The sequence below is a fragment of the Xiphophorus maculatus genome, chromosome 23, assembly GCF_002775205.1.
Source record: "Xiphophorus maculatus strain JP 163 A chromosome 23, X_maculatus-5.0-male, whole genome shotgun sequence".
Classification (NCBI taxonomy): Eukaryota; Metazoa; Chordata; class Actinopteri; order Cyprinodontiformes; family Poeciliidae; genus Xiphophorus; species Xiphophorus maculatus.
The window spans coordinates 20,586,097-20,647,044 of NC_036465.1; the positions used below are offsets into that span (position 1 = coordinate 20,586,097).

The 60,948-nt window shown below is 39.2% G+C and overlaps 5 protein-coding genes across 9 annotated transcripts; all 5 read left to right on the plus strand.

The window, feature by feature from the left end:
• The first annotated feature begins 15,060 nt into the window (after positions 1-15,060).
• eda (ectodysplasin A) lies at positions 15,061-32,384 on the plus strand. Of its 2 annotated transcripts, none has more exons than XM_005795511.2 (8): positions 15,061-15,518; positions 22,566-22,665; positions 25,874-25,912; positions 27,190-27,354; positions 27,688-27,716; positions 27,826-27,877; positions 30,337-30,467; positions 30,702-32,384. In XM_005795511.2, exons 1-8 carry the CDS (start codon positions 15,192-15,194, stop codon positions 30,963-30,965), a joined length of 1,107 nt encoding a protein of 368 aa, XP_005795568.1. In that variant the 5' UTR covers positions 15,061-15,191; the 3' UTR covers positions 30,966-32,384. The 2 variants fall into 2 exon arrangements, with proteins under 2 accessions (XP_005795568.1, XP_023183880.1); XM_023328112.1 differs by having other exon boundaries at positions 30,337-30,461.
• Positions 32,385-32,679: 295 nt separating this feature from the next.
• On the plus strand, positions 32,680-38,336 carry LOC102230769 (tumor necrosis factor ligand superfamily member 13B-like). The gene is made up of 6 exons (XM_005795377.2): positions 32,680-32,929; positions 33,055-33,142; positions 34,325-34,381; positions 34,467-34,579; positions 34,670-34,814; positions 37,147-38,336. The coding sequence occupies exons 1-6, from the start codon at positions 32,687-32,689 to the stop codon at positions 37,260-37,262; spliced, it is 762 nt and encodes a 253-aa protein (XP_005795434.2). The 5' UTR covers positions 32,680-32,686; the 3' UTR covers positions 37,263-38,336.
• Positions 38,337-38,540: 204 nt separating this feature from the next.
• LOC102222578 (leucine-rich repeat-containing protein 32-like) lies at positions 38,541-42,824 on the plus strand. Its single transcript, XM_005795512.2, has 2 exons — positions 38,541-38,742; positions 38,845-42,824. Exons 1-2 carry the CDS (start codon positions 38,653-38,655, stop codon positions 40,711-40,713), a joined length of 1,959 nt encoding a protein of 652 aa, XP_005795569.1. The 5' UTR covers positions 38,541-38,652; the 3' UTR covers positions 40,714-42,824.
• A 2,418-nt stretch (positions 42,825-45,242) lies between these two features.
• LOC102231031 (gap junction beta-1 protein-like) lies at positions 45,243-57,448 on the plus strand. 4 transcript variants are annotated; one of them, XM_023328201.1, is made up of 9 exons: positions 45,243-45,791; positions 47,649-47,781; positions 47,889-48,927; positions 49,058-49,188; positions 49,311-49,459; positions 49,689-49,843; positions 51,396-51,481; positions 51,572-51,687; positions 54,563-54,646. In XM_023328201.1, exons 1-8 carry the CDS (start codon positions 45,651-45,653, stop codon positions 51,652-51,654), a joined length of 1,917 nt encoding a protein of 638 aa, XP_023183969.1. In that variant the 5' UTR covers positions 45,243-45,650; the 3' UTR covers positions 51,655-51,687; positions 54,563-54,646. The 4 variants fall into 4 exon arrangements, with proteins under 4 accessions (XP_023183969.1, XP_023183971.1, XP_005795436.1 ...); XM_023328203.1 differs by lacking the exons at positions 45,243-45,791; positions 47,649-47,781; positions 47,889-48,927; ... (2 more) ...; positions 49,689-49,843; positions 51,396-51,481 and having other exon boundaries at positions 51,598-51,687; positions 54,563-57,448; XM_005795379.3 differs by lacking the exons at positions 45,243-45,791; positions 47,649-47,781; positions 47,889-48,927; ... (3 more) ...; positions 51,396-51,481; positions 51,572-51,687 and adding an exon at positions 53,426-53,805 and having other exon boundaries at positions 54,563-57,447.
• A 354-nt stretch (positions 57,449-57,802) lies between these two features.
• LOC102231477 (gap junction alpha-3 protein-like) lies at positions 57,803-60,701 on the plus strand. The gene is made up of 2 exons (XM_005795380.2): positions 57,803-58,128; positions 58,855-60,701. The coding sequence occupies exon 2, from the start codon at positions 58,870-58,872 to the stop codon at positions 59,953-59,955; it is 1,086 nt and encodes a 361-aa protein (XP_005795437.1). The 5' UTR covers positions 57,803-58,128; positions 58,855-58,869; the 3' UTR covers positions 59,956-60,701.
• Positions 60,702-60,948: the final 247 nt, after the last annotated feature.

A 60,948-nucleotide genomic window follows, 5' to 3' on the forward strand; every position in this document is an offset into this window, starting at 1 on the left:
CACAGTCAGCACCTCTGAGTGAGTACTATTTGCACATTTTACGGCTTCAAGTGCCTACCAGCTTTGCACAGCCACAGAGAACATCAATTTTCAAATCTTCTCTCTGATTCTTGATTGGATTTGGGTCTGTACTTTGATTAGATCATCTTAACACATGAATACGGTTTAATCTAAACTTTGTTGGGGTTTTTTCTTTCACATATAGCATTCAAGAATTTGCCTTTTTATCTCATGTCCCTTTATGCATGTGTTTGCTGCAACCTTCGCATGACTGCAGCTAGGACCTCTGATTTCTTTTACTAATCTATTTCTTTTTCCTTCTCTTAAACAATGTCAAGTTAGTGGAGAGTAAGACAGATTCTCCCACCGAAACTGTGGGAGCAGCTTCTCCAGAGTTACCATGCGCCTCTGAGCTGATTCTCTGATGAATCCCCTCCTTACCAGCCAGTCAGTGAAGGTATTTTGGTGGATTTGCAGTTGTTTCATACTCCTTCAGTTTCCAGATGTCCTGTTATCCACTGCTAAACTGGCAAAGTCTGGGATGTTGATTTAAAACCATCGTTAATCTTAAAGGTGCTGTTTGTTCACTAATGTTCTTCAGCAAACCACTGAGGCATACAAAGAACAGATTAAATTAAAGTGTGTAATTTAAAAAAAAATCCAAAACCATTTACAGTGGACCCCCTCTTATTCGTGGTTCAGTATTTGGGGATTTTTCTGTGGAATGTAACTCAAAATTATTAGCAGAAAATCCTTCAAAGATTTTGTCATACAGCACATTCAAAATATTCAAAAGAAAAGGCAGCTTAGGAAGCTGAAATGACTACTAACAAATCTGTTTGACACACTATTGTCTGGTGTTTGCAAAGCAACTAATCCAAGGATGCCATTTATTTCCTTGGTGCTGATTGGCTGTATCCTGAAGAGGCGGGATGAAGAAGACTGTCGATATTTTCTCCTAGTACCAAGGCAGTTCACCACCATGCATATTACTGCACATTAAGGTGTACTTGGTCTTTGAACTATTAAAGACATGTTAGAGTTTCAAATATTTGAAGATTTGAGCTATTCCTAGATGACTGTGCCTTCCACTTCACAATTTCCCCCCTTTTTTTTAAGTATGACACAAAATTCCATTAAAATAATTGCAGTGTTCGGTTATTAAGTTTAAAAAATAAAATAAACTAAAAACTTTTAAGGGGTCCGAATCATTTTGAAAAGCAGCCATTGAGACTAATGATTTCTCAAATCTCAGATTGTTCCCAAAGCAGATGAGTGTGGGCTTGTGCACCCTCCTCACAGACTCATTTACTCATTGATCCAAGGAAAATGGATCTGGTGACGACTAAAGAGGCATCTGCATCAGTCAAGCTCAGTGCACGTGTTGTTAGAATGTGAGAGTAAAAAAAAAAAAAAAGAAAAAAAGACAGTTTGAAGAAATCTGACACGCTAAGGATCCCCACCTTCCTCCAAAAATAAAAACCTTAATATTACAGCACACCACATCCGGCAGTCTGCTGGACCTGCTCTCTGGTTGGCAGCATCTTTTTCTGATATCTGTTCTAATAAGCGGCAAAGTTAATCGAGAGCACGGAGCAACACAGCGTCCCCCTGGGAGCAGCCAGCCAGTGCTGCTGACTGTGGTGCTGACAGCCAGAGAGCATTAAGCACAGGGCTGCTCAGTGAACCATGACGGTGTCATTTCTTTTAATAGGCTCCCTTTCTCTTTTCTTCCTCGCATAGTTTCCTGCTCTTTCTCCTCTTCTTCTCATATTTTCGGTCTTCTCCCTTGCATCTTCGGCCATTAACCCTTTCTTTTCCTTTACTTCTCACTTCCCAGTTCTCTTTAATCCCCCGCACCCATCTCTCCTGCTTAAAATGCAAGATGTGGGGATGCAGTTGTTGCTGAGAACCCCATCGGCGTGTGGAGAACTCTAATTGGTTTGCTTAACCTTCAGAACACAATGAGCTGGCTGTAATGAAGGCTCATGATTCATGGCCAGGTAATAAACCTGAAGAGGGCTGCTTACCCAACACAGCACACACACACACACACACAGGTGCAGGGAAATTGTGAGACTCTGTGACTAACACACAGCTGCATATGGGATTTAACACGACGACAGTTGTTGTCAGACAGGCGTATGGTCCCTAATAAAGCTCTAAGCTATTCTACTGAGAGACCAGCGGAAAGCATTCCTTCTTGGCATGTTTTTGATTCTCATCAAAAACGTGCAACTAACATGGCAGCCAGGTGCAGGCAATTTAAAATGCGGGATGCCAGGAGGAGCGGGAAATTATTAGGGTACGTGACAGTTGATAGCATAATGTCAAACATTTTAAAAACTGGCGTTCCTGGTTGCGACAGAGCAAAGTTGCACAGGCTGTTTGCAGGTTTGTTGACAACACAGCCAGTTCCCCTCACTGCACTTCGCTCCCACAAAGTATCCCCCCACACTCCCATCAGATTCAGATCTTGCACCACAGGACCCTCTATGGGAGCTAAGTGAAACTTATTAGCTTCCAGAAAGCTGAATTAGCCAGAAATGTGCGTGTGTGTGTGCGCGTGTGTTTGTGTTGTGCATGTTTGATGAGGTTTTTTAATGAACTGGCACACTCTTGGTGGGATATTGCTGTGTCAGGGTATAGTCGGCCTTTTTTAAGAGCTTCTAAATAAGTTATGATATTTGGAGAGATAATGAGATGGAGGTAGAAGGCAAGAAGGAGCTGAGGTCATGAGCATGAAAGTCGGAACACAAAGTGACAGTTGGTGCTTTGAAGCAGCTTTCAAGGTCAGATGGAAATACCGACAACAAAAGCTTTGAAAGTACTCCTGTAAATATTTTTTTATTTATTTATCAGATTTTAACATAATACCAGATCGCTGTGAATAAGTAATGTTCTGACAGAATCAGTTGAAGTATTGACGATTATGACGATTATGTACTCTCCAGACACATGGTAATATTTTATCCCACAATCAAGTAACTGTTATATTCAGTTGCTATAACAATGCTGTGCATATCTAACATGACTTAAAAGACATCTGACTTTGTAATTTGACACCTTGAAATTGGGCCTCTGTCTCTTGAAGTACCTCGTGCTATTTCCGAGGCCCCACCTTCAGCACGTCATCAAAACAATGCTCCTCTGTAACGCTGTTATGAACCGTTGGCAGGAATGTTGGAATACAATTGTAATAAAAAGGCTATATTCTACCTTCATTTTATCCAAACATCCATCCCTGTGTTTTTTGCTTTCTTTTTAATGTTTTTGGCACTAGTGGCCTTTATTTGACAGTAATCTAAAGGGGGCAGAGATAAGGGGGTAAAGCATGCAGCAAAGGAAACGAGGACAAAACTGGGACAACTGCATCGAGGCCTGAAGGTTGTTCATACGCTCCAACCATAGGGTTTTTTAAAACGAAATTTGCCGCTGAGCACACTAGTCTGACTCTCCTCGCTCAACTTTTCACTCGCATTTGGACTCTGCATCATGGCTCTAAATCTGAGACAGAGGTTGGCCTACTGGATTGCTGATTTAACTAATTATACATTCAGCGATGCCTTTGCCACATGTAAATAACCCCTGCCTTTGTTTGCTCATGCTGTGTGAGACAACCTACTTCAACTTGTCAGTCACAGAAAAAAGATAGCAGAACCTTAAGTTTATGCTAAGCTGAGCCCTCAGTTTTCCAGAAAACAATGGAAAACTCTCAGTCTGACAAATTGAATAAGAAAATAATAACAATAGGAATTGAACAGGGTATGTTGTAGTTTAAACTGTTCAGAGATCTTTTGCTGTGCTGTTTTTAATCTCCTGCTTAAACAACAAACAGCTCTGCGCAAGGTAAGTAAGAACCAGAACGAATGATTCATGATTAATGGTTCCTCCACAGGGCTGCACTTACCCAGACCATCGGTGCATTGAAGACTAATGCACCGATGTCATGAACGTAGGCTTTTAAACTATACACTAACAATCACTTTCTCCATTCTTTATACCAGAGGACAAAGCATCCACAAATGTTACCATGAATTCTAATTTATAAATTTTGTTAAACCGCAGTAATCATTTCCCGATCCTGCTTGTTCATGTTTGCTTTTTTCTTTCTTTGATAGGTTTTGTTTGCATAGGTACATGTAGAGAAGAGCTTTGTTCACTTATGATATCCGAAGTGTATATTTGCACTTAAGAATCATGTCTGGTTTTAGATGCCGCTGTTTTTTAGCTAACAGAAACTGACAAGCCCAGGTCAGTATGCCGGTCTTCACAAAATCAATGTAAGTAATATTTCCAGATAAAACATTTTTAGGAAGCTGCCACAGTATGTTTAATAAAAGCACAGGCATTGCACTAATGATATTTATTAAGGTAACATGTCATATCCTATGAATGTGGGTGTGAATTTATAAACAATGTGATTCAGGGCAGAGAATGATCAAGTTATTAATTGTTTTTATATGCTCACATGTTGCTCAAGATGAGAATGTTTGGGATTAAGGCAAAGCTGACCTTTAGATGTTCACTATAAAACTGTCAGAGTTCATCAGTGAACTCATGCTTATCATTTCCCATGAAAATAAACCTACGATGAATTGCTTTTGAAAACATTAAGGAGCCTATTTTCCTAATTACTCACATGTCTGAATGAGAGATCTTTGTAATTTTCTTGACTGAAATATTCTGCCTTTCTCTAAGCAAACGCCGGTCCATTAATCTTTTTTTCCCCCCTCCTTGTTTACCAAAACAGTCTATTGCTGAGTATTTGTAGCCTCATGTATTGCAGAATTGATAGCATGCACTCTCATCCTCCAGGGACAAATTACTATTGGACAATCATCCATCAAGAGAGTGTTTTTATATTTCTTTTTAAACACTGCAACACATAATTTTTCTTACTTGCAAACTTAGTGACATGGATGCAGTTGTGCAGGTTGGATGCTTTGAGTTATATTTTAGATTTTTAAAAATCAGTTCTTTTTCATGAAATCTGTTTTTTTTTACTGACATGAAGGGTAGCTACGATAGATTGTTTATCAGTCTGATATAATCAAGAATGAAATCTCTCAAGACAATAAATACTGCCGACTTTTGATTGCCTGACTTCTCATCCAGCTGATAAATTATCCTTGATTATAATCAGTCATTTGTTAGGTACGTAATTATGCACAGTCATGCTTTTTCCTCCACTGACAAATCTGCAAAGATATTTTATTATTGCAAACTGCTAGTTAAACTATGAACCAGCAAAAACAATTGCAGTCCATTTGCTCAGCTGAATAGTTTCTTGATTTATAAAATGTGATATAAACAAACAAGAAAGAGCTTTTGATCAAGGAAATTTAAAATGGGTGTAACATCCAATCCATCCTATGGAATCCAATATGATATACAGCAAAATGCAATATGATATAATCCACTGAGATACAATTAAAAACAAAACTAAAAGTGAGAAATATAATAAAATGGAATATAATATGATACAATGACATGCAACATGATATATGTTAATATGATGCAATTCAATATGATACCATTACAGATAAATGTAATGGTATCAAGCAAAATGTATTATACATGTGATAAAATATGATACAATAATACATACAATGCTGTTAAATATAATAAGACACAATGTGATGTGATATACTTCATGCACTGTTGGCAAAACATGACTCAGCTCGGTTCCATTAGCTGCCTTCACAAAGGATCCACATATAAATAGGCCCATAATCCTTAGAGGTGTCAAAATAAAGTCAGGTTTCTAAACCTGGGACAGTCCTTCACTGACACAACGTTAGGCGACATGTTGTCTGTATATCACCGTACTCATGCTTCACCAAGCTGTCTCTCGCTGCCTTTTAAATTCATCAGAGTGTGAAGATGCCTGGTAGAGCGACATTAATACTTTACTTTATGAACTCTGGCAGCTCCTTAGTGGGAGAAGGAGAACCTTCCTCAGTGACCTGCAGACTAATACGTGGGTATTTCTAAAGCAATAATCACATTTTTAAGGTTTTAGGTTGAGAGTTGACAGAAACAAACTTCTATTATGGTTATGGACAATACGAAAAGGGTGGGATATCTCTGCCTTTTAAATTTCACATATTTTACTTGCATCATATAGTTTGTTTGCCTGCTATTTTTTACCGTCACTTTGAAATGAGCTGGGTCGCTTAAGCCATCACCACCTCTTTATCATTGTGTGCTAGAATTAACTTCTTTGCAACTTGTTTTCCTTTTCTCTGCTAAGCACAACAACAATTACATTCAGCTGTTGGCTTTCCTCGCCTTCCATTTGTCTTTTTTTGAGCCTGTCCATTCAGCCGCTGGAAGGAAGAAATGGGCCTGTGTTGTTTAAGTGAAGTCACAGAGAGCACTGCAGTCATTCATCTTAAAGAGGGCAGGTGAAGTCACCCCGTGAGGCAAAAAAAAGTATGAACACTGACCTGAGCAAACGGGCATTTATCTTTCAAAGGCATGACTGATAGCGAGAGAAAGATTGAAGGAGACTGAAAAAATGTGCGACAAAGTACCTGGTGCCACACAAAATGGACTTAGGTCATGGTGTAGAAATGAAATCCCTTACATATGAGAGTCCTACATTACCAGGGTGTGATTTCATAGCGGGATTGTTGAAGTCAAATCAAGGGCATGGAAATTTGGTCCAAAACATCGTAGTCATTCCAAACCTACAGAAAATCTAAACAAGCAAGACGGGGAGAAATAAACAAAGAGGGGGCAGCAGAGAAATGGAACCTGCAGGGTAAATTACCTTTGGGTTCACCTCAGGTGTGCCTCTTAATCATGCTGTTGGTCTGGCTTAGAGGTTTTGATAAGGGTAGTGACTGTTTATTGAAGATGGCAGACTCACATGAGCCTTAGAACAAGCAGTGTGGAAAACATCCCGGGAACACAGAGGCTGTAAACCATCATCCTGGCACATATAAAGGCTCATATAAACAGGAATCTCGCTCATATTTCACATCTTTACTGGCACTGGCTTTACAGGTTGTGCGAGGTATTCAAGTGTGTACATGAGGATAGTCTCCATTATATCTCAATAACTGTACCTGCAGAGGCTTAGGGAGCAATTTAATGCTTAAAAAGCCAAAACGTAAACACTTCCTAACTGATGAAGATGGTGGCAGAGCATAGTGTACCTGACAGGGGAACAGTCGGCTAATTCATTTCTTCAAAATCCTTAATGTTCTTTAACTTGGTTTTCACTGTATTTTCATCCGCAGCTGGGACTTTGCCCCATTTAAAAATGAATGTCGTATTTGTTCTCATCTCAGAATTAATCAGGCAGCAATAATCGCAATTTCCACATTAAAACTGAATGAAATACAGTTCCTGTGTGAGATTTTCATGCACTCACAGGCATGATTGTCAAACTATTTTGGCTCTTTTAGGATTTATTTCAAAAGTTAATCTTGAATAATCACGTAAACTAATAATCGGGTGCATAACCTTGATATTATTGAGGATTTTCTCTACTTCACACCGATTCAAAATCACACACACATGCTCAGAAATTTATGCATCTCTAATTGGATAAATGTCCCTAACCCGTACCTATCTTAACCACATTACTTTTGTTGTTATCTTCAAGCTTTTTTGCACAAATCTTCCAGGAAAATGAGCAATGTTTTCTCATGATTGGTAAAATATATTTAAACTGGTGAGTCGTAAACGTTTTCCACACATGCTCACTAGTTTTGTGGCACGGATTTGGAAAACATTTTTACGAAACCTAATATTACCCTGCTGATGGATCACCCATTCGTATGTAGGTTTCCTCCATTTTGAAGACGATATGTCTTTATTTTAATAACTTTGTAGTCTTGCTTCAATTTATAAATATGATACAGATTTGTTTGTAGAAACCTTAAAGGGATCCATGATTAATTGTAACAATAGACTTTATGTGAGTAATATTTATTTGAGATGTAAAAACAGCAAAGCAAAAATACTTTAGGCTGTTTTTTTGTTGTTGTTTTTTTTTTTTTGTTTAATGGATATCACCATGTCATTTATGCTGCAATGCATTCTGGTTAAATGATGTATGTGTGGTCCGATCTGTCCAGCCAAAACAGCGATGAGTAACTTTAAGCGTTTTCAATTTGAACCGGAGCTTGTTGAAACTGATGGCAATCACAAGCGGTAACTGCTGTGCACACAGTTAAAAGCACACTTTTACAACATCTTGACTTGTAATCTTTATTTGTTTTGTTGTCCTCAAACTTATTATGATGTGTTTTCTACCTGTTAACATTTACAATGGTGGAGTCACGTTTTTACATTCATCTATTATTATTAACCAGGAAACTTTTCCACGTTGTATTTGAAGTGATTACAAGGTATCCAGTCGCTATGGTTACTTAGCCTCATTAAAGATACTTTATGTTTCCTGGGTTTATCTGCTAACTCTCTTTTTGTTTTCCTTCTTAGTTGATATTTAACCTTGAAGTCCAGCTTTTACATCAACTTTTTCCTACTTATAAACATTTAGATTATTTTGACAATCCTACTAAGGATATAATTTTTATAACACGGATCCATACATCCCGTTACAAATAAATACCTTTAAAAAGAGATACTAACAATTCCTTTGATCTCAAACTTTGGTTTCTGAGCCACATTAGCAAAACAAAGTTATCAAGTGGCTTTGCGTTGCTAGACACACATCAAATACAGAAGTCCTCCAGAAATTGTGCCAACTTTCTATAAAAAATAACTATTTGTCTCTCTCAGGTTTTTGCCGAAACATAATTCTCTTTGCTGAAAAAGACATAAAACATGTGCCAGCAATTTTAAATGTGTCTTTTCACATTCAACTGCAAATCATAGAGGCAGGCTTTGTGCTGTAACCCTGTTGCAATAACCACAACCATGTCAGGTTGAGTTTACATGGTATTCATCAGCCTACACAAGCAAATATTCATAACATTTGAAAGGGGAATTGTGAAATTGTTTTAGCAAATGGCTTCTTTATTTTAGTGCCAGATCAGCCAAGACCCTAGTTATCGAAGCATTTAAAAAACATCATGTATTCAAAGGGCTTTAGTTTAAGAGCCCAGTTTTAGTGGCAACACATTAATGAACACGCCAGTGAGGGAACAAATGTATTGTTGTGTGTCACTAGATCTTCACTTTGTGTCATGTGAGCATGTGCTACGGCCTCCAGATCTGCTGGTTTTCATTAATATGTACAATAGCAGAATCATGTCTCCTCTGATGGGGCTGCAGGGCATTGGAAAAGGTTACTCACAGAGGAGGACTGCTGAGCTTGAGGCAAAGCGAGACATGACAGCCTCTTCAGAAAAAACATCCATTTTTAATATATTCTATTAAACTGTTTTGGCAAATGAAAACTGCTCTTGGGCTCAAAAACTTTTAGTAAAACATGTAAACACTTTATGTCTGTCACTGAAACATCCACCATACACCAGCAATTTAAGCTATGAGAAGATACCAATTTAAATTTACTTAAACAGTAGATGTTAGACTTCACTCTTATCTTTTTTTCTTATGTGTCAAAGGAACAAAGAGAAAGTGTGATATCAAAGCTATGCGTTATTGTGACACATAGTGCTTCCCAATTGGATGTGTACCTCTTGAACCTTTTTGCTTTTTGTTTCACTCCAAACACAAACATCATTGTCTTTTATTAAAGATTTGTGACAGTCCAACATAAAATCGCACCTGAATTTGAAGTGGAAGGAAACGGATACATAAGTATTATCATTTTTACAACTAAACATTTGAAAAGTGTGGCACACATCTGTGTTCTCCACCTACGAGTAAACACTTTGCAGAATAGCCTTTTGCTAAAAATGTCTCAGGATTTGTCTACATCACTTTTACATATCTAAAAAAAAAAGTAATTGTTGCCCATAGCTAGAGCTCAGTCAGATTGGATGAACACTGTGTTTGAACAACATTTCTAAACTCTTGCAACAGATTCTCAGTTAGATTTCAATCTGGGTTTTTGACTTGACCCTTCTCTATGAAAATGCTTTGATCTAAACCTTCACATTGTAGTGTTGGCAGTATGCTCAGAGTAGATATCCCTCTGGAAAGTGGCTCTCCAACCCAGTTCTGTTTTTTTTTTTCCTTTTTAAAATGTGCACTTTATTTTGTTCCATCCATTCTCCAATCACATATGAACAGGGATGAGGTAATAGCCACCTAAAATAGTTAACAATTTAATAAAAAAAATGTATTGGAAAGTGCAAATGTATAAAAACCTCAACAGCTCAGACCATTTCCAAAAGTCAACTGATCTTAGTCTATAAAAGCGTTGAAGTCCCTGGTAAAGAAATTAGTTTATGTAAACTGTAATCCAGAGTTCTGAGTCTCTATTAGTCAAATACTTCATAGATCTGACCTTAATGGAGGAGTGGAAGAAAGGAAGCCATTTTATTTGTAAAATCCAGTCAGCCAACATAAAAAAGAGAGCAAAGTACGAAGCAAAAAGCTGCAGAGGGAAGAAAGACCAGTGAGTACAGGAAGCCATGTGATCTTAAAAGGACTATGAAGATGGACATTCACAATGAGAGTGAGTTAATGGAAATGGCAGACAGGGTCCAATTTAGTGGAGATTTAAAAAATCAAATGTCACTGTCTATAAATTTGCCACGATTTAAAGCACAGACTTCTGCCTGAGACGGTACAAATGAGTTGGAGTTTTGTGAAACAATTTGCTGTAATATGAAACTGTACTGGGCTTCCAGCTAAAAATCACTCTAGCCTATATGTTATGCCTTGTAAAAGCAATTGAAAATAGAGTTTGAATTGCTCTTTTATCAGTTCAAGTACGAGAATGGAGAAATTACATAGCCACTCCTTTGCTGTAAGACCAAGCAGCCATCAACTTTGAGCAGTGCACCACTTGACTTGTGGTGGTATAATATAAGAGCACCTATTCATCCTGCAAACTTCTATCATCTGGCACAGAAAGCCACTAAATCTTGTTATAAGCTCAGAGGGGATAGAGTGGCTCGCCGTTTATGAACGCTGCTTGGAAGCCCTGGGTACATTTTAGGAATTATTCCTGCTCCTTTAAACAGCAAACAGCAAGAAACCACAGCACCAGTTGCGGTCATTTATTACAGGTTTAATGTTGTTGTGGCGTGTTGTCTTGTAGCAAGGCAGCAGATCGGCTTCGGCCACGTCGTCTCTGACCTTCAGCTCTGTCTCCGATTTACCAAAGCAAACTAATTAAATCTGACAGAAGAAGAGCAATTCTGCATTTTAGTTCATACATACCGAGAAATAATTTCAACACACCAAGGAACGGGCAACAGTTTTAGATAATGCATGTGCTTAACTTTTGCAGCCCTGAATCTCCTGCCTCTCAAAGTCATTGTGGCTGCTTGAATGAGAAGCGTGGCGAACACGCTTAGGCTTAGCCGCAGACCCTTTAAGAGTTACTTTGAATGTTTTTCTCTCTTTATTTTTTTCTGTCTACTAAGCTAACAAAGGAGGGGTAACTTCACTGCAGAGAAAGAAGAGACGGCTTGATTTTAGATCAATAGTCCACAGAGAGGCTATATAAACCAAAAGCATAATAATAAATTTTGTCATATATTGAAGATGCTTTTTTAACTTCATCAAGACAGAGGAATGCAGTCATAATGATTTATAGCTTGGCAATGCTGCCCTTCAGTGGCAGCTGGCTAGAATAACTTCCTTTGAAGATCAAGTTTTTCTTTAAATAACACTGTTTGTGCTTGTGGAAAATAAAATGTGGAAGAGAATAAACCAGAATAAATCATTTCAGTTCCTGTTTTCCATAACAACTAGCCTCAGACTGTGAAAATATTTTATTGTGACAAAACTCCCTTTTTCTGATTTCCAAAAGTCATTCCTCTCCATTGTTTCCTCTTTGCAATTTGAAGCGAAACCCAACGACTCCTCAGAGTCTGTCTAGTTGAGCTTTTACCATGAGGGAGTTCACCTCTATGTAGGGCAAGCGCACGTAAATGTCAGGGTTTGTCCCGCCAAAAATAAAGACAAATGTGTCGTGGCACATGCCCGAAAATGTAATCTAAGGTGGTGATCCATCAACGGCCCATGTTTCAGGCCTGATTAGGCTGCCGGTTTCATCATCTTGATTCTCAAGGACAACCCCGATGTGCAAGTATTCTTCTAGTTCCTTGAAAAGCAGATCAAAGTGTCTGCATCAGAATAAGATCGTCCCAGCTTCAGATTTTTGGGAATGCAGAAACCTCAAAGCCACATTTAATCTGGTTAAGGAATTGTCCTCAGTCGCCACTTTGCTAGCATAAATGTCACACCATTCCCCATGCCCAGCTGAGCGACACATGTTCATTGCATTTGATGGTGCTTCTGACCTCATTGTGACACTGTCTCTCCTCCAGGCCTCTTCACACAGCCAGACACTAAAATGGGGTTATGTCATTTAAAAATGCAATATCGTTTCTTAAAAGCTATTTACTGCTTTTGCAACACTGTCTTTTAACTCTACGATGATAAGATTGTGAACTGCAATGCCCTTTTTCTCAATAACACCGGCTGGTATTTACAGAGGAACACCAGTCCATGAGCTGCCACAAACATAAAAAACCACAATGCCAAACAAAGTCCACTGGTGAAAAATAGCATGCCCAGACCCCTAAAACACATGTATAAACAATATGCATTACATCAGTGACCACCCATCTCTGTTCATGCTTACGTCACCAAAAAAATGTCACGAAATGTATTTTCCAGCCTCAAGGTACCACACAGTGTACAACAACCACCTACATGTTCACTAATACTGTGCTGGACCACACATAACAGCAAACAATGACTGCGACTGTTGTCTAAGATTAAAGCATTCAGTATCACAATGTTTCCTTCCAGGGTGGCAAAGAGGGTTTTTTTTTTTTGTTGTCAAGTTGTTTAATACATGATGAGAAAGTCAGACCACTGCAAAGGTCTTGTTTATGAAAACCCTCACATTCTTGTTAGGATTAAAAAGTTGACACTGTGACCTCTATTGAATGAGTGAAAATAACTCTTCGTAGTATACAACACTACAAATCCTGTCTTTCCATAGAGTTTCCTGTTAAAATAAATAGTTCAGGATTTTTGAAGTGAGGTTAAAATATGTAGCTCAAAAGAGACAATCAAAACAAGCTAAATAATTAGCCTTGTTAACCAAAAACAAATCATATCTCAAAATGGCCGGTGGTCTATGCGGATGGTTTTTACACACATTTAACCAAACCTCATCTGTGCATTGAGTTGATATTTATACAGATGCTGATGATTTTTTACACGGGAATAGGAGGTAGAAAGCAATGTGCAGGTAATGAGCTTCCTACATGAAACAAGTCATGAGAACAAAATATACTGTTTTCAGAATAACTGCCTCATAAATAAAGTAAATACAGTATTAATCCTTCTATATATTAAAGTGGTTATAAACCAACAATATTATGACTGTTTAAGTGAATGTCGTTTTGTTTATTTTTACATTACTCTTTTATTAGACATTTACTCTGATCTAAAAGTCGTCCTCAAAGTCCAACATGTGCTTCATATTTTTTTAAAGGGTAATGATAGCTGCAGTTATTATACTGGATATGCTGAGTTGTGTTTTTAGTTGTAATGGTATTCTCAGAATTATGTAAATGAAACACAGCCTTAAAAAACTGTCAGCAGTTCTTTCCAGTTTATTGTTGACCACTTCAGTTACTGTAGTGGTTCTCTAATATCCAGCACAGGATGTCTTTAGTGAGTCTTTTGTTTTTGTTGCACCAGATATCTGTGTGCCTAAAGAGCTTACCCTCTTGTCTAAGATTATTGGCTCTTCATCTTAGCTTAGTTCATAGTAAATAATATGCTTCATATCTAACTTGTAAGTTGTTCATATCAAATGTTCCATTAAAGGCTGGTATAGTATTGCCAGTTGTGCATGTACCGTAGTTTGAGAACCGTCATTTTGCATGTTCTTAGTCTTTGTTTTACACAGGAAGATCATTGGTGGTTCTCCCCTTCCTACTGTACTTCCATCTTCTATGTGGAAGATCAGTTGTTGTGCTTTACTTGCCTCCTAATTGAGAACAATATCAAAGATAATTGTATTGCAGTTAAAAGTTTGAAGACCAGTGTGATTTGCTGGTTGATATGTCACCAGGATAAACTGAAAAGATGTATTTTTTTGATTTGCGCTTTAAAATACTGTGGCACCACATTCCCTAAAGGATTAGTAGCTTAAAGAGCTACAAATCAGAAAAATAAATTTTCTTTTTTTTTCTTCTCTTCTGTCGTTCATGCAGGGCAGCCATTTTGGGTTTTGAGGTTTTGAGAAACATCTGACTTTCCTTCACAGTATTCTGCCTTTCTAGGAAGATTATGATATTTTTTTTTTCACTGCAAACATGGAAATCCCAAATAAGACCTGTCATGGGAGGTCTATCCACCATGGAACTCTATCCACTAAATTACTACAGTTCAGCAACGTGAGTAAACCACGGCTTAGTGATATCCAGGTGTTCCAGCAATTCGTAAAATATAATATGGCAGCCTAGACTCATAGAAATGTTTTAGTCTGTAAAGATTGTGGTTCTTTCATAAAATAGTTTTTTTTTTACATCCTAGAAAGCAAAGAAGCAGAGAATGTGCTTTCTTGGATGTTTTCTTTCTATTTTTAATGAGAATGTCTTTTTAGTGCAGGTATTGCCATTTGGTCTGTGAATACCTAAATAATAGTTTTCTTTCGTTATATATATTTGTATATGAAAGTTAGCTTTTACCAAGGTGGTTCCCCTGTTTAAAAAAAAAAAAAAAAAAAAAGTCTGAGAACCTCTGGCTTAGTTAAATCCAGGTGTTCTTTTTTTCCTCTTTTTAAATTTTCTCTCGCAGCGTCCCGTCTACACGTGTTGTAGTACCTACTATTGCCCATTAGGTGTCGCTCAATCCCTGGCCCTTTTGAATCCAGCGCCCAACCTCTGTCCCGGACTGTCGGGATTAGTCAGCGCTCTGGACCAATCACAGTCGAGCTGGGCGGGACATCCATTGTTACTACAGATCCTGGGAGAAGTTTGCAGCCGACCTGCTGCTGCTGCACCTATGAGCCTTCACGTAAATGAATAGCCCCGGCTCGACGCGCCACAAGACGAGCTGATTATGCCGAGATAAGGAGCATATGACCCGCGCTCCCTCCGATAATGGCATGCGATGACGCTTCACCCGCCGAAGACTTCCCGGACACGGTGATGCCCAGGGGGGCTCCCTGCATGTGCGGCAAGAAGTGCAGGGGTCGGAGCGGCAGCGCTGTCTTTCTGGGATTATTCCTGCTGTCGCTCACCCTACACGCAGTCACCCTGGTCTGCTATTTGGACCTGCGCTCCGAGGTGAAAAGGGAAATTACCCACCAGAAGCGGGACTCTAAGGTGACACACGCCGGGGTTGACCTGGATGACCCGGTGGGGGTTCTGCCGCCCGGCCACCCGCGAATGGACACCGGCAGCAGGCACAGCGAAGAGGATCGAGAGGTAAAGAGAAAACCTGTAATGAGATTCAGCACGCTTCGTCTTTCGGAGGCTGGTTGATTGCTCCCGTTTCTGTGTCAGGGTGTCAGGTTGCGTGTCTGTGTTCTGTCCTTGGGATGTTTTACTGGCCAACTTCATGTGCAGAATCCTGTCACCAGCTTGTTTCAACCCAGTTCCCAGGGAGATGTATGTTGAGAGAAATATTTGATTCCCTCATCTTTCAATCTGTCAGGTAAACCCATCTGCCCTGGCTCAATAAAGCATCTCCCGTTGGAGAATGTATTGGAATAAACTCATACCATTTATTCATTATTCCAGTTTGTCCTCCTTTTTTTCAGTCTAAAAACAGAGAAAGAGTTGGATGCTCAGAGTTTTCGCCCAGCTGGAAACGCACAGGGGGGTCAGTGAGTGTGCTGGAGCAGGTGGACTGCACATTAACTGAATCACCAGCAGGTGCAAAGCCCCAAGGGCTGATGTAAATTCATCAGGACTTAGATGGGGCACTTGGTACTTGGAGCAGAGCCAGTCTCCGTCTCACATGTGTTTTCCCTTTTGGCAGCGGCTTGATTGAACACTCATTGTGTTGTCTGTGGCTTTGGCAAACAGCCTCCCCCCCTCCGACTCCTCCACTCCCTAATTTGATCAGCACGAAAAGTACCAAGTTGTATCTCTCAACTTTACGTTGCTGTCTCACTCCTGCTCATTTGTTAGCGGTTGTGTAAGCTCTGTGCTGGAGAAAACGATCCTCTGTGTGGGACATTGGCCAGGACCTGTAGCTGTCACCCTGAGGAATTTAAGTTTTCCAGTGCAAACACATTTATTCCTCTGGAGGGAACATTAATGAGATCCATCGTTCGTATTGGGATTTCTCCGTAATATTTTTCTCTCACGAGCTCTGGATATTTATTTAGCTGTGTCTTTGCTTGGCTTATTTTAGATAGTAGCTGCTTCCCTTGTTGTAGCCGAGTGAGACGGGCCTGGTATTTGGCCCAGATGGTGATGCTTCACGAGGAGAAAGACTGTAGCCCAGCTGTAAATATTTAACAGTGCTGTGATGCTGTCCGTGCCAGATGTCTGCATTAAACAACTCTGATTACACGTCCCACAGTTTACATAGTTGGAGAAACAGGAGCATGTGGCATTGAGGCCGCACTTGTTAGCCTTTTTTTTTTTTTTTCCAAGTCCGTTCCTTTGAAGAGTCTCTCTTGTAGAGTTAAAAAATGTTTATTGGAATCTTCACACGCGTCTGCATCAAAGGCCCCCTCACATTTCAACCCAGTTCCCGGCAGGAATGGTTGAAATTTGATGTGACGTACAGGTATACAGACAAGTGTAGCAGAACAATCGGCTTACATCTGATGTGGAAAACATAAAACAAGTGGAACTGTCCTTCACAGCATGTGTAACCTGGATTTGATTTTTTGTGCGTATAACCTATGTTTTGAGAAAGACAGGTGATATGGATGTCTTCATTATGGTAAGACGTTTTAAACATTTTGAAACATGTGTCTGATCAGTTTCAGCAGAGTTTCTGAGCGAAACAAATCCATTTTGCCTCTATGAACAAGTGCCCCCAAAAGTATTTCAAAGAAGAAAAAAAAGAGCTGTTTCTAGTTTGGCAGCTTCTTGTATCCAACTGAGAAGAGAATGATTGCTTGACATCCCACTGTTACTGTAGGTGTCAACAGATAAAACAGAAATGGGTTATCTTTGCCTTTTTTGTCAAGTCTTCAGTTTACCTCTTTACCATTTCATACCCCTATTTCACATATGTACATAGCCTTTTGTCTCTATAACTAAACCATTTTGCACTTATATACTTTGTGAACAGGTTTTTCCAATAATTATAATAATAAATTGCCGATAAATGTTCATATTTCACCCATAATTTGATTTTATTGTATATTGCTTTCTGAAAACTTAGGTTAACTATTATCCCTTTTTAATTTTGGTTCTGGTTCCTCCTGTGCAATATGACAGATAACCACCCAGTATCAGACCAAAAGGACTCTAAATGAGCTCACATAATTAACTTTGCATCAAACAGACCGTGAGCAGATTATGGAAAGTTAACTTACGTCAATATAGATGCAAGTGAATGCTAGGTTCATATAGAAACGTCAAGCAGTCAATCAACAAGTCCGGTATGACCAAACTACAAACATAGAAGTAGAGAAGGGACAAAATGACTCCATGTTGTCCCTACAGCGTTTCTCACTTTTTGTTTTTAAAAATCTTTTAGCAGACTTCTTCTGGTGTTAGATGGAGCCATCTACCAAGTGATGCCAATGGACATTCTGTCCTACATATTTCATAAAAGTAGATGTCTGTTTTAAAACAATACATAAGTGAATTAAATTGTACAATAGCTAATAGTAGTTTTGCCTTGTAATGAACCAGCGGCCCCTCCATGGTGTACCTGACTGCTCAATGACCTCTAAACACCCCTGTGAAAAGGTGGCTATAGAAAACGATGGATAGATATTAGCTGCGTTTGTCTCCATAACCCATGAAAATACTGAACCATAAAAAAAAAATATTTGGATCCAGGTCACTTCACCCCTTGGACAGTTGATAACCTTTGAAGTTTAAAACATTTTGTACTCAGGAAAAGTTCTGTAGGAAACGCAGCTGTGCCTCAAGTAATGTTTAATTACCAATTTATACAAAGTCTTAAAAGAAGGTTTCATACCCACTTAGAGAACAGATGATTTTAGGTCATTTTCCAGAATGTAGAATTATTTTTTATAATTATTTATCTGTAAAATTAATCAAAAAATACTTGGGTAGTAATAGAAATAAACTGATAAAAGCTTAAGAACATTAATTGTTTACTTCGGTTTGTTTGGAGGCAGTAGGAAAAGACAAAAGATAATTGGCACTTTGAATATTGTATTGTTTGAATACTTCAGAGAGGAATTGGTACACTGCTACAAAATGGTAGTAAAAGGGAAAGAAATGGCATTGTGTGGGTTCAAGTTGGTAAAGGAGCATTTCTTTGAACTGAAGACATTGTTTATAAGGGCTAATATTCCCACTTTATTGCATATTTGTCAGCTATAGCCTGCTGCCTTCTCTTAGAGTAGATGTCTTGACTTATCTCAGTCAGTCCTGAGAGTAAACCAGAAGATGAAAATCCAATCAGAAGAAAGCAGCCACTAATGGGTATTAGGGATCAAAAATCTTGTGTGTATAAGCAGAAATGGAACTGATAATGATAAATGCAAGTCACATCCAGCAGACTTTAGTCTTCTATGTCAGTGACAAGTATTCATCTCGATCATTAAGAAGAATGGCAGTGCTTAGATCTTTAAGATTTTTTTAGAAACAATCATAAAACTAAGCAGCCGTTTCCGGAATGCAGGTAGAACTTAAGAACCACTTAAAAACTTAACAGTTTCACCAAATCCTTCCAGTTGCTCTCTTAATCCAAGCAGATGAGCTGGCGATTTATGATCTGGGTCTGGGAAGTGATCTTAACAGTCCTCACCTCCACCTCACTGTTGGTAATGCCCTTGAGCAAGGCAGTAAATTCCAGCTGTTTCGCAGATCTGCTCAGTTCCCAACAGTAAAAATAAAACAACCTCCGTCCAGGTGTGTATAGCGCTAATATCTAGGATGGCAGGCAGCGAGATGTGGGGGTTGAGCATGTTGTGCCTTTATCCACCTGACATCAGCGAGAGAAATGTATTAAAGTGTGATTTAAGGATTATTTGATCGTGTTAGCTCGGCTCATGTTTTCTTCTTGAGCCTTCTGTTATATGAAATAATTCTGTGCTCTGATCTGTGCCTTCAAAGTCTCAGAGAGAGCACATGCTGAAACATCTGGAGTCTGGTTAATGGCTATTAAAAAAAAAAGCCAGTTTGATGGGAATCAAACTCAAAAGTCCTTACTCGCGTACAACGTTGAGGCGCCGGGTGGGCTGTGACCCTCTTTGATTGTAATTTGCTGCCGATAGCTAAAACAGCAAGTATCGTGATTGTTCACTCGGGTATCATGCATAAATAAATGAACTGTCATAAAAGCCCAATAGGAGGTTAAAACATCGACAATGTGAGCATGCAAACACATAAGCACGCACAGCCTGAATCGTCCTGACAGGCAGATGGCGCAGACAGATTGAGTCCAGAGTCGTCGCAAACATCAACCAAAATAATAAATTCTCGACACGTTCAAGTGAGGAATCTCTCCGCCAGCAAGTGTTGCAACAGTCCAAGGGATGATTGGCTGCTGACAGGCTACATCTCCCTCAGGTTGAACTTCATAGTGTATGCGTACTGTTATTGAATTACCCGGGTTATGGTTTAAAACACATGGCTCGCCCAGAGAGAAGCGGTTAAGACGGGGAGGCCACCCTTTTTGTGTGTGGTGTTTTAAAAGAAAACACGCCGTCATCGTCGAATTCGATCGCTTGAATCACAGGAGTATCACGAGCCGTCGGCTCTCGGGAGGATGCATGCCACTGGGGTTAGTAATGCCTGCACAGCGGTGATGGGCACCCGACATGCAACATCAGCCACCAGCCCTCGGTTTCACCTCCTCAACTTTGTAACCTCACATTCTTAAGCACTATTGGGTTTCACACATCTATGCCGCAACCAGGATGGATATTTAGTGCAGTAAAATAGAAAGGAGAATCTGCTTGTCGTCTTTAGTCATCAAAAATATGACTATAAGTGCTGATGTTTAAAAGTGCTAGCAAGCATAGAAGCTTTTGGAGTGGTGCTAATTAAAGCAAAAGGAGCAATCCTGTAATAGCAAAATTACACAGCCTGGGGTGACTGAATTTTAGTCATATCCTCACGAAGCAACAGGGAATCGCATCTACGGCTCGCAACAGCAACCCCCCTCACTTTGAAGATTTGAAAGCCCTCTAATTAATTGCATTTTCCCTTTGTGCCGAAAAAGAATGGTTTACTCAATAGTTGGCACTTGGCATACATACCAACACGTTGTCATCCTGATTTACTGTAACTCGGCGTGCCTTTGAAGACGATGAAGGCTGCAAATGTTGTAATGATGTGAAACCAAGCAAGCGAGAGTGTGAAACCATTCCGCATGGTACTTTAATGGGAGCTTTTAGTTTAAAATTAATTTTTCTTCCCCGCTCTTATGCCTTCATCTGTCAGCTGCACCGGTTTGGTAGTAGCCTCGCAGACTGCTTGTTTGTCTTTCGTCGTTCTGCCGGGTCCTTAATCTCGGGCCAGAAATTGGCTGCGAGATCATGTTTGGCTGTCAGAACAGACGAAAGTGTAAAGCCATATGGCTGAACATACACACCAAGAATACTTTTGAGATCCCCTTCTCCCCCCCCTCGTTCTTTTACACACCAACAGCTGGAGAGGAGATGTGGAGGCACCTGCATGCCAAATGAACAGCGAACGTTTCTGCTCCCAGAAACATCTGGAGCGGCTGTGTGTCCGTAAACTGTTCCAACTTGCGCTCGTTCATCGGTTCTGGATTTCCCGGGCCTCGTAAGGTCAGACATAGCTGGCAGCTGGTCAGGGACGTAGATGTTAACTGCACTCTGAGCCGGCTGGGGAGGTGTTCGACATGATTCAGCTCATCGCTCGCTTCAGGGAAGACATTCGGGAGGGTGGGTGTTCCCACATCTGAAAAGAGGTATAGAAAACTAGAAACATAACTTCTTGTGTCTGTCTTCCTATGGTCTGTCAGTGGTTTTGGTTTAAAACCTCACTGAGGAGACACTGGGAGTTCACACTGCTTCAGAAGGGGGCGATATCGGGTTGATGGGGCTTCGTGACTGAACTTTTAGAAATATTTCCTATTTTACTATCTTAAAAAACGCAAACCTCGATGTATTATATTTATGTTGTAGCCTAACACATAGCAAATAAAACCGTGAAATGGAAAAAAAAATGCATATAAAAGCTGCTTAAAGTTTCTAAAATATTTTACATGTATAATGAGCAATACTTAAATATTTTTTTATGTGATCACATGTCAAAAATGTAGTGCCAAAAATGAATATCCACTATGGTTGCACAATTTTGGAAAATATTATTGGTGATTTTTTTTATTTTGTATTTGAGTTAACAAATCCACATCTGTGTCAATCCCCTTATTATCAGTTGCTCTTCATTCACTGTGACCTTCAGCCCTCCAGTGTGAGATTAATATTTCACTAACAAAATAATTGTGATATAGTATACAGCACTAATATTATAAGGAAATAACAAAATTTTGTATAATTTTCTTGTCAATTGACCAATGTGTCCTACTTTGATCTGACATGTGAAATTCAAACATTAAATATTGCACAGGTCGAAATAAAGGGCATGTGTGATGCTGCACATGAAAAGAAATATACGTACAGGTTGTAGGATATGATAAAATAAAGTCTGTATGGTGGTTTGGATGTTTTTGGTGCCAGGTTTCAGGTCAGTCTGACACTGATCAGCACACCAATATGTAGGTCATATAAATAGACAGCAGTGGGAAAATTGATTTACGGATCTTAAATCAGCCACACCAGATCTGTTTCCTGGAATTTTTTTTTTTTTTAAGTTTTGGTTACTCATGTCACCAGTGAATAGGTTGGGACCAGGTGCATATGAATAGGTGTTGCTCTCTTATTAACCCCACCTCATGTCCTCCTTTTGTGTTGAAAAAGAAAAAAAAAGGTGAATTTTAGAGCGTCCGTGGCCAGGTGACGAGTTCAGACACAGACAGAAACGACTCGGGTTACGGGATAAATTACCGCCCGTACTGGGACAGACAATGACTTGGCCACAGGTGAATGTCTCGGCTCGCGTCTTTTTAAATGCCCCAAGTTGTTTCTGTGCAAACATTATATGCCAAGAATAGAATCAATACTTATAACGTGTGTTTCCCTCTCAAAACCCTGGATTGTTTTTCCTTTATTTTCTTTTTACTTCAGATGCTTCATCCCAGATGGCATTGCTGCTATTGATATTCACAGCTGTTCGATTCAGGGCTCTTTTGTTCGACGCTTGTTGCACGTTTGAGGTCTGGGCAATTTTCCACTCTTAAATTTTCCCTCACCCTCTTTGTGTCCTCCCCTTCAGGAGAGATTCCTCTACAGAAACGACGACTTCCATGGCACAAAAGACAGCAGAGGAAGAACGCGACGAGCAAAAAGGAGTCCTGGCAGGGAAACAGAAACAGGTGTGAGGCGTTTTTTTTTTAATTCATCCACACCCTTACAAAGAAGCTGTAATCGGATGCTGTGTTTCCCACCTTGTCATTTTCCACCTTTAGATTCACTACTAGAGGTGCACCAATTAGGCTTTTCCCTGGTTGATAACAATTTCCAATTTATTTTGAGGTCTGACCTGCCAAACATATTTATAGCACTAATTTTGCACATACGAGGTATGTTCACAGTAAATTTCCATGGGAAGGTGATCCATGAACATTTGGAAATAATTTCAAATTGCAAACTTGTTGGAATTAAATGAAAATTTTGGCCAATTTTATGCAATGTAATCTTACCCCTGTTGTTGGCCAACATAAACATCAATGTATCATTTGTCATATTCAAAGATCCATGCAAAATAATGCCATTAAAAAAGGTTTCCACAGATTTATTTGTTTGCAAAACTTGATCAAAATTGAATTATTTTACTGCTCATTCAGTTCTTTCATTGAAGAAAGAACAAAATAGGAATGTCAATAACATTGTTCAAGTATGGAGAACTTGGGAGAGCCCATTCAGATTTTTTAATGGATTTTCTTTTTTTGCTCTCTTAAAGTAAATAAAAAGTGTGGTCACAATTGTGGCATCTGTAGTACAAGTTTGTAAAACTGTGTCTATATGAAGAAGAAATGTGGCGACGAGGGGCATGGCCCTAAACCCCAACAATACGCATTATGCCATGTGCATTTGATTTGAATAACATTAATTTACTCAAGATTAATGGCATTACGTCTGGTTGTTTTAGTCAACGGTATCCCAGAACTTACTTTCCTCATCTATATTTAAAATCTCTATTCAAGCGGTGGCTATCACAAGTGCTGTATGTTGCTTGCTAACCTGAGCTTTCATGACAGACTCTGCTGACAAGAAGAAGCTGTAGAACAGCAGAGAGGAAGTGGGGGGGTGTGAGCAGCACATACACAAGAATTATTGATATCACTAAGATCGTGCACCTAACTGTGATTGTTTTGTTTTATTTCTGACGGAGCAGCTTATTTGTGAACTTGACAGCGTTCTCCCTTCTCTGCGTAGAGAGAAGTCAGAGAAGCTCATTATGCTTTCAGAACATAATGATAATTTTAACAAACATGTAAAAGGCTATACACATGTATATATACTTATATTTATACTGCCGTTTTAAGGGCCAGCCTCCAGGGTTAATTATCTTGGAATGGTTTCAGATCTAAAATTTCCAAATTATGCATCCCTGCCTTGGACTATAACAAGCACCAAGTGCTGTATGTTGCTTGTAAGAAGTAACAGTTTTGAATCCAGCAGAAAATGAATGAAATATAAGCTTCAAGGTGTCTCCAGCTTTTACCTCACTTTTGGGAAACTCAAAAAAAGTGCATCAGAATGTAGGGATGATATCACAAAACAAATGTGTTAGGAGTTCTTATGTTTTTTATTGAATATTAAATAATGGGTTTTGGGTTTTTGTTGTTTTTGGTTTTTTTGTAATACTTGAACTGATTACCAATCAAATCCTTTCACAGGAAAACCAGCAGATGCTGTCCTCTGGATTAGTCCACTCTTGTTGACTACATTGCACCTGCTGACTTGACTGTTGAGCAATTGTTTCTGTAGTAACGGGGTTCGGTTACTGTGTAAATAAAGGGCTCATGTTAGGATTACGGCTCCTAAATTCTGAAAACTGGATGTTAATGGCTTCTCACTTCTCTGTGGAACTAATTATTTTAGTATTTTTTTAAACTTCTTTGTGCTGACTTTACAAAGCGACCCCACCACATCATTTGGCTGTGCTTTTATAGCAAAAACAATAAGCGAAATGGGATTGATTAATACTTGGATCGGAAGAAAGGACAACAAGGGCTTTGGGAGGGTTGCACCAATTCGAAACAGACAGTGAAATCCTCTCGATTTTCCTCAGTCTCAAAATAACACAGTCTCCCAATTGTCGTTCGCACCTATCATCGCACATCTGAATATTAGAATAATAATCAGCAGTGTTGATGGCTTTCATTATTTTAAGCTGATTTATGTAAACTAATAACTCCACTGAAGGAAAAAAACCCATATGGCCAATATGTCTGAATTAGCTTTTGTTTAGAATCTGAGCTATGCAAATAAAAAAAAACTAACTTTGATGTTTCATGTCTGAGTGCAACAAGTGCACCATGATCACAAGGCATTCCAGCGTCTGTGGCGTGACACTGAATACTTGGGGTGTGGCGGCGGCGGGGGAATTTAGTGATTGTGTTCAAATTAGAAGAAAAAACTCACCTTTGAGAGTTTCTACATAAATCAGTAACGTCCCGAGCCTCTAAACACTAATCATTCCCAGGTCTTTCCTCTACACAGAGCGCACAGACAAAGGCTTTTGTAATCTCAGCCTTAGATGTGTGCTGTTTTGTGTGCATTTATGTATGTGTGTCCTTTTTCTTTTTTTTTTTCTTTTTTGCACGTGTGTGTGTGTGTGTGTCTGCAGCGCTCCTCTAACGGGCACCAGATTCCAGATAGGGCTGCTCGTTAAGAGAAATCTACGCGGATGCATCCAGTCATTTAGCCAGGGGAGAAACGCCGGCCCATATGTTTGAGGGGGGACTCAAACTGTGAGGTTTTAAGGTTAAATGGCCTTTGTAGTTCTAATGACATGGTAAACATGCACAAAAAGGCTTTTTGAAAGGATTCCTCAGCTGAGCATATATGTACGCGCGCACATTTTAACTCCGGAGCAGTGACATTGATGCCCCAGCGAACATTCGGGCGTGTGCGGCCGCGCACACAACAGCGACGCAGGGTACGAGGGAGGGGGGTTGGTTGCCGGTGGTGAATGTGTGCTTAAACAAACACATGCACACATGTACACACACTTTCATCTGTGTTCTCCATCTGGGTCTAATTCAAAGAAAAAGGATTTTGGCAGGATAAAGTATCTCTCTAATGATCTTCTCCAGTTCCACTGCCTGCGAATGCTTAAGGCACTTGTTCATACAGAGGAGGTGAAACCGCACTTACAAATTACTACACTACGAGATACCGCAGACTGACATACCTCCACTCCAGTGTGTTTCGGCGCGCACCGTCTGAATCTGGTAAAACCGATTATAGGATACCTGCGTGGAACGAACCGGACTCTCGGGATGCTGTCCAAGATGGTGATTATTCATGAAACTATTTCAGAAATAATCATGCTGCTGTTTTTTACTATTTCAGAATCAAATGGAAAGGAGAAGAGGAAAGAGAGGAAAAAAGGTATTTGTCTGTTTTTCTTTTGGTTATTGAGAAGACTGCAGCTTCGATTGCCTAATTACAATTGGTACTGTGCCTGGCGAGATGTCTATTGGGTTTTTATGTGGTAGACAAACACAAAGTAGTATAAAATTAGACGGAAAACTAGATTGTTTCAAACATTTTTACCCAAATATCTGAAATATGTGGGATGCATTTGTGTTCAGCAATCTTTCCTCTGATACTATTAAATAAATCCACTACAACCAATTAGTCAACTTACTGGTAAATAGTCTACACATATGTAACTTAATAGTAGTATAAATAGAGTTGTTCTGTGATGACCTCTGGGGTCATGAATAGGTCAGATTTGGATTTTTGAAGTGGTTCCAGCAGGTTTAAAGCAGGCGTTATCCCCAGATTTTAGCATCTCACTGGACTAATTCTTCCTAAAAATGGAAAGAGCTTTGGACAACTGCAGATATAACATTAAAAAGGCCGTCTACATAAACAGAAAGGCCTATCAATCTGAGAAACTGTCACCATGGTAACTCTGGAAGAGCTGCAGACATCCACAGTTCAGGTGGGAGAACAACTTTTAGTTATGCAGGCCACACATCTGACCTTTGTGGAAGAGTGGCAAAATAAAAGCAGTTGTTGAAAGAAAGCAATAAGAAGTCGAGCTTTTCATTTGACACACTAAAATAAGTACATAAAATTAAGAAAGGCCATGTTCAAACTTAAAATAGACATGCAGAAGAAGTTTTAGCCAAATGAGACCAAAAGTGAACTTTTTGCCCTACATGTCAAAGTTTGTGTGGCAGAAAACCTAGACCCCGATGCTCCATGCCCACAATAAAACTTATTTAAAAAATCTGGCAAGACATGAAAATTAACATCGCCACTCGCACTCTCTATCAAGTCTGACTGAATTTGAGTGATTTTCCGTGTCCACAATTAAATTTTTACTTTTAACTTTATTCACTTTGAAGTTATTTTTCTAGCTGTTTAAAAAATAAATAAAATATGCATCTTTTTTTTTCACTTGCAAATAAACACAAGTTTGTGTTGATCTATCACATAAAAAAACCTAGTAAATACAGTGAGGTTTGTGGTTGTAACGAGACAAAATGGAGTATTTGGAATATGAACATACTTGCGTGTATTTTGTTTGAAGGTTCCATCAAAACCTTCAGGGCTCTGGCCTGTCTTCATATGACCACATCTTTTAAGATCATTCAGAGTTAAGTTCCTGATTAGATTCCAACAAAAGTAACTTTATTGTCTTTCTCTTTCTACAGCGAAGAAAAGACCTGGACCACCTGGTCTCCCGGGCCCCCCAGGGCCACAGGGCCCTCCGGGCATCCCAGGGATCCCCGGTATTCCAGGAAGCAATGTTGTGGGGCCCGTAGGACCTCCCGGACCCCCTGGGCCACAGGGACCTCCAGGCCCTCAAGGTCCGGCAGGTACAGGACTCCGCGCAACATACGTTGAGATAACCGAGAAAACAGAGCTCAGAGATTTTCCACCTAGATTACAGTGCTCCCCCAGCACATCGCCACTTTCCCACACTAGAAGGGGGCTCAAGTTGTCAAAATTGATTAACTCATTGCCTCCTCTGTGAGACTGGCTGATTCAGGTTGTCAAACATTGTGCAGAATAGCAGTGATTTATCCTTAAACTATGTCAGTGTTTGTTTTGTTTAATCACCGCTCCTCCTTTTGTTTCTGTCCAGCATTGAATTGCAGGATTTTAAAAAAAAAAAGAAAAAAAATCATGTCTGTCTTTTATTGTTGCAGGGGTTTCTGATAAGTCAAAGAAATTCCAGGTAAGAGTACACCCTTCATTGAATTAAATCTAATTCTACAAATATTTGTCAATGAGAGGGCCTGCTTGCCCCCTTGCAAATTATTCACCTGGGGTTCTTTGTTTTCCAGCCGGCAGTGGTTCACTTACAAGGACAAGAAACAACAATCCAAGTGAGGGAAGGTGGGTGCCTTGCTCATGCTCACTCAGAGATATACTAGCGTGTTTGACACGAAGCAATAAGCACGAATTATCCCTGTCACTGCTGTTTGTCAAACACACAATTTTGGAGTTATACCAAACAGACGGGCCTGCCAAACACTGAAATTACAAGAAAACAAATGACATTTCTTTAGATTGTTGGCAGGCCTTTGATGGTTCACTCGAGAGATCCAGCACGCCACATCTGAGGGGATTATGGTCTTTATGTCGAAATGCGGAGCCATCTACAAGTCCCTGTTAAAATGTAAAGCTTGTGCTATGTAAGAAAATATGTAGCCATGATAAATCATTTCATTTTTTACACATATCAGGCCATGTAGTGTGTTCCAATTAACTTTGAAGGAAAAACTGCAAAATTAGTGCCCATCCTTTACCTGATAGTTAGTTGAAGCACATTTCCATTTGGTTTTCAGCATTTAGTTTTCTTTGGTACATACCTAAGATCAATTACAGTCAAATAACCTAATCTAACTAAACCAAAGTGAAGTCGACCTATTATAGTAGGAATTCCCTGGCGTTTGCTGATTTACAACCTCTAGCTAAAGGTATACATTGCAGAAAGGTCACAAAGGATCTCATTGTACAAAAATTTTGGTGAGGACAAGAGTGTAAGAATCCACAGTAATATCTTGGCACAGGAAAGAAAATCTTTAGTTATCAGAGAGAAAAAAGGGACAATGGTTACAAAAGCTGAGGGTTTCTCTAAAACTAAAGCTACACAAAAGAAATTGGTGAAGGAGGCTGCTTGACCGCAGCACTGAAGGAGCTGCAGGAATTTCCACTGAACGCTCCTTGTGAGAACAGTCTTATGTATTCTCCATATGTCTGGACTAAGGATTAGGTTTACATGAGAGAAGCCTTTCTCTTTTGTCCAAAGAAAATATCCACGTCTGACTAAAACCTCTCAAACTGTGTGGAAATCTTTAAGATCTAAAGGAGACAAACTGAAACCTTGGTCAAATATTTTAACACTAAAAGAACGCCATGCTAAGTGAAACATGGTGATGGCTGTATCATGATCTGGGGTTAGCTGGAAAATGTTGTTTGTCAAGATGGATGAAGATATGAGTAGCTTTGACCCAAAGACTTCGGGTCCTTGCTAGAAAGATGAGGAGCGATTTTATTTTCTCTGTGTCAAACCAAGTCCAACAAAATAAAGACTTAATGTGAAGAAAATTCAGCTTTTGGTACAGATGAGCCAGAACTAGAGTCGACAGAAAAACTATAAATACTGTTGGAGCATTTGGATAGATATGAAAGATGTCTGCAAAACTGAGTAGGCAAGTACTTAATCCTTCCAGGATTTTGCGCTGTTTTTTGTGATTGTTGCGGTTTAAAATTACTGATTTTGCAGCACCTTTTTTCAAAAAGCTGCAGTCAGAGTTGCAATTTTTTGGGGGCTTTATTTTTGCCATAGCGTCGTCTTATAGAAATACTTAATATTGCTGCACATAATTTCCCCAAAAAAGATAATATTATACCATATTTAATAATTAAAATGGAAATAACATTTTAAAGTAATTCTAGTACCTGTAATTCATAGTAAAATGTTCTGAGGAGTTGTCAAAGTGCAAAAGTGTAATTCCATATTGGTCAATCAAGTTAACATGAACTGTATATTCAGTATAAGAAAATCCTACAAAACATCTCAAATGGTTTTTACAAAAACAAAAAAAAGGCAAATGTTACCGTTTAGCATCACATGCTTTCATCTTGCAGGTTCGACCTTCACAACATGTCATGAAACATGAGGTTAAATTAGAAGTGGGCTAAGGTTATTGGTCAAAATCCAGCCGAGTTGCAGTGATTGGTTAGAAAAGAAGAAAAGACAGAAAACGTTAAATTGCTTGGAAAGATTTGCAGAGAAGTGAATTTGTGAATGATGAGGTCATTTGAGTCAAGTTTTGACGTCACAACTGCCTGGAGGGACTGAACGCTGCCAAGTGAAGGAGTGAGACGCTCACAGACTGCCACCAATGAAGACTGATTGTTGACAATATTCAAACAAATTTCATTGTTTGATATTTGGTCCTTTAAACAGATTTATTTCTTACTCAGTTGAATTGCGAAGGATGAATGTCAGCTGCTGCAAAATGAGAAAGTACATTTTCCTGCTGGAGAAATGTTTGGTTCCGCGACTTTAACATTGTGCAGAATGATTGCAGCCTAACTGTTATCTTACTGCTGTTTCATGTTCATTTAACACATGTAAGCCTGCTTTAAATGTCAGAGCCACGTGGCCTGACGTCAGGACTGAAAGGCTCGCATGCTACCTCAGTCCTTCTCCTAAGACAGAGCACAAGCATCATTAAGCAGGTTTATATTCTGTCAGTGCCAAGATCTGTTTTTCGTTAAAACATAGCCACGAGTTGTTTATGTTGACCGTTTGTCTCGCCCTGTGTTTGTTGTGACATGTTTAGATCTGTCTCAAGGCGTCCTCAGGAACTGGAAGATGGTGTCCATCAATAAAGATGTGTTCAGGATGAACCCTCGCACCGGAGAGCTGGTGGTGCTGCTGGATGGTGTCTACTTCATATATAGTCAGGTAGAAGTGAGTACGGTCCTTGACGTAACTCCTTTAAAATTACAGTCAGAAGAGCTGGCAGCTGATCTTAAAAGAAATCCTGCCTGCTTTGTTAATGTCTGAGTCATTCTCTTCCCTCTGTGGCTCAGTGTGCAGCTCTGGAAGTCCTGCTTCTGCTGCTGCTCAGGCTTTCAGAGAACCCCTAAATTGTTTAGATTACCCCTCTCAGTCTTGTGCGGATCTCTTTTCTTTTCTCACCAGGTGTACTACCTCAACTTCACTGACATTGCCAGCTATGACGTGATGGTGGACTCCAGCCCGTTCCTACGCTGCACGTGCAGCATCGAGACAGGCCAGCGCAAGTTCAACACCTGCTACACGGCAGGCGTGAGCCTGCTGCGCTCGGGCCAGAAGATCTCCATACGCATTGCCCACGAGTACACGCTCATAAACATGACCAATCACACCACCTTCCTGGGCAGCGTCAGGCTCGGAGAGGCTCCATCTGCTGGACAGAACGGTTAACCGCACTCGCCGTCTGCTGTCTTTTCATCCTGCCTTATGTGGGATTGCCGGGTTCCTTTCAAGGCCAATGTCTAGAGGACACTTGGCGAGCTTTGGTGACTTTTGTTCACTTTCAAACGTTTGCCTTTAAAAAGGACTCTGAACACTTCAAATACTTCCCTTCTACATGGATCTGTGCAGAGATACGCCTTTTGGAACCAAATATCCTCGTCAAACTTCAAAATTTCTATTTATAGTCACCCTCTACACGCAGTAGCTCTCTTTATAACAAGGAAGGACACTGTGCTGATAGGTACTTAGTAATTACGTACTTTTAAGTGCTGTTGAACAATGACAAAAAAACACCAGTGATGGTGCCTTGCAAATTTATTCACGATTCACACTCCTTCTCAAACCTTTCATCACGTTACATGAATATATTTTATGAACATTTTACACGATAGACCAACATAAAGATTTCCTTAGATTTGAAGTGGAAGGAAAATAATTACGTTTTTAGCATTATTTTTTGTTTTTTACAAATAAAAATCTAAAACGTCGTCACCAGCTTTAAAATGTTAGCTACTTTGACTTTGCAAAAAACGTTAATCTCACAGATTGAATGGAGAGCATCTGCAAACAACAGGTTTTAGGTGTTGCCACAACGTCTCAATTTGATGCAAGTTTGGCCTTTGGTTCATTTATGCATTTTTCATGAATATGCTTTGATCCAGACCATTCCATTGGAGCGCTTGCGTTGTTTGCAGTCATCTTGATAAAAACTGAACCTCCGCCTACCAACTAACTTTCTTTCAGAATTGCCTTGTACTTGGCTTTAGCCAGCGTCCAATCAACTCTGACCGGTTGGAAAAAAAAAATTTTTAAATTCTACAGCATACCGCCATTGGGATGACATGACATTTTTATATTTTTATTAGTAAAATTTACATACATTGTATAATTTTCCTTCCATTTCACAGCTCTTTCTCTAAGGCCATCAAATAAACTTCCAATAGCAAAAAAAAACCTTAAAAGTTTGTGATTGTATTGTGGTAAGATATAAAAAAGGTACTTTAGTGAGGCACTGTTTCTCTCATGATTTAGTTCCTGTTTCTATTATTTAAGCCTTTTCTACAAGTCATGGAAGGAGGAGTTGAAAACTCCACAAGATGCAAGGACGAAGGAAGGTATTCAAAGAGCAACAGCACTATATATATGTATATATATATATATATTTTTTTTTTTGCGCACATTTGCACTACAGCATCCCTGCAAATTACCAGTGATAGGTCTCCCAGTGCTTGTTTAGTTACCTTATGACTGAATCCATGTAGAGAAACAAGTTGTTAATACATGCTTGTACATAATGTATATAAAATGGAATATACTTTTGTAAATGGAGTTGATTGATGGATTAAAATGTTTTCATTTTCTGCCTAAGTGCGCCTCCCTCGTCTTCTGTGTTTGTGCAGCCGGTGGTGTTCATTTAAAGGCCTCCAATCTCCCTCTTATATCAGCCCGAACTGGCACGAGCGCTGACAAGGATGAATGATGCTGTGCGAGCGGGGCCTTTGTCTTTATTAAAATGTGGCTTTTTACGTTGTCTGCGAGTTTCACAACAAGCCGCGGAGTTGGCTTTAGTTTCAGCAGTTTTTAAATGAGTTCCATCTCTGAGAGGCAACAAGAGGACAGTTCCTCATTTAGAAACTCATTTTGAAACTGCAGGTTTCCGGCGTGCACCGATGTGTGACCTCACCCATTTGAGTAGCTGGGGGAACATCCCGTCAGCAGGTCTCACTATGCTCTATAATGCTTTATTCTCGCTAACGGCGATCATGTTTTGTCTTAGCCTTTTCCTCGCGCACAGGGTCAGTGTTTTAGAGAAAGATTTTCAGAAACTCCGAGGGGACACAAGTCAGCAATTAAATCAGCAACGTTCTGAGGGAGTCCATGGGAAACTGGCCAAGACGTCTAAAACAAGGGAGGTATGTCAATGATTACGCATTATGGCGTCATCTTGGACACTGTACTGCTGAGATTTATACCATTAGCGAGTATTCAGATAGTGCTGCAATAATAAATTTCCTCTCGATGCTTTGTTTTCTCCCAGGGCATGAAGCAAAGTGTTTTCCAAAGAGCTCAGAGTTCTCTGGAGAGCTTTTCTAGGAGAGTAAAAAGAGAACAGAGCAGCTGCAGAGGTGGGTTTGGAGCCGAGAACTACAAAATAAAATGTGCTTATTAGCTATGCTTTACACTGTAAAACCCAAGTAGTAGGCGAAAACTCCTCCTGCTGCAAAGCAGTTTATTAACCAACGTGCACATACACTTTTAATATGATCAAAATGACACGCATTGTTTGATTTCAAAAGTACTTAAGAGTGAATCAAGTTAGAACCCAACTACGCTGAGTAATTTGAGGTAGCTATACATAATACATAATACTGCTTTTTTGAACTTGCCAAGTTCACAAAACTTTAGATATTTTCTAATGTAGACATTATCAGTATAATGTCTACATTAAGTGAAGCTAACTAAAATTGTTAGTTTGTATTTTTTGGAGGTGAGGTTCTATGAAGTTATGACCGTTGGTTATTATGAGTAATGTTTCTCTTTCCTGTTTAATTTGCTGACAGCTAGTCAGATGGCGGCTGCTTTAAACTGACTGTTTAAAACAATTGAATGAGAAACGTGTCAGTGCAGTACAACACTATGGTAGCAAATATCAACATTTACAATCAGCAAACTGTTATGTTTGGTGCTGTTTTTAAGCCAAGCAATGTCTTGTTTTCCTATGTGGAGTAACTTTGGGTTACATTACTTCGAAATGTATGGTTAAGGGCTTTTTTGCCTTATTTTAAATTTTAAATAATTGTACATTTTTAAGAACACTAAAAGACCTTTTAACAGACTTGGTAATCATGTATGTTGTCTATTGTTTCATACTTACTGAATCTCATTGAGATTTTTCAGATATTATAAAACAAATTAAGTAATCATTTTATAGTTGTTAATAATTAAAAATCTATTAATTATTTTAAGCACAACTAACTTTTGTTCCATAAGTGGAAGCAAGATACTGTCTCCAAAGTTTGGACGGTACTATAATAAATTTTAATTTAATTAGTCAAGACAACACATTTATGTCATGAAATGTAAACATGTGCATTTTTTCAAAGCAACTAAGTTTTTATCAAGCGCCGATATTTGATGGAACTCTTATAGACTACCTTTTTGTGAAAAGCCAAGTTATGGTAACTTGTCCCATTTATGAGTTGAGATGTGGCGCTGGGTTTTACAGTGTAATGTGGTAGTGGGATCAGAAATGATATCTTCACAGTTAATAAAATTAAAGCATGATTTTTATCTGCCTCTCTTGCCAGCGCCGTTATCATTCCTACAGTTGAGAGCTAACACTAACAAACAGCCAGAGAGAAGAGGTAAAACTAAATTCATGTACTTGGCCTCAGTTCCACTCCTTCCTGCCATTATTTTTGAATAAATGTGTTTTGCCTTTCCCCCCAGGAAATATAACTGTGATCCCCTGGACTGTTTCTGCACAGCGAGGAAATACAATTTCACAGAGGGAAAATAGGATCGTTGTCCAAGAAGATGGTTATTACTTGGTGTTTGGACAAGTATTGTGTCATTCCAAATGAAGCGTAACTAAGTTGATATTGCATATGATTTATTCCAAGTATTCAGCTAATGTTCTACTTAACTCACAGGTTTTGTTTCAAAGTCAAAGCACAGTTATGGGTCATGTCATTCAAAGCTGGAGCTCCACTGAGGGAGAGACGAGACCCACAGAGCTCTTGCGCTGCCTGCAGGATATAACAGAGGGAGCTTATGACAATACGTGCTACACTGCAGGTCAGTGAGACCAAACAGCTGCTGCTTTTTGTTACATGTGAGCAGACAAATTCAAGGGTTCACTAAGAGTTGCTATATTTTATAGTAGGCCAATCTTTGCAGGCCACAGTGCTTTACAAAGATTAAGATATAAAAGCAAGATAATATGCATTAAAGACACAAATTTTATTGTAATTCAAAGAACTGAGGAAAACAAATGGGTTGTAAGCAGAAATTTATGTGGTCAACAATCCGAGCTGCTATAACGAGGGCCGTCCTACCGCCGAAAAGAACAGGTCCAACTTTCCACAATGTCAGAATGAACCAAATGTAGCACAATAACATATCACAAGTCTAAATTCTTCCAAGGCCAATCTTTTTACCAATATTTTATGTGCAGGACTTTTACGATGTGATACTGACTTTCTGTCGTTCTGATCATGAGTTATTTTGGATAGCTCACATGAAAAGCTAATCTGGTTGTTGAAAGTACTTTTAAAAAAAACAAACTCCTCATAACTTGTAATTGTAGGGAATGTGCACCTGCACGAGTTACTCTGAATACCACAAGCAACATTTTAGTTAGTAAAAGGAACAACTTGGGAGGTCATTTTAGTCTCATTGCAGGTGAAATTAAACGAATAGTAAAAAAAATGTTGGTATCTGAAAAGTGTTACGTCAAATACCCACGATGCTAATTAAAGGAATTATCCAATTATGGCTATTTGGAGCTGTAAGCACCCACATGAGTTAGGACAAAAGTCATTTGTTTGCTAATTTGACCTGAGAAGAATAATGGTTGAAATATGTAAAATGTTGTGGGATAATTAAAAACTCCTGCTGAATGTCTAAGAGGTTCCTATTGATCTGGGAAAGAAGGATTTATGAATACTGGACTGAAATAACTATAAATTCTTAGCATAACCTTTTAAGCTTTTGTAGATACAATAAACGTTGTATTTCCAAATACAATTTTAGATTTAGAAACTTTGTTTTTATGTTAAGTTTTACTATTAGGAATTTGATTTCAGATACCATTGATTTTAAACATAACCAGGAGGACATCTAAGCAAGAAGGATGAGATAAGAGTGTGCTATGATTATAGAAAATGACCTGACACTGTCAGTGTAGCTATGAAACAGGAGGAAAAAAAGCTTTTACCTAAAAAATGGTTCCTATTCTTTAAACCTGCGCCTCTGCTCTTGTATAAGTCAGCTCGTCTTTCAGCACGACCCACATATTTAAGTAGTTACACATAAGAGTGAGGAACCATAACAATTACTCTTATGGGCAGATGTTTTCGCTAAATGATTTAATGGATGTCGAAATACATATACACTCTTCTTTGAACTGTGTTCTAGTCAGTTTGTGTCAGGCCAGCCGCAACATGATATATGTGGATAAAATTGCAGGAATCACAGCCATTTATGAAGTGAAAGGTAAAACTTTAAAAGTATTCAGAAATAGTTCTAGAGCCATTTTTCGTGCCATGCTAGAGCTCGAGGTTAAGTTATAAAATTTCAATTTACTCTCAAAATAAAGCATCTAATAAATGTGTATGTTAAGCAAAAATATAAAGTAGATCATTATAATTTTTAATATGATTATCCAGTTTTAGGTACGTGTCTAACCAAACGATACAAATTTCTTTACTGACGAGAAAGCAGCCTCAATAAGCCCCTAAATCATTAAACAAGCAGTAATATGTAAAGTTTATGTTTTTTTTAACTTTACATAATGTTATAATGTTATTCCCTCATTAAAAATATACTTGGAGTGTTGCCTTGATTCTTTTATGCATATTTGAGAAATCCTTTAATCTCCCGTGGCAACCACTGAGCTGTGCAAAACGCCTTGTGGACCGAGCTCTTTTCTCGGAGCTGCAGTTTGCAAGTTTCCAAGTTACTGACTCATAGAGTACACCTCCCCCGTGACTTTCCCACTCAGCTCCTTCAGACTAGCCAGAAGCAATTAGCAAACACCTGGTGGAACTGAGCTCATACTTCTCAGATAATGGCAGGTAAAATGTTGTTAAAGGGTTGATAGGGGAACACTGTTGTGATGATGTCCTGAAGGCGGAGTTTCAGAAAGAGGAGGAGTTTTTAGAGACAGAGCATTTTCATAACAACTGAAAGTAACAAAGTTCTTGATTGTGCTATAAAATGCCACTATGCCCAGAAACCTTTAAAGTTGTTGAAAACCTATCCAGACTAGTTCAAGGATAATGATAAGTTGTTCATCAAGTTACATTTTATCTGTAAGAAAGTACTGAAAAAATGGGAAAACATATAAAGAATAAAAAGGTATTTCAGTTTGAACCTACAGACAACCTCACATGTTTCTTTGTTACAGGCACTGTGCACTTGCTTCTGGGTGAGGAACTGGAAATGATGATCCCTTGTCGACCATCGGCTCTGATCTCTCTGGAGGCTGACTCGACCTTTTTTGGTGTCATACAGCTAAACTGAAACAAGTTCACATAAATTAATGGTGTTACTGCAGGAAGTGGGAAACTGCCTCAGAGCCGTGTGACAGGATGCAGATAAACAACTATCAGCAACAGGAAAACAGCTGGAAACTTTTATAAGTGTAAACAATATGCACACACAGCTGGACATTTAATTTGAGCACATTCATAATGTGGGGGAAAATAAAACTTACATTACGAAGGATTTTTTTAACCAAATCAAATGAATGTTTCAATCATTTGTATATTCACTGTAGATTATTTGTATATAACATCGCACGAGGTTGGAGCACAGGCAGAAAGAAGGATATTTGACCATTTCTGATCACCCAATCCTGAGTCTTCTCTTATGCTCCCTTCATTTCAGCTCACAGCACTAGTTGCCCATAGATTAACTGGGAGAAATGGGGGATCACTAATTTTGTGTCCGATCAACAATTTCTGTGTTGATGTTGTCAAAAATTTCGGATAACTTTGCTTGGAGATGGTATTTCAAAAAAACACATTAGGCTATAACAGATCCTTCACACTTAACAGTAGGAATAAGGTGTTTTGGAGAGTTTTTGCTTTACCTCCCTCAGCTTTGTGCACACTGTGTGTTGCGGTGCAGTAAATGTGGCTTAAAGAAATGAGCCTTTGTGAAGTTATAATGATACCCCACAGAAACACAAACCTCCTGGATAAGTAATTTGAAGTTAAAAAAAAGAAATCTTCAGCATAAAAAAACCTAATTTGAATTCTTTAACCTTAAAAATGTATATTTTAAAACTTTTTTCCCCTGTGTGGTTGTCTGTTGCTGCTCTTTTTCTGTCCCACTAGGACCTTTCATCACTCTATTTTAAAGTGTCTCTTTATACCTCGCCGGTCCCTCCTGCTCCACCAACGCGTTGTCTGTTTATTTGTTCCTCTCCTCTATTTTAGGACTGATTTCCGCTTTCCTCAGACTTTGGCAGGAACAAACAGATGTATAAATTTATATCACATTGTAAAGGCTTTACTTGGTTGAAATGAAGCTGCACAAGGCAATGTAAGTCTTGCAATGTCTTTAATCAATTAAAAATGTGTAAATAATTCAGCTTATGCAAGTGTCATAATTGTTAACCTTTTTACAGTTCTTTTTCTTTTCCCAAACTTGCAAGAAACTAAATCAGAGATGAGCATATGTGTTGGACATCCATATATATATTCTAAATTAAAGGATATCTGTTTGCTTCATTTTAATAAAAAGGAAGAGATAATCAGTAGTCTTTGTCTAAAAATAGAAACCACGCTCTCTGTATCTATTGTCCACAGCTGTTTACTCTGTTGCTTTTTTGTGAAGCATGGGCTATAAGAGGTGGTGTGTGTGAGCTCTGAACACAGCAGGGGTACAGTATAGCAGAGCAGACACAATGGTTAGACATACGTTCTCTAATCTCGTACTTCTTTGGTCAATTACCCTTGGCTTTTACAGACCTGGAGGGACTCGTCATGCTTCAAAGGTAGGCTCAAAGACAAATTCTTAAAAGAGATCCATTTAGGCCCGAATTTTCTTGGGACGTGTAGTTTATTTTAACCATGATTAATGTTCATTTCATTTCAAGAATCAGTCCTGGAACAATCAGAACCTCTCCTCTGTCCCCTTGGATCTGGATGTAAGGCTCCGAAGGCTCGACCTGTCAAATAACTTCATCACACAGTTACATGCGTTTGCTCTGCCGTGCTTGGAGGAGCTTGACCTGAGCAGCAACCAGATGGATCTTATCTCCGAGGCAGCTTTTGGAAACCTGCCCCGGCTTGAACATTTGAATTTGTCCAGGAATCGACTGAGCGTCAGCCTTGGCAGCAACAGCAAAGCCCTCAGATCCCTCGGCGGACTCAGGAGCTTGGATATATCAATGAATGGCTTGAGTAATGGCGCTGCTGAGCTATTACTGAGAAACAAGTCTTCCCTTGATCAACTTAAGATGACTGGTAATGTTTTAATAAAACTGTCACCCAGCCTATTTCGAGAGAGCAAAAGTATAAGGAGTCTTATTATTGAGGATAATCTGATATCAGAAATAGCACCGCTGACGTTTGAACCACTAAGCCGATTAGAATCTCTCAACTTGGCAAGAAACAATCTTGCATTTATCTGTGATTTTACGTTGCACCAGGTGAAATATCTGAATCTCAGCAGAAATTCAGTGGAGTTCTTTGTTACTCCAGAGGATGCTGTGTTGTACAATCTTGAAGTTCTTGACCTCAGTCACAACAAGCTGTTATACTTCCCAATCCTACCAAAAATGAATCGACTAAAGTATCTACATTTGCAGAACAATTTGCTTGGTGCTCTGGATTCAGAGGCTGTGATGGTAACTGAAGTAAACTCTCTTTATCAGGGCGTTGTAAATGAGATGATACTTCCAAATAATTATTTTCATGCAAACTGGAGGCTGATGCCACTGGTTTACATTGATCTGAGCTTTAACCGCTTTGCCTCTTTTCCTCTTGAGACGTTGAGCTTGCTTAACTCTTTAGAAACACTCAATTTTAGCTACAACTGTTTGCGAAATATAAACTGGGATGTTAGAAATTATAGTGATCCGAGGCAAGTTCGTCAGATAATTTTCCATTCCTTAAAGCACCTCGACTTGCAGGGCAACGATCTGACCCATCTGCCCCTGCTCTTCCTCAAGACACTCACACAAATCGAAACACTAAATCTACAAGACAATTCATTGCAACCTTGCGGCATTTTGAGTGGATCTTTGTCAAAAAATCATACAGATTTTGATTATTCCTGCACTGCATTTGGGCAGCTAAAGACTCTGAAACACCTCAATCTTAGAGAAAATGACATAAAAATACTTCCGCCAAATGCCTTTCAGGGGACCTCACTCATTTCCTTAAATCTAGCCAAAAACCTCCACATGCTAATACATGAGATGGCACTGGAAGGTGTGCAAACGAGTTTACAGTCTTTGATAATCAGTGGGATAAACATAAACAGCTCGGGTCTGTCTTTACCCTGCATGCCTGCACTGACTGAGATCAACATATCAAACAACAAACTTAATGCAACACCTAGCAGCTTAGGGTGCTCTCCTCTTAAAGTAATCGATGTAAGAAACAATGACTTTATGACCCTAAACTATTCTTTGGTTGAGGCTGTATCCACAAATCTGACTACAGTGTATATTAGTGGCAACCGTTTCAACTGCTGTGACAGCAAATGGTTGACAGTCATGAATGACATGAGGGTTAAGCTGCCCGACGTTAGCCAGGCCGAATGCTTTACACAAGTGAGGAACTTGACGATGTCACAATACCTAAAAAGTCCTTTGTTTTACTGTTCCTTTGAAAGAAATGGGCAGGGAATTCATTTTGGAGGAATGGTCATAACGTTGTTATTTGTGACTGTATTGTCATTAGTGCTCATTTTTTTTAGCAGGAAGCTTTGTTGCACTCAAAGATCTTCTGTGGTGTGATATTTACAAAGTCTGCACAGTGTAAAGCTCTAGCTAAATGTTGGAATACTGCTCTTTCTATAACGTGGAATGATTATGGAGCATACAATTGCAATAATGTTCAAAAAACAAGACCAGGGTGGTTTGAGATAATTTATTCTTGACGTTCTTGAATCCATGGTGTCAAAAAAATCTATGTTTGTACAGAAAGTAGTCTGTTTGAAAATGGGTGATTTGTGGCGCTTTAATCAATAACTGATCAACTTTTAAATACTTTTTGATTGTTGCTTTTATCCTTCCCTAAAGGATACCACAAAATATCATACCATTTCAAGCCATAATGCCCATTTTTGTGAATAGTAATGCTGGTGAAGCCAGCAGCTTCTAGTTTATAACAGGCTTAAGCCTTTGTGGTTTCGGTGCTATTCTTATACATCCCAACCAATAACCTTTCACTTTTTTGGTCAGATGGTTGAAACTTGTTTACAACTGGTTGCTCCAACATGACAGTGATCCCAAATACACATTAAAAATGGTTTAGCTAACTAGCACAAGATGCTGCTTGAAAATTGGAATTGCAGTCCACAGCATTATGTGATCAAGCTAACAGGCAGCATGACGAGGGACTGTCAGGCTGATGGCTAGCTAAATAAATAAATGACTAATTGTTTTCTCCAAGTTCCAATCGTCAATTGCAGAATAAGCTGTTTAGGGCTGGCAGAGACATTTTGGCAAAGATTTTCCTGGGTGCAATAAAAACACTCGACCATGCTGCTCAATCTGAAAATTAATTTTCAATACAAATCTGGCACCACTTAGAGGGAAATAAACTTATTTCCAGCGGCATAAAACAATCAACAAAAAGCATTGTTTGAGAATTATGTTTACTTTTTAAGCAGAGGATGCTTGTATATATGCTGATGATTGGCCATGTGCGAAACACCCAAATGTTGTTTATAAAAATCCCTGAAATTGTATGTTGTTGCTTATAAGTATGTATGATTTTTAGTTTTAATCAAAGTTTAAAATTAATATGACAGTAATGTCTATGATGAGTGCCTGTTAACCTCTGACCAGAACTTTGCGTTTAAAGTCAGCAATCAACACTCAAAGGCAAACTGGACAACAGATCAGATTTCCTGATAACTCCTGGGAGTTTCACTTTGCTTGACTCAGAAAAGTGTCTGCGAAAACAATTTTCCTTTTTGACTAAAGGAAGCAAAATTTCCTGTATAAGTTGGCACATGTAAAGCTTTCTGCACATCTTTACAAAACATGTCACTTCACATCACCAACTCGATGCAAAAGTTGTGATTTGAATCGACACCAAGGCTCCCAAGTTGTGTTGATTACAGAGGAACAGATCCGCTGCCCGAACTTTGCGAAACATTTGTTAGCATATCAAACTGTAGCTTGAGCTGAAATACTTTTGATATGAAGCCTTTCACAAGATTCCCAGAATAAAGAGCGGAGAAATCCAAGCAAGAATCGTCAAAGGGAAAATAACAGTAACACTTTCAGTATGAACCCTTGCAAAAATGATATACAGTTCTCTTCAAACATCAATCTGAGTTTTCTAACAGACGTGGATCTAACCCTGGAAGATGTCATTCTGCATCAGTCTTGCTGCACTTAATAAATATGCTGTACTTAATTACCACAATATGTTGGCAGTCTTTATTTAAGAGTCTGAATCTTCTGGTTTAATACCTACAGATAAATCACATGAAGTTGGAAGTGGATTAGTTTCACTTTCTGTGAATTTCAGTTTCTATGTTTTTGTTTTTTGTTTTTAGCCCAGCAGATGTTTTCCCCGTGAACCATAAAATACAGTAGCGTTAAAAAAAAGAACAGTTGTGTTAAAAGGCAAAGCTTTTGTGCACTAAAATAAATACAACATAATAAATTATTTTAAAAAATAGTTTCCACCTTTTAAATGACTTATGTCCTGTACAGTAAAGCCAAAACACGAATAAAGAAAATCTGTTAGCATGGAAAATGTAAAGACCTACTTGCATAACTTTGCACGCACTTAAGCATATTCTGCTGAAGCACTTTTAAATGTATTTATAGCACTCATTCATCTTGTGTTCGTTCACACATATGATTTTTAGTGAATTGAATTATCATAAATAAAATTCAGCTGTGCTAGTGGCGTTCTCCTGACTTTTTCTTGGCTGGATTTTTAAAGTTTTGAAAGAGGTTGCAAAGAATCAGAAGAATCATAGTTTAAAGGTATCAACCAGGAAAGAAGAACCTCCTCAAATGAATACAAAACCTGTTCTGAAACCTGGTGGACACAGTTTCATGTTCTTGGATTATGTGAAACATTTTGTTTGTTTTGTTCTGGGGGGGGTTGTCAAAAAAGATGAACATTGTCAAATATCCATCAGATTAAGCTCAACAATAATGAAGAGGAACTTTATTTTCCATCATCACATTGATTTTAAATATACATCCAAGTCAACATAAGAATGGCTCTTTCTGTGAAGAAAACTAAAGCTTTATAACGTACCAGAGTCCAGTACTAAATCTGAGCATAAATAAATCTTTGTGGTAATCTGGACAGGAGTGTCGAAAGGTGTCTTTATTTAAAAAAAAAGTGTCTTTATTAGGGAAGAGAAGGCAGTTTTTGCCAAGTCAAGATCTGGCATGCTGGCAGAGCCCTTTGAAAGAAAATTTCCAACTAGAAGTAAACCAAACGGTGGTTAAACAAAGTAATTATGTCAGTAATCTTAAGCAACTCCTTTTCTCTGGCTCTTTCTCCAAAGAAAAGGTTTTTTTCTTTTCACTTTACTAGTGCAGGACTTATGTCAGATTAACAGAGCTTTAATCAGTAATTTAAGATAAATTATTTAATGTGATCTTATTTTTTTCTATCATTAAAAACCTGCCATTTTAACAGGGGTGTGTCTACTTTTATGAGTCACTGGGTGTTACCGGAATTTGTCATTGTCACTTGAACCGTATCATATTTACTCAACTAAGAACCCATTATTTAACTTTAATTATATACTACAGAAGCATAAAACACTGCACTAGTGCTGCAGAACATTTTGCTTTAACTTCCCCCTGCTAATGATGTCCTTTCAAATGGTATATATTACCAATATAACGCTTTTTTTGTGTCCTTTGCATTTTATCTACCTTTAGTGCTGAGTCATTGACTCCAGCAGAAGCATCCGAATAGCCAGAGTGCTTATCACTCAGGTCTTGAGCCATATAACAGCCCCACCCCACAAGTTTTCTAGATCAAGTAGCAGCTTGACAAGTTTGAGCAGAGGACTCTAAGAACACAATACGGAGTGGATGTTAGGTGTGAAACCAAAGGAATGCAAGTGGTAAATTACATTCATTCTTCTTGGTGGTTGTAGTATCATGGCATTTTGAAATGCTGCAGTTCTTTTAGTAGCACGAGAGCAAGCAGTGAAACCTAGAATCACAACTAAACTGCTTATTACAGGAAAAAAATGACAATATAAATCTGCAAGTTATTTATCCAGTGACCCATTTATTAATTAAATCCTTCACATTTTATTTATTTATTTTGTATTTGTACACTACTGAGAGAATCCAAGCAGGTGAGTGGAGAAAGTCTATACACAAAATGCCAGCCATAAATGTAACACTGACCTAAGCCCTTTTCACACATTGGCTCCATCTTATCAGCGCGAAAAATATGGCCTTGTGAAGCCATATGTTTTTGTGTTAGTGGTGGATCAACTTCCAACTCCCTATTTCGCTGGAGTCGTTTCGCACATGACAGAGATTCAGTAAGAAGGTGTCTCGGGCTGTGTTGAAAGCCTCGTGAGGAGAAAGCTTCAGATATAGGCGTGGAGGGGCTGGGATGATATGCTTCATAAGGCTGAACACTCACTAGAGTGAGGAAGGGCTCCCTCGGAGGGCTGAAGCAAGGGTTAAGTCCTCCATTTATCACCACCTTTATCCAGGGCACTGCTGAGAGCAACCTGACAGGCTGCATTACATTTTGGTATGGCAACTGCAGAGCAACTGACAGGAACACTCTGCATCGTGGTGGGGTGAGAGTGGCTCTGGAGGTCATCATTGCTAGCCAATCTCGGCAGATACATTTTTAAGGAGGGATGGAAGAAGAAAGCCCTAACACAGAGGCATGTCCAGCTCACCTTGCCTATTATCTTTTCAAGCTACTTCCAGGATGAATTACAAATAACCAGAATATAAAACAACAGCATTTGTTGCTCAAGGCCCAGTAACACCCAGAAAAGAAAAATGTACTTTAATTTCAAAATAGATTTTATAAATAAAACTGTATCTAATTTTCTGACTGAACAGTTCATCTTAACAAATAATACTAATAATCGCAGACTTCAATGTGTTCACTGGTTTCCATATATTACATATATGTCATGTTTTAAATGACGGTATTTAATTAAAACATGCCGCCATATCATGTTTTAAATTGCAAGGTCAAAACACTCCAACAGTGCTCTGAATCAGTCACGTGATGCAGCCATCTTGCGAGGCTCGTCGCCATACTTCCGGAGCCACAAGCCTTCGTAAAAAAATCTTTCTGGTCTCCTCGACACGAGCCTCGTCCATCAAAACTCATCGGTAAAACACCGGGGAACAGCTCTCCGAACTTTTTTTTTTGACTCGTGGTTTAACTAAAACTCCTCAAGACAAAGAGTGAAAACTAGCAGCTGCTTTTCGTCGTGGCAAACACTGAGTTATCCGACCAAAAACCAACGGCTGCTGCTGCGAACTGAGAGGAGGATTCTCTGAGACCTTCAGAGGGACTGCTGTGGTGTGGAAACAGTTCATACCCCGAGGAAATTGTATTTTTTACACTCGGAACAATATTTGTATTCTAATTTGGCAAATTACTCAGGGAAAGAACGTTCTGCCGAAACACCCAACCCGCCGATCAGCAGTGCGCACGCGTAGGAAAATAACGAAGAAAACCGCCGAGGGTCGTCATGGCTACCCAGCGGATTGGCGTCTACCAGGAACCGTGCTCGTCCAGAATCATCCAGAAAGCGCAGTTAACCTATAAACTGTACTTGCTGGAAAAGGCTCGAAATAAGCTGGAGGAAGAACTTCGGGACTTCACAAACCAGGTATTGTTAACTACAGGGACGGAAAAAAAGCTGCGACACTCACAAGTCACCTGGGTGTTAGCTAAGCAATTTTACTTAACTAGCATGCATGTTGTCGGCTATGTTAATGCTTTAAAAAAATAACTATTGAAGTCAGAATGGGGACAGAATAATCGAATAAATACAACATAGATAATGGTACTCATTAGTAAAAATATTTAAGGATAAAAAAAAACTGAGTATGACCAAATAAGTCTCACTGTGTCTCACTTGCTCTAACAGGCAGTATGTGGGGTCATTAATATTTAAGCATTTTTACAAGATGTAGAACAAATTGCGAGCCTTTGTGTGGACTTGATTTGCTTTATTTTCAGGTTTTGCTCAAAAATATTTGCGGTGGTAAACCCTAATGCAAATGCGATTGGCACAGTAATATATTGCTTATTGAGGCAATGTAATTGGTTCACAAAACTTGCTTAAAAAACTTCACTAAACAAAATGAATATGTGTTTAAATACAATGTGATTTTCTGGATTTAGTTTTTTTTTTTAAATTCTCTCATTGTTGAGGTGTATTTCGGATGAAAAATACAGACCTATTCATTCTTTTTAGGTGGGAAAATTTGAAAAATCATCAGTGTAAGTTTTTTGTTGTTGCTGTGATTAAAACTATGTTGGAGATTGTACTGTAAAAGTTGAGATATGAAATTATTGCTTTGTCACATTGTCCTTGTATGAAAGAAAGAAAAAAAAAAACAGGAGTACAAATCGCCCCCAACTCCTGTAGAGATGTGGGGAACCATCTAAATTGAAAGTGTATTATATATTTAAATATGGTCTTTGTCAGATAATACAAGTAGAACAGCTAAATAATTTGGCAAATGTTTACTTTTTGTTAGGGCAGCAGAGAGAACCATAGGCTGCCCCCTCCCCACTATGGAACAGATTTACACTTCCAGGCTCCACAAGAAAGTTTTGGACATTTTAAATGACTCTTCACACCCTGGCCATGGTCTCTTCTAGCTGCTGCCATCAGGCAAGAGATACAGAGCAATAAAAACCAGGACAAATCGCCTAAAAAACAGTTTTTACCCGATGGCAATCATGGCACTAAATTCAAAGGCATAAGAACTTCTGCTCTTGACACCACTTTGTTATAAATGTAAATTCTGTTGCGACACCTCCAGGCGCTGCAACCATCTTCTGATGTCTATTTATTTCTCATTTTGTACTATTCATTTCTTTATCTTTGTATATTATGTATATACACATAACCTGCATCTTAACTCGAGTCGAGCAAATCTCAATCTCATTGTAATCTGTTGATGACAATGACAAATAAATCTTATCTTATCTTTTTTTTTAAAAAAATATCTCTAAATCAAAACTAGAAGAAATTTGAAAAACTACAGGTTTTTATAATCAATTATTAAGAACATAAAATTAACGTCTGGCAATATTTTTATTTTGTGCCTTCATATTCAGGCAAAGCCAGCCAATGTCACTGGTATTTCCTATTTATGCTGCAAAATATACACAAACCCAGACAAGTTATGGTCTTCCTTCAGTGTGATGGAACCCTTTAAACTAAAAAAAGATTCCAGCAAACAAATTGATCCACTCTGGCTTCTTAGTTTGATCCAAGATGGAGAGATTTATGAGCAACTGAGTTGAAAGGGTGCACTTTGTTTTCCACTTTTCTGTTTTAGGTCTGTTTGTTTTGACAAGATTTATGACTGGTGCTCAGTGTTTTCTTCCTAAAAGTATCAGTTCATTCCCAGAACTGTTTTTAATCTTTTATGTTTCTTCTTTTCAGCTCATAAGACAAATCTATTGCCTTTTGTCCCCCTCTGATAAACCATTGTGTCCTATCCACCAGGCCTATGAAGATGCACATGGTGTCCTCAACTCGTCTATTCCAAACCCTCGGTACAAAGATGTCATAAAGGCTCTGGACAGAAAGTGCAACGAAATTGTGAAGCTCTCTGCTTTGTTAAAGAATTATAAAGCTGGTAAGTCAAATAAATCAAATGATTCAGTTCTTTTGAAGGTTGACGTGAAGGGAACCTTTCAGGCTTTTAAAGAATAAAATCTTTTCTTGTTTCCCCCATGTTCACAGACTACCAATCATTTGATAGGGTGAGCTTCAACTATTTTCAGCCACTCAAAGCTGCTCTGTCCCACCAGCAGCTTAAAGTTTCCCTCGATACCCTGCGCCCTTTAAGTCAGCAAGATGGTGGCAAGACATCAGACTTGGTCAACACTCCTCTGACTCCAAGCTCCTCCTGTTTAAAGCAGGAAAAGGAAAAGGCCGTGTCTGAAGATAAAAACAAAGAAGTTTCCATGCACATCCCAGCTGCCATTATTCAGAGCAATGTGGTGAGTGAAGGGAAGTCAGAAGTCCTACTACCTTCTGTCCAAGATTCATTCTCAGAGAAGTCACAGTGCAAACTGAGGTCTCAAGTAATCTGGGGCCATGGCGATGACGTCCAGGTGCTACACCAAAAGCAAACTTCCTCCCAACTGCTGCGCTTTCTCAAAGAGAAAGCTAAAACCAAGGGTTCACTCAAGGTCACTTTTTTGGAGCAGACTAAAAGCAAATACAAGGCAAACAATTCAGGGTCTCTCTTGCGGACGTCACCTACAGTCAAAACAAAAAGCTATCAATTCAGACATGTTGTGACAGATGACTCAGTAGAAGAGCGAGGTCCTAAAATGTTGCACGCAAACATTAACCACGCTCCGGTTTTCCAAGTGAAAAGAGTCCACTCCTGCGGTCCTTTGATCTACAGTTGCGTCATCGCCACGGAAACTGAATTGTGGGACATAGGAGACATCTTCACAGAGGTTTTGCTGGAGGAATCTGTTCATAGCACTGCTTTGGATACTGAGAAATGGCAACAAGCATTTGCTCAGGTGGAGGACTCTAGTATCAGTATAGAATTAAAACCCCAAACTCTGCAGCACATGCAACCCCGACTCAAAAAAAACGACTCGAATTATTCGGGTCGGCTGGCAGCTAATATTGTAAACATTCCCGAATTTGAGATCCGGAAGTTTGAAGAGACTGAAGTGGTGGTGTCTCATGTTGTCAGCCCCAGCCACTTCTACATCCAGCACGCAGACTCCCATAGGAAACTGGAGGCTCTTTTTACAGAGTAAGTCATTTGTTCAGTCATAAGTCACAACCCCACGTCATGTTTACATGTTAAATACACTTTCATCTTATTGTTTTTGATTCTTGGCATTTTCTTCCTCATGTAATTGTGTCTTGTTTTTGATTTGCAGCCTTAAAGTCAGTCATTTATATGCTGAGCAGAACTGCATCCCAGACATCGGCTCTCAGGTCATCTACTGGTCTCCACAAAATGAGCAGTGGTTCAGGGCTCAGGTGGCTGGGATTTCTGGAGTGAGCAGTAGTGAGTAGTTGAATGTGAAATGGCTTTACAAAGACTTGCCTCTAGATGGTAGCAGTGTCACTTAGACAGACTGTTACCTCTTGGGAATTTCAGACTAACCTGTTTTGTCTTGAATGCTACAGACAGGACTGGGAAAACGTCATCCATAAACGTGCAGGTGAACAGGTTGGACTACGGTGACAGTTCCTGTGTGTCACTCTGTAATATTAAGCAGCTCTCCTCAGAAATGGCGGTGCTTCCACTTCAGGCTTTGCAGGTTTCTATGGCACATGTGAGTGGTCCAATACTCCAAACCTATCAGCTTTCTTTTGGGGTTTACCCAGCTACGTCACTTTCTGGAACTAATGTCTACAACTTGTATTCATGGAAAAAGTTAACAAACAGCTCTGTAACAAAGAGAGGCTAATTATTTCCTTTACTTAGTCACAGCTTTATCTATTGCCTCATAATGAAGGAAATTCACTAAACTCACGGTACTTAGTCTGCTTCCTCTCCTTCAGGTGATGCCCATTAATGGCACAGATTGGACTGAGGAGGCGGTGGGTTGGTTCAAAGCAATGGTACATGACAGGACGCTGTATGCCAGAATGTATCCACAGGGGCCCACGGTTACAGTTGAGCTGTTCCTGGAAAAGGGCAAACTTGGAGCCATGAGGTACTTAATGATAAACCACTAATTAATTAGAGAATTAGGGAAATGCCATCAGTTTGTCATTAGGGGGATAAAGTAATGTTTTTAAATTGGGGAGCCAGTTTTAGTTTTCAGATAGAAGTGGTGGATTAGATTAGAAGGTAAGTCCAAATCATCTGGAACTTATAGTGACTATGTACAGTGCCTTCAAAAGTATTCATGGTCCTTCACATTTTTCCTTTGGTCATGTTATAAACACAAACTTGTGTTTTTTGGGGCATTTTTATGTGTTATACCAACACAAAGAAGTGCATAAAGCACAAAGGTGTATAATTGGCTAAATAAAACTTTAACATGAAAATAGTAATACCCCTTAATAAAGCAGGTAGTGGACATTTACAAATTACTGGTCTGTTTCTTTATCTCAGTTCTCCAAGAAAAGAATATTTACAGGTAGATTAGATGATTAATTGAGAAACATTTTTTTCTTGAAAATCAAAGCTGTATCAGAAAAATATCCACATTTCCAGCTTTATTGGTAATGGTTAAAGAAATGTCAAAATGCTACAGACAATTTAAAAAAAGCAGTATGCATACTTAAAGAGTCAAAGTATTTATACCATTGATCATGAAATATTCCCAACTTGCATGGTAAGTTACAACAAAAACAGTTAATTAGCACAAATGGGTGAAAACAAATAACATCGAAAACAATCTCAAAGAGACTGAAATTTATATTACTTGCAAATGATACCAATATTTTGTTTTCTATGGAGTGGTTAGTGTAGTGTTACGAGAGAATAACATCAGAAATTTGTATATAAGTTAAACAGTGGCTTGATATGAATAAATTGTCTATTAACTTAATTTAAAAAAAGTCTGAAATAATGGAACAAATAAAAGTAATTGTTAATATGTAATGAACTTGCATATTAATATAAATTATAAATTTATATGTATTATGTAGGACCATACGATCTGCTGAAACATGCACAAGCAAAAACAGCGAATGGTAATGCAGCGTTGGCAAAAACAGTCAATGTACTAATCCAGGAATCCCTAAATGGTGTTATCATGCACCATTGATAATTACCGTAGGGAGATCTCAGAAGAGTCATACAAATGCACTTTATAGTGGTTTGGTTTCAATCACAGCAAAAGCCTAATTAATGCCCAGAACTAAGTCCAGTTAAGAACCTGTGTCAGTACCTCACAGGTGCTTTGTCCAATCAGGTTGAGTTTATGTTAACTTGAGAAAAATGGACAGAATTCGCAACTTTTTGATTTACGAAGCAGGTAGAAACATCACTTAAATGACTTGGAACTAACTGCATGAAAGTGATTTTTACAAAGGATTCACAGTGGCTTAACTACAAACGCACAACACCTTCATCAGATTTTTAGAATTTCAAAAACTATTAGTAATTTTCCTTCTACTTTACAATTACGCATTGCTCTGTTAATCAGTCACAGAAAATAAGTCTACTGAATATGTTTCATTTCCTTGTTGTAAAGTGATACTTGTGCAAGTAACTGTAAATATGTGAAAACGCCAGCAAGTCTGTGTTTTTTTTAGGAGGGGTGCATCTCTGTCTTTGAGATTAGCCCAAAATGGACATGCAAGGCACAGCAAAGTGAAGAACAGTTGTCTTCTGAAGAAAAGTAAGTAGAGCAAGTGAATCTCCTCCCAGGTGTGTTGCTTGTATTGCTTATGATTCTTATTTTTGTCACCTTTTTGATTTTCATGTACAGGTGCTATTCAACTTAAAATGAAGGAACAAGAGATTGAATGGGAAAAATATCTCATCTCATGCTACTCTCAAAATAAAAAGTAAACCGTGTGAGCTGACACTGAAGGACATTGTAAGGTAGTGTAAGAAAGTTTGTTGTGTAGTAAAAGAAGCTTTAATGTATGCAATTTGGAGCTCTGAAGTATTGATTGGTTTGCAGTGTGTGAATATATACAGTGGATTCAAAATGGGTTTCCAAAGCCTTTTAACTTGGAGAACTCACTCTGGGTTCAGTTTTTGATCTTTACATCATCTTCCGAAAGTGAGTGTTCACGATGTGTGTAATTTTTATACCATCTGCAGTGATTGAATTAATATATATTTTATTTTAAATAATTAAATCCCAGGTACAAACTTCACTTTTTTTTGACTGGGCTTACTGCAGAACTGCATTCTTTGCAAGTTTACCTTTAAATGCAGTATTTTGTTTACAACGAATTTTAGTGAACACATTGTTAAAGTATGTGAAAATAGAAATCTACTGTAAGCTTATATTGCTACTATTAGCTTCCTCAATAAACAAATTGATCAGCAAAGCCAGCTGGGTTTCAGACTTGAAACCCAGCTGGCTTTCAAGTCTGAAAGCCAGCTTTCAGACTTGAAAGCTGAAAGCTTTATGAAGTTCCAACTTCATAAAGTTGGAACTTTATGAAGTTCCAACTTCAGAAGTCTCTAGAAAATAGCATAAATTGGTTTATTACATTACAATTGATATGTTTGTATTTAAACTTGCTAATAGTTTTTGCTTTAGAATTATACCTAAGTGCCATTAAAAGCCAGTCCAGCACTACTGTATTGTATTGGTACTTCCACAGAGAAACACTGACCTATATAAACAGATCTGATTTCTTCCCTCAGCATCTTGTTCTCTTATTTTTGAATATTTTGGAAAGTTTTTAATGTATGTAACTCATATTCTCACAGACTTAGATTTTATGTAAAAAAAAAAAAAAAGCATGTGATATTTAGGTAGAAAGAAGGACATGAGGTGCGATGAGTGCATGATTAAGCAGAAATAAAAAGTTCCCCTGGAGCCTGTCTGAACTGATAGTGCACCTAGATTCTTCATTATAAAATTCTACTTAACTTGTCTGTACATCAGATTTATTGTATTTCTTAAATTCATTGCTTGCCTGCTTAAGATCAAAAAGCCACATCTGCTTCATGTCCAATTGCATGTTGATTTCCATGTGTGTTCCTGCTTTTGAAATAAAGTCACCATCATTGGCACAGTTTGTGCTTCTTGTCTCCCTTCTGTGGATTGAATGCAAATGAGTTTTTGAGTTCATTCAAAGAATCGGCTTCTCCACGCAAACCCTCCCACTGGCCCTGTCACAAGTGACGCAGAAATAGCACAGTATTCTGCTGTAGATTATTTGAATGTATGTGAATGACAAATGGGCATTGTTTTCCTCTGGAGTTCAGTTTGTTTCTCTTGATCGTTTTTTTCTTGTCTTATGAGAACCAACTGTAAGGAATCACTTCATGGAGCCATAAAAGTTTCTGGGTGGGTTTAAGAGCCCGAGCATTGAGTGATTCATCTTGTTTCGCTTTCAATTCATGTGCAGCAGAGACACTTTCATAGACTGCACAAACTGTGCTGTTGTAAATTACTGATAATTTGTTATAATTTCACAAAAGTGGGCTAAGAGTCTGGCCAAGGTTTCTGCCAGGATGTTTTGAAAACGATTCAGAAACAGCACTGAACTGTGTAATGCATTAAAAAGAATGTGCTGGAACAGTTGAGAGGGTCATCACATTATTTATCCATAGATTATCTGAACAGTCATGCTTTTTGTAAACTGCCAACCTGACTCTCCGCAGCAGCGGCCCAGGTCAAAAGCTTCCTTCACGTCACTGAACCGCCAAGCACAATAAATAATGTGGCGAAGCTGAGGCCTTTTGTGTCCACACAGATTCCTTCTTTTGCCCCGGGGTGGGCGGAAATCGAGGCGTTTGATCTGAATTCTAAAGAGTCTTGTTGCAGCCTGATAAAGGCCACCATTGTATGTAAATAGTTTATATAAGAGCATATGACTGCTACGGTGCAGGGCAGCGGCTAGTGGCGGAGGAATGATTTGCATTTTCCAAACGCACGGTGTTTTCGTTCCAGCCTTTTGGCTTGCTGATAAACAAAATATTTTATTCATTTTCTTCCCATTTTGTACACATTTTTGTGTACCACCACAGCTGAAGGTAAAATACATACTCTGGTTTTAGTTTTGTATATACTAACATCAATTGTGAATGGAGATGTGATTTGATGTAGCTGATGTGCTCCTAATATCCAACTAGAAAGTATTCTAACAGATAATTCAGGATAAGTATTTGAAGGGCATATTCTCTGTAGTGTTTGAAAGGAAATTATTGTATTTTTTTGTGGTATTTTTGCCGTTAGACAATGGCTTTCTGGCTCCTTGGAGGAATTACAGCTGTCCTTCTGTCGGTCTGTCTGTCTGAATGAGTGGTTGGCCAGTTTTGGAGTACAGTATTAATATGGAGTCAGCAAGCCACGTGACTCAGCAAAAGTTTTGCAATTGGCTTCGATTTCTTGCGTCTTGTGATGCTGCTTTGTGTTAGGCCATCGCCCCTGCTTTTATAGAGCCAGCAGGCTACTTTGGCATTTCTTGTCAGCTGTGTCCAACGAGTCCAGCTTGATGTTCATGTCAGGCCTCAGGATGGTCATCTTTGGCCCCGGTGCTGCTTACGCCGCTTGCACAGCCGGATGAGCCTGGTAAGGCTCTGAACACTAAATTCTTGCAACAGTTTGCTGTGATTTATTCAAGAGTCAGTGATGGAGGGTTGTTAGGAGACCAACTACTGGCAGTGTGCTGGAAAGACTTAGTTTGTCTTTTGGTTGTCTTATTTTTTCTTTTAAAGAATTAAATGTATTTCTTTTAATTGCAGTTTAATTAAATAACTAGAGATGTGCTCTACTTTGACCTTTCTGCAGACCTGGAGTCGAAGATGAACTGGGGAACCTTTTATGCCGTGATCAGCGGTGTAAACAGGCATTCCACTGGCATCGGTCGCATTTGGCTCTCCGTCATCTTCATTTTCCGCATCCTGGTGCTGGTGGTTGCCGCCGAGAGTGTTTGGGGTGATGAGAAGTCTGGCTTCACCTGCAACACCCAGCAGCCCGGCTGCAACAGCGTCTGCTACGACCAGTTCTTCCCAATCTCACACATCCGACTGTGGGCTCTCCAGCTCATCCTGGTGTCCACCCCTGCGCTGCTGGTGGCCATGCATGTGGCCCACAGGCGACATGTCGACAAGAAAGCCCTGAAAAGGTCGGGCCGCGGCAGCCCCAAGGAGCTGGAGCACATCAAGAACCAGAAGTTTCAGATCACAGGAGCTCTTTGGTGGACATACATGATCAGCATCATCTTCAGACTCATCTTTGAGGTGGCGTTCCTCTACGTCTTCTACTTGATCTATCCTGACTTTAAAATGGTGCGTCTGGTGAAATGTGACTCGTACCCTTGCCCCAACACGGTGGACTGCTTCGTCTCCAGACCAACAGAAAAGACTATATTCACAGTGTTCATGCTGACCGTGTCCGGGGTGTGCGTACTGCTCAACCTGGCCGAGGTGGCTTACCTCATTGCGAGGGCCTGCAAACGGTGCATGAGTCGCCCCGAGGACGAGGCTAAAGCAGCTTGGATAACTCAAAGGTTGTCTTCATACAGACAAAATGAAATCAATCAGCTGATAGCAGATCATTCGCTCAAGTCAAAGCTAACTGTGACCAAAAAGAGCCCGACTGAAAAGGGCGAGAGATGTTCTGCCTTCTGAAGCTTCGTTAAACTAATAAGTCATGCCTATAATGTGTATTCTGTCCATGAATGACACCTTAACTGTATATTTGTTTATTTTACCATTTATTTATATAAATGTATAATAAAATCATTTACTTGTTTCCTTTTTATATTCATTTAATTGTGCCGTTTTTCTTGCCTAAATCATCTCCAGCATATTAAGCCATGGTAATGATTTCTTACAAATCCAACACCACAGTGCATTAGGTTGTGGCGCTCTGTGTCTTGCACTCATTCCCACACATGTTGACACTGTGGGAAACCTGTCTGATTTAAGAAAACCATAAGAATTTGTTTCGTTCAGGGCTGCATATTTGCTGCCTGACGGAGCAGGATGCATTTGATGGGCTCTTGCAGGTGGAGTTGGTCCAGGCTCTCAAAGCTTCCAGTTTACTGCCAGCATAGTTGTATATATGAGCTGTGAAATGGAGGGACTTCTTCCAGAACACAAAAATCTAGTATAAAATAGGTGCTGTGAAACATTTCCATTGTAAATGTATCACTTTGGAAGCCAGTCCTTGATCAGTTTGCACATGAGGGCATAGTACAGCAGATTCTGTGGTATTTTACTTTTTTTATTATTTTTATTGACACTTTTAAGGTTACAAAACTACAACCACCTTTCTTGTGTATAAATTTTGACTGCAATGAGAAGGCATGTGCCTGGTAAAACGTTCTAAACAAGGATGAACATCACTAAAGCAATCATAAGCTAGATGAGGAAATATGCTTTTATATGTAATATTTATTGATGCCTTTATCAAATCTGGTACAAGTGTTCGGAGAGAAGGCTGTTTACTCTCAATGAAAATGCCTAACTTTGTAGAAACGGCTACATAACTTAGATTGTGTTAAAAAAACAAATTATTGCTATAAATTCAGGTGGGATGTAGACTCGGTCAGACTCGTAACAAAAAAACTATGATACATAGAGCTAGAAAATGGTTCATAAAATTAACATGTCATATAAATAAACCATATTTTGACAAAATGCCTTTAAACACAGGATGTATTCAATAGAAAAATTTGAACATTACTTTTAATGTTTTGTTTTTTTCCCCCTCTGGGCCACCCTTAGTTGTTAAGCTGCTGTACTGTAAATATTCATTTAAGGAAACTCCTTATTTGCAGCTAATTGCAACCAGCTTAGAGTACCACTTGTGGTAAAGTGTTAGTATTAATTATCAGTGAGGTAAAATAAACAATCTGTGATACAGGGTTAATAAATACAATAGCAATGATTTTTGCTTAATCATAAACCTCTTGAAACCTTACTTAACCATGCTGCAGGTCCGAGTTCATAAACTAATGGGATTTTTGCTCAATAATATGTGCAGCAACCAGGCTAACTATTGTTAGCAATAGGAACTAACAGTCTTTCTGCATTTTGTGTTTTGGAGGACTAGAAACATCCTCAGAAAAGGTTATCTAATACTTTGTATGAAACATTCAATAAAACCAATCTGTCAGAAAGGCAGTTAAGCATTTTTTTTCTCCTGTTAAGGTTTTATAAGAAATCAGACATGTTGAATTTTGAGTTGGTGTGCAAACTTCAACTAACTAGGGTAAGTTGAAGTACGTAGTTCTGCTCTGTTAAATATTCAACATTTGAACTGGAAATGTCAACTTCTGAGTAAAAATTGAACATTGTTCATTTATCAATGAACAACAATTTCTTTTATTTACTCTTATGACCAAACAAGCTGAGAACATCAAAGTTTGGTTACACTACTGTTTTAAAATACTCGTAAATGAAAATGAAACTTAATCACATTTAGCATTTACTGAGGTGTTGCTTTCTTCATGACTCTAGTAAATGTTTGACATTGACCAGCTTTTCAACGGATCCTGATTAGAACTTACATCTGTGTATTGCTTACTTTGTATCAGTCGAGGTCTGAAAAGTTCATATCAAAAGACACCGTCATTGTTTTCACATTGTTGTTGACTCAACACATTTTTATGCTCTCAAATGCATGTTTGTTTACATGCATAAATGCTCCGGTTCACACCCAGGTAAAAACCCTCCATGCAGTATTTTGGGTTATTACACACTGTAATAAAGAAACAAACTACCTGATCAATTGACTTGTTGTTATGTTATTTTACAACCAATAGTTTGCTTTTTTCCTCAGGCTGTAGCAGGCTGCTCATCTCCCAGCCATGTCACCCACCCTCTGTGATAGGAGATAGGCCCCTGTGCTATATTTAGGCCCCAGGAGCTCTTTTGGCTAGACAGGCACAACGAACAAACATCATTGGCTCGCTTCCCTGCCACTCAGTGTAACAGCTGAGAAAGAAGGTCTTCAGAAGTTTACATTAGAGAGAGTCCACTGTGCCAAATTTAACCTCAGAAGGGAGGGGGTGATGTGGAAGAGCAAGCTGGACATGGTTAAGAGGGCTTCCAATGCACTAGGTGTCTGTGGAAGACCCCTGGGCCGCAGCCTGGGTCCTGATTTCTGTTAACAGGCTTTGAAGATGGACGATTGAGTCGGATGGTTTTTTCAGTGTGGAACGAAGCGTATCGCTAGACGGACTTCGCTTTTCCTGTCCATTCAAGGGCATTGCTTGAGGGCCCTCGGATCAGGCGCCACACCGAGGCCTGTCTGCAGAACATGACGGCTCCATGGACCCTTCAGGACGTGAAAAGCTTCACTCCATGAGATGTTTTGAGTTCACAAAGTGGTTTTCACCAGTAAATGTGAGTTATATCATTCAAGTGTTTGTGACCTTTTATGTTTACAGTAAAAAGTTGTAGGGCTTAGATTTATGACCAGTTTTTCAATCATCTTAAGACAAGCTTTTTCTAGCCTTTAATTGACATCAATTATTTGAGTTTCTATTTTGTTACCTTGAGGTAAGCAGGCTTGATATACATTTTTGTTTTTAACGCCTGCTCTATTTCTAATTGTTAAAGTATTTCAGAAATGTATTTGCAGTGGCTCCCAAGACAACAGTTCAATTCACAATAGCATCATTCTACTGAATATTAAATCTATCTGAGATGGGAAACATTCATAGCACAGCTTTTATCAGAAGCCGACAGTGGCAGCATCATTCAACTGTCTCTGGTTTGGACCTCCAACACATCTGGCCAGTGTTTAATTTCACCTTCTTGAGGGATCATGTTGCCATGGGTTGGGTCATGAAGGCCAGGACATGCAGAATCATGCCTGAAACCTGCCTTGCTCCTGTCTGCACCCACCAAATATACTCTCCTAAAGTAAATATAATCCTGTCTGCATCCACATGGATGAGGCCACTCGTTGCTCAGCAGCTGAACCCTCAGCTTGTCAGGGACTTGCCTGTTTGTTTTGAGTTTCCTGTAACTTTTTAGACAATTTATAGTCATTTAGGACAAGGAAACATACTCTAAACTTTTCTAAAGAGATTTTTTTTGTGTCATCCATCTTCATTTCTATCTTAGTGACCTGACACAGCCATGGGAGACTGGAACCTGCTGGGAAAGCTTCTGGAAAAAGCCCAGGAGCACTCCACTGTGGTTGGAAAGGTCTGGCTCACTGTCCTGTTCATCTTCCGCATCCTCGTCCTCAGCGCCGCCACCGAGAAGGTGTGGGGCGACGAGCAGTCGGGGTTCACCTGCGACACCAAGCAGCCCGGTTGCGAGAACGTGTGCTACGACATCACCTTCCCCATCTCCCACGTCCGCTTTTGGGTGCTGCAGATCATCTTTGTGTCGACGCCCACCCTCATCTATCTGGGACACATCCTACACCTGGTGCGGATGGAGGAGAAGCAGAAGGAGAAAGATAAAGAGAGGCAACAACAAGTCGACAAACAAGCTCCCTTTGTGGATACTCATCACAAGAAAGCTCTCAAAAGGGATGAGAAGGGACGGGTGCGGCTTCAGGGGGAGCTCTTGCGCACGTACGTCTTCAATGTGATCTTCAAGACACTGTTTGAGGTGGGCTTCATCGTAGCCCAGTACCTCTTGTACGGTTTTGAGCTGAAACCCATGTATACATGTGACAGGCCACCTTGTCCTAATGTGGTTAACTGCTACATATCCCGTCCTACAGAGAAAACTATCTTCATCATCTTCATGCTTGGGGTGGCCAGTGTTTCATTGTTCCTGAACCTCATAGAGATCTACCACCTGGGGTTCACCAAGTGCCGCCAGGGCATCACCTTCAAGAGGGGTCAACAGAACCTGCAGAGCATTTCCAAGGGGCACAGGGAGACTCCTGTGCCTCTGGTACCAAGCTACGATGACTACTTCCGAGAACACAGCCAAGTCCAACCATCTTATCCTCCGGTACCAAGCTACAACCTCTCCCCCCTGTCTGAGGGAACAGACTCATCTTTCCACCCTTACCACAGCAAGGCTGCCTACAAGCAGAATAAGGACAATTTGGCGGTGGAGAGGAGCAGCAGCAAGCCAGAGGAATGTGACGTGAAGGGAAAAAACGGATCAGTATCAGCCCCCGGGTCTCCTACGCAAACTAGGTCCAGTCATGGCGGCAAGCACAGCAGCAGCCGGACTAGAATAGACGATCTGAAGATATGAGGAGGTATATGTTTCTTGGAAGGGTCTTAAAACACTTGTGAGGGGAATCTTACATTGTCAGGAAAGCTGCTGTATATGCTGAACTCACCCTCTCACACAAGACGACTCAGGTTTGACTCATTCCAACTTTGGGCGTGGGGTACATTTAAGAGTAGAGGCGAGTGTATTTGTACACTTAACAAACGTGGGTTACCTTTTTCAGATCAGCTTTCTGCTTTGCTGCCATTAAATTCATATTTTGTGAAACTTAATAGTTTGTTTTTTTAATCTCATCCCAAATCACATTTGTTTGTGGAACACAAATTAGGTTAATAGTGCATTATGACGAAAATTTGATTTGTATTGCTGATTATTGAATTGGGTGGTATGGTATGACTCTTTCTGCATTAAATTACATGGTTTCATCAGGTTTAATTTGGGGTTTTTTTGTCTTTCATTGAAGTTCAGAAAGTTCTCAGACTTCAGAGTAGGAATGTGTTTGGGCTCTGGCTTGACTTCAGTGAATGAAATAAGATAGGGTGAAGAGTTAAGTTTAGCTTCCTTTGCCTGTTTTGAGGTCACAATCAAGTTCACTTGCTCTGACTTGAAGCGAAGAATTGTGCAATACGTGACAGCTCATTGAACGGAGGATTGGCTGTCACTGATTCCAGAAGAAGTTGGACTGGTGTCATGAGTTCCAAGATTTGTGCTGCCTCTTTTGTTTTTGTATTTTATTTTGACAGCCATGAAGTAGATAATTGTGAACACATTTTCGGGTGGGGGGGGGGGGGGGGGGGGTAGGGGTCGATCCTTGTTTGTATGTGTATTTGTGTTTGTTTCCTGTAAAGCACTTGGTGACGACCGTGTTTGTTTAACTGCTCAAAATAAACCTGTCTTAAATTTGCACCGCCGGCGGTTCGTTTATGTTCCAGCTCCAAATCGAGAAAAGGGAAGTGATTACATTGGAAAATAACCGTGGCAGCTGTTGTTTTGTATACTTTACATTACCTCATG

Coding starts and splice junctions, on each gene's coding strand:
- eda (XM_005795511.2), top strand. CDS start 15,192: ATGGCATGCGATGACGCTTCACCCGCCGAAGACTTCCCGGACACGGTG. Junction 15,519..22,565: donor ACAGCGAAGAGGATCGAGAG/GTAAAGAGAAAA, acceptor CCTCCCCTTCAG/GAGAGATTCCTCTACAGAAA. Junction 27,878..30,336: donor AACAATCCAAGTGAGGGAAG/GTGGGTGCCTTG, acceptor TGACATGTTTAG/ATCTGTCTCAAGGCGTCCTC.
- LOC102230769 (XM_005795377.2), top strand. CDS start 32,687: ATGTGTGACCTCACCCATTTGAGTAGCTGGGGGAACATCCCGTCAGCA. Junction 32,930..33,054: donor AGACGTCTAAAACAAGGGAG/GTATGTCAATGA, acceptor GTTTTCTCCCAG/GGCATGAAGCAAAGTGTTTT. Junction 33,143..34,324: donor AGAACAGAGCAGCTGCAGAG/GTGGGTTTGGAG, acceptor CTCTCTTGCCAG/CGCCGTTATCATTCCTACAG.
- LOC102222578 (XM_005795512.2), top strand. CDS start 38,653: ATGGTTAGACATACGTTCTCTAATCTCGTACTTCTTTGGTCAATTACC. Junction 38,743..38,844: donor GGACTCGTCATGCTTCAAAG/GTAGGCTCAAAG, acceptor TTTCATTTCAAG/AATCAGTCCTGGAACAATCA.
- LOC102231031 (XM_023328201.1), top strand. CDS start 45,651: ATGGCTACCCAGCGGATTGGCGTCTACCAGGAACCGTGCTCGTCCAGA. Junction 45,792..47,648: donor TTCGGGACTTCACAAACCAG/GTATTGTTAACT, acceptor CCTATCCACCAG/GCCTATGAAGATGCACATGG. Junction 47,782..47,888: donor GTTAAAGAATTATAAAGCTG/GTAAGTCAAATA, acceptor CCATGTTCACAG/ACTACCAATCATTTGATAGG.
- LOC102231477 (XM_005795380.2), top strand. CDS start 58,870: ATGGGAGACTGGAACCTGCTGGGAAAGCTTCTGGAAAAAGCCCAGGAG.